The following is a 72,089-nucleotide window of genomic DNA, read 5'->3' on the forward strand; positions in this document are numbered from 1 at the left end:
GATACTCACCTAAAGTTAAGCAGATAGTAACTGATCAAATTTGTATTTAATCCAATCTAAAGTCACTGCCTGAAAATCCAGAGGAAATTTTCAAGGGAAAATTTAACTTTCAATTTAATGATCCAATGAATAGATCATTTCAGGGTTTCCTTTATTATTTTCATCCTGGAGATGGATAATTAGTCAGGAAAGAAAATGAAAATTTTCCCCTTAAATATTTTTCCCTGAGCCTCAAGAATGTGATCCCCTCATTTGCCATATATATATAGTTGGCAGTGTATGATTAGCAAAAAAGAAGGACCAAGGGTTTATTTGTGTCTGTGTATCTCCATTTTGTTTCAATTTTATGAGTAGTATTATTTCAAAATTAAAATTCTAGCTTTCTGTTTGAACTATCCTTTATGAGAGGTTTACTTTTTAACTTCATACGAATAGAGTGTAGGCAATAAGAACCCATTGTAACTGTCCTTCGGTAGGTCTCGGAAAATTATCTATTTTAATACATTTGACAATAATTTACTTTAATACCAAATGCCTGCTATGTGGTAGACACTGAACGAAGCTTACAGATCATTTGCTCTCAGTCCTAGCTTTGCTTTGGAACAACCTAGAGTGATTTTAAAAATGCATGGGTAAGTCCCTATGGATTCAGGCTGCTCTGGAGATACAGGCTAAGCCTTTGAAAGTTCAAAAGGTCCTCTTCTGATTTTCATGTGCAGCCAAGATTGAGACCCATTGAAAATAGAGAAATAATATTACTAAACAGAGAGAATCTTGGTTTGTCAGTGACTCAACAGACTTCTCTCCTAATCTGACTTCTCTTTCACCCTACATACTTTAAGCTCCATTAAGTCAGGGATTTGGTCTATTTTGTCATAGTCTCTGAGAGCTCAGTATAGTGTCTGGCTGAGTAATTGCTTAACCAATATTTGTGGATGAATGCAAATGGTTTTTGAAAGATAATGTAATTTAATCTCCTATCTTTAACATTTATATGTGGATAGCTTTTAAATCTGTATCTCTCATCATATCCTTCTATAAGTAACTGGGCCTTTAAAATATTCACAGTGGTTTCGTCTTTTCTTCATAAATGCAATGTAGGACTATTGAGATTTATAATAGCAGCAGCACTCTATTTCAATTCACAGATACTTAAACTGAGGTTTGGAGGTCATATATTTAATAAATAGCGGAGACCAAACCAGATCCAAATATTTTTGGTCCCTGAGTCTATCACAGCTGTACCATATTAGTAATAGTTTAATATTCTCTGTAGGAACAAATGATGTTGTCATAACTTGATGTATTGGTGAAATACACCTGGTTTCACAATTCATCAATTTTGAGTCCTGGCTCTAGAGTAACTCAGGATCCACCAATCAGAGGCCTTGACTGAATTCTGTTCTAATTTTCCAAAGTCTTGTGACCAATTAGGGTTGTGTGGACTCTTCTTCAGTATGTTAACATCCAGCCTTGAAGGGGTTAAATGTGTCAAAGCATGACAGTCCACTCTCTTTCCACAGGATTGTGAGGTTTAAACAGTAAATACCTCAATATTAGAGGACACTGATGCCTTCAAATAATCTTTTGAGTTTCCCTTGCACGTCATATCTCAACTGCCAAAAATGAGACAGCATGAAGAACAGAAACCAGTGCCACGAGCTGCCCTGGATGTATCCTGTGATGGCTTGTCTGCAAGCAGAAAGATGAAAGTTACTCTCCTGAGCCCTGCAAGTACAAGGCTGGCCCAAATCCTTCCTGATAAGCATCAAACTGAGACAACTAGCTACAAGAAATTCCTCCAGCAACAGAATAAATATTGGCATGCCAAGAAATAATCTACTGATGGGAATAGAGGCACTGAAAATCATCCAGTGACTAGTCAATCCCAAATTCATCGGCAAATCCTCATCCTGACACAATCAGGAAAACGTCAAAGTATATTCTCAGTCAATATAAAAACAATTATTCCTGGGTTTTTCCTCCTGTTGGCAGTTCTATGCTTTCCCACTTATTGCTCCAGAGTTGTTCTTGCTACACATTTACTCTGGTACTAGAGTTGATTTAACCAAGGGAGTCACTGGGTACTTGCTGATTGGCCAGTGGCACAGTTTGCATAATCCCACCCTGAGATTGACTGGAAGAACTGTTTTGCAGGGGCCATGGTCCCCTACCTGGTAGCAATACATGACTTTCTCTATGGAACGAAGCATTGCAGTGCAGCAAAGAGACAGAACAGAAGTACATAAACCCCAGTCCTAATTCCAGCATTTTCACTGTGTTGTGTAGGAACTAATTTTGCTTTGCAAAACTCACATATTGTTACATGGATAGAGTATGGTATCTCCGGTGGGACTGCTTTCAAGATTATAAATTTATATGGAAAGGGGTTCTGTTATTAATATATATGCTTTATGAAAGCTGTTTTTATGAGATTTTTGCTGTCATTTCTCTTTGAAATAGACCAGTATCACTTAAATTACTTTGCATTCAGGAAGACAGATGGGTAAAGAGCATGGTAGCCCTCTCACAATAGTTCCATGGATACTTATCATTATTAAGTACTGTAACATTTTAGCCATTTCCCCTTGCTTTGTAGGCCTCTCCATGTTTTTGGACAGATTTTATTTTTGTAGTCAATACAATTAAAAAACTTATACCACAGAACTAGCTTATCTTTTTGCCCCAGAAAAACAATGAAACATGAACAACTCTGATCTTTTTGTTGAAATCATAATTATTGTTCAGGTAAATAAAATAGCTTAATGTCTTGGCCAAAACAAAAGTGACATTTGTGCTTTCCTATCTTATACTAAATCCAACTGATTTATGATAAGCATTTAAATATCATCTTTTAAATATTATTTTATTGGCTGTGAATAAATACTCCTCTTATTTCCATGCCCCATGAACCTCGTGTCATTTAATATCCATAATTCGTAGTCTACACTAAAATGAACACTACGATTAGTACCACTCAGCAAGTAAGAGATGATAGAGCTGGGATAGATACCTAGACCCAGAATTTTCAATATATTATCTGCCCCTGATAAAAATGCTTTTTAGAATCATACTAATGCCAAACTCTGGTGGTAGTAATAGGCCCTAAAAAACAAGTCTTTTTCTTCTCACATGTCATTCTGAATCATATTCCATTGTACAGTAAACCTGGTCATGTACAATGATGGAGTGGCTTAATTTATTTAATTTCTGCTCAGAATGTTATTTCATCACTAACCAGCTAGTAACAAAATAGGGTTCCACATTTTCTGTAAGTTATATGTAGACAGTCTAAATAGAAACCCATGTCAGCAGTAGATTAAGATTCAGAAACAGCTGTTCTCTAATCTGAGGCATCCATGAGGACCCATAGGATGCCTTTTAAAAAGTAATTTGCCAGAAATAAGCTATTAAGAGTAGAAAGCTGACTGAGATTACTCAAGGTTTAGTATGGAGTAGTACATGAATAATCATACTGTAAAGATCATTGACCACACAAAACAAAATCTTCCAACAAAAATTTAAAAATTTTCAGTTTTAAACTAACCAACTTTCAGTTCACTATGAATCTTGAAAATTTCACTCATGTTTTAAGTACTTTGCCCTCCTTGCAGTTTTTGAAGCATAACCTTCTCTCTCTCTCTCTCTCTCTTCCAGTTTCTATCAAAGTCAGAGATATCAATGGATCCAAGGAACATTTTTTACCTTTACTCATTTTTAATATCAGTGGGTATATCTCAAATAAGAACTCAGCTTCCTGGAATATCCAAGTAGTTTTATTAGCAGAAATATGTTTTGCTCATGAAATTTTTTTATTAACTATGCATACCTAGCTGCTGTGGATCAGCAGATTCACTGATAATAAACGTTGTCACTAGTTCAAATTTTGTTACATCAAAAATAGGGAAATCAGGTAAGCATTTGTGATATTCAAGGGGTAAATCTACTTTTCCACTTGGCGACTTATGCTGGAATCATCTATCCTTCGTGAATTATCCATATGGAGAGTCACACTGGCTTTGCCTATATTATTTGGAAACTGTCAGTTTATCTGTGATCTACTCTTTCTTTAATTTTCTTTGCTTTGCTGTGGATATTCACTCCTACAGCTCAGTACTCCGAGTCAAATCCTTTGTTCCCATAAGACATACATAAATCTAGGCTTGCGTTTACTATGGCCTCAATCATATTAAACACCATTACCAACCAAAAGAGAAGAAAGTAGAGAAAGTCAACATTTAATATTAACTGAACATTTTAGGATGTTGACCTAAATAACCAGTAGAGGTCTCTGCTGCTCTATGTAAATGTCCCTTAAGGAAAAAGCAAAATGCCTTTAAAAAAAAAAAAAAGCCTTTAAAAAAGTGCATGGGCCAAATTGTGGTGTGGTCACCTGGAGTGTATTAGAAGAGGAAAATATTCTTTTAATGGTGGGAAGAGAAGAATAAAAGTGAAGGGAGAGCTGGTGCCAAATATTCGGGGTCTGGCAGAGTCTGATGAAGGAAGTGCCCATAAGGCGAGGTGGGAACGTGAAGCAAATTGCATGGGAGGATTTAAGTTAGCCTCCAAGTAAGGAATATCGTTAACTCCAGGAAGTCCAGTTGGGATTGCATCAGGGTAATGGGTACTCAGAGTTGGAGATACACAGTATCAAATTCGCCAGAGAATTATGTAGATCTCCAGCTACCATGTGGTTCAGCTACAGTAATTCTGTCCCAAGCAATAGCAACATGCAACTTGCGGCTCAACAATTCTGAAGGAACTGGGTATCAAAATGCATCAAGGCAGGGATTAGTCACACAGAAGCAAATCAGGGACTTAAATATTGGCCTTGTTCTAGAAGGTTAGAATATTGTTACAGAAGGAGAAGCTAACGTCACTTGTTAGAATTGGGTGTAAAGATCAGCGCCGTACAAGTTAAGTAGTAAGATTGACCAGAAGCTGAATCACTTGAATGATACATATCTGTAAACTCCCTCTGCATGGGAATCAGACTGAATTCAGATCCTGTGGGTCATCTAAACCTGCAGAGCGGAGTGCAATTCCTCCAGGTGTACAGGATTAGGTCCCTAAGCAGCCCAGTACAGGCCAGACTTAAACCTGGTTGTAATGGTTCCTCTGTGTTTTTTCTTTAATCTTAACTGTGGATTGAAATAATCCACAAAATATTGGGATTGTCACCCATGAAAGGGAGACGAGGAAGCAGGATTGGGCAAAGGGAGAAGTAGAACTAAGATGTAGATGCAATGAAGTCTTGGCTAATGCAGTGGAGAGCTCCAGAAAGAGTAGCACCCATCAGAGCTGTCACACAACAGGCTGGGCTTTGTCCCTCTCCCTCCCTCCTGCCATTCCATCACCGTCACCATCACCATCACCGTATGCAGGTTGCCCAACGGGCACAACCCTAGGGGATCTTTCAGATAGAAAACTAGAAGCCAAGCCGTTCTTTAAAGGCCACTGTTACTTTAAGAAGACAGAGTACAAGACTGCAAAGGGATTCAACCACTGAATTTGACAAGTAAGAGAACATTGAGAATCTTGGTGAAATTAATTGTTCTAGACTGATGAAGCCCAAGTCAGGATAAAACAGGTTGTACAAATACTATTTGGGAAAGAAGAGATCTGTTAACATGAGGATACAATCTTTTTGACATCCAAGGACTTGTTAGAACGTGTGGGTATTTTCTGATTCTCAGTGAGCCAGCAAAGAAAATCCGTCATCTGTTTATAACATTTCCAAGTGTCCTCGTGGAGCAATCAATAATCAGTGAATCAGTTCCTTTAGAATTTTGGTTTTCTTAGTGGGATAGCGAGTGGGTGTTATTGGAGAACTAATGGACTGACGGCAAAAGTAATCTGTGGTTTCTAATTAGATGAAGCCTCAGTTAACAGTCTCCTCACTAAAAATTCATGAATCTTCAGTCTTCCTTTTAATTTCCTCCAATCTCCACTCTCCACCTTTTGGGGGGTCACCACCAATGAGTAAGAATTGGAAGTTTTTATCAGCTTAGTTAATTACAGAATACTTCAGGAGGTACTATCCAACAGGCAGTAGGATGTGACCAACAGAATCTGAGGTATTAATTCTAGCCTTAAATGATCATTACCGCAGCCCCGACTGTTGTGAAGTTACTTTATCTCTTGGGGCCTCAGTTTCCTCATCTGTAACGTGATTGGTTTGGAATAGTTATGTCAAGCGCCATTCAGCTCTAAGGCTCTATAATTAAGGTTTTTGAAAGTAAAACATATTTCATAATCACTTTGCAAGTTCAAATTTTGTGAGCTTGCTTTGGAACTTAACCTCCACATACAACATTATTTCTATGCACACAAAATATTCCCAATCCCAAATTAAAAATAAACAGTGTAGGGGCTTCCCTGGTGGCGCAGTGGTTGAGAGTCCGCCTGCCGATGCAGGGGACATGGGTTCGTGCCCTGGTCCGGGAAAATCCCACATGCCGCGGAGCATCTGGGCCCGTGAGCCGTGGCCGCTGAGCCTGCGCTTCCGGAGCCTGTGCTCCGCAACGGGAGAGGCCACAATAGTGAGAGGCCCGCATACCGCAAAAAAATAAATAAATAAAATAAATAAATAAAATAAACAGTGTTAACCTAATACATTTATCATGTAAACTTTGCTTGTACTATAAACATTTTTAAGAAAACCTTATTAAATTTGTGATCATTTTATCCACAAGATGTCACTGTCTGCCACAATTTGTTTTATAATCAGCCTGCTTACTTACTTTCCCCATGGGGCTTTATGATAGCATGCCCCATGTTAGAGTCACACACATTGAGAACTAAAGCTTTTGTTATAATTTCAGTGTTCAGTGAGCTCCTATGTATAAGTAGCATATTTCAAAGGTAAATATACATATCTCACAATAATATGTTCTGAAAAAAAATCCTTTTAACCTTATCTACTGATTTTTAATAAAAAATGTTTTTGATATATAATTTTATTAAAGAGTCATAGGAAAAGAATCATAAAACACAGAAGAATATTTAAGAGGCTGAAAATAATTCTTATAGCAAAACACAGTATCTTCTAAGAAAATTAGAAGGGGTGTTTGCTACGTCTTGCGATTGGTCTAAAATGACAAGGAAAAAGTTTTGGCTAAATGCAGAGTGTACTTTGCAGTAGAGTTTGATATCACCTGGGCGTATAGAAGGCACCTGGCATTTCTATCTATTTATATAAGACTGACAGTGCTGTAGACTTGGCTTTTCCCTGGGCCTTTATGCAATGCCTGTGCCTTTGTTTACAAGGCTTTTCTCATCATCTGTGCCTCATTAGCAATACCAGAACTCAATTGCATCACCCCTTCTGGTTGAGGAACCTGAATGACAGTGTTGAAACCTCATTAGAATCATTCATGTCACCTTGCACCCCAGAGTGGAACGTGTGAACATCGAGTTTAGTAGCTGATATAAAAAAGTATTTCACTGTGTAACAGTTGAACCTGTAAAGCCTTCCCTTGGCATAGACTTTGAGGATATTGGTAAAATGACCTTACTTTTAATTGCCTAAACTCAGATCACAATTATCAATATAATCTGACTCCTAGAATAAAGATTCAACGTGTTAATCCTTACGGTTGCTAACAACTGTAATCAGATTCTTCAAAATGTTTCCTAATCATATGTGGAGAATTGGCAGCTCAAGCATAACAATCAAATTAAAAATCTCTGTTTTCAAATAAACATGTAGTATTTAGGGAGGCCACAGGATGTCAGGCTTCACTCCCAAACCGTTAAATGTGTTTGAAGCCATGCTCATTTACCTCACATATCCCTGGATTTGAAGTTATAAAAGGTAGTTTTTATATTCTAATCTTTTGGAGGGCTATTGATTTCATCTGAATCTAATTATATTTTTCAATGGATGTATAGATAATTTTTTTTAAAACATAGATTTTGTTTTCTTGTTTGATAAGCCCATAAACTTACTGGTTTTAGATGACTTTTCTATTAATGTTAATATTTCTACATTAAAGAGAATGAGTGAAATAAACAAAAAGCCCCTTCCTCCCTCTTCTCATGTGAAGTTTGTTATTTGGCATATTGCTTGTCTCAACGACAGCATCACCATAAAGAGAACTGAATTTCTCTACTATTCTCAAGTTCTTTCTGTGGTTTGCATTCTGTCAGCCTTGCTAATTCTATGTCCAGTAATTCATCTTGGCTGAATACTAGGAAATTTGACAGAAGCAGTAACAGTGGGATATACTGGAAACAACAGGGACCAGGCATAAGAGACCTGGGTTCAAATCCTTGTTCTGCCGCTTTCTAGCTGAGTGACTTTAAGAAAAGTTGTGCATTCCCTCTTGGCTTCAAATCTAAACTTTACAAAATTAACATGTTGACTGCTTTCACAGAAGTTTGTCGAAGGCAGTAGTGTCTTATTTTATTATTGCCAGTTGATAGCCAGCATCTCAGAGTTGTGTTAAAACCTTAGGAGCAGCAGTTTCATTTTTCCATCAGCTATATTCCCAAATTCAGCCCAGAGCAGCTTTATCCACTGACCGTAGCCTTTACCAACAGGATGTTTTTGCTGCTTGATGAGGGACAGAGATGAAACTGCATGAAAAGCTGGAAGTAATCCATTTGCTAGGCCCAGCTCACTCAACCAGATAGAAAGCTGGGCATTAGCACAGTACCCTAGAGCATGAATCTGGCATGCAGCTTGTTGCCTCCTTGGCCCTGAGTCATCTTTCAACCTGCTTTGGCACGTACTGGCTTTGTTTCATTCTTCTTCCCCATGGGCAATCAGAACGTCTTTGGTTAATGTGCTGCCAGGCTAACAGAAGGCACAGCTGTCCTGTCCCTGGCTACTACTGGTGTCCATCTTTGGTGCCATGTAGGATTTGCACTGAGGCAACTGGTTATGTACCCGTGGTCATCTTGGTCCTTAGCATCAGTCTGTAAACAGGTAGCATCTGTGGGAAATAGAAATATCCCTGGTTCATGTATCCTTAAAGAACTTAGACACCAACAGACAACAACTTCTGCATTTCTTTAAGTTTCCCAGAAATCTTAGGACATAGTCTTAACATTGACTTTGAGCTCTCATCTCTTCTCATTATCTAATCTCACTTCAGAAATTAAATCAAAGTGAATCTTGCTATACTGCATTTGTGAGGCAGACAGATTTAACTTGAAAGTACTTATCAGCTAACCAAATCTTACCAATTGATTGTGGAGAAAAAAGAGGAATGTAGTGACCTTTTCTTCATGGCCAAACTCTCTTGGCTTGGAGCAGTCAAGGCCTCTGTACGTGGTAAACCTAACTTCCCTTTAAGTACAATGGTTTCTCTGGACATTCTGATCTTTCCTCACCTAAAAGATCCCATTCACCTCTGCATCCCTGTCAACCTGGGTGTGTCCAGCAATGAAGAAACTGAGACTGCTGATGGATTTGCAGAGTCTATAGAGTTTTTTGGATGGCCAAAAATGTGGCTGTAATTCAAGTTATTGTGAAAAGAGATGAAGAGGTGTGTTGTAAACATTGCTGTCCATCATTAACAGAGATACTCATCTTTACTGAGAGATGGAGATGTGTGTTGTAAAGATTGCTGTCCATCATCCAGAAAATATACCATAAAAGATTATTTAAGACAGCATGAACAGGCATGTTACTTTAATTTTTTTACTGAACAGTAATTAACCCTGTGTAGAATATAAATATAACTTTGCAACATGACAGTAGTATAACTTCTTCAATATATTTCAGCCGAACGTTTGATTGGACAGAGATATATTTTAATTGTTAAAGATTGCTGGCAGGAAAAATATTTTTCTCCTACTTGTACCCCATTATGTTAACATGTGCTTTATGGCTTGACTGGGATTAATATATTGATTTGGGGTCACAATACCAGTTTTAATTCATTACACTTTACGTCTTCATTTGTTGAGCTAATAATCCGCAAACTCTAGAGAAATTAAAAGAAAAACTCTGTGAGGCTGCAGTACCAAGTATCAAAGAAAGGATCTTCCTCCCCATTATAATTGTTCAGGGCAATGTTTATTCATCTGCTCAGGGGAGCCCATCATTTTGTACCTCCCTATGCCTGTTCACCAGTGGCAGATTCCACCTATGGTATTTTTATTTGTCTGATGAGCTAAAGCAAATCGTGGGATTAATTTACTTGGATAAAGGAACACAGTGATGAAATACGCAAATGTTTCATGTTACTCAGAACTCAAACGAAAACATTTACTTTCAGAAATACTCAATTCATTATGAAAAAAAAAAAGAATAACTTTTTACATCTGAAATTTTCATTAAAAATATATTCAGACAGTGTATAATTCTCTGGCAAATGTCTGGTATGTATCATCATTTAAATACAAATCAAGCTTCCTTTAAAATTACAGCCTCACACCTTGGGTTTGTGAGCAGTTGACATCAACCTCCTAGTTTACCTCTTGTCATCAACCCAGGGTAGTTTTTATCATGTTAAAAGATCATAAGCCAACTTTTGCATGTAAATTTCTATCTTTTTCTTTCTTTTTCTTTTTTTTGGTTGAGGGGTATATAAGGATTGCAGGAATTAGCCTTTTGACAGTTAGAGATGAAATGGGAATAAACTTTGGCCAATAAACAGTGAACGGTGACTTAAGGCATCAAGTTAGGATTAAATTCATGGTACTGTAAAATAGTAACCTCATTGAGGATCAAAGTCATGCTTTTTTATCCAGCGCTTCTTTGTGACAAACACATTATGTCAGCTCCACTAGCTCATTTGTCTGCCGCAGTTCCACTTTATCAGGCTGGAGTAAAAAGAATTGATGTGTCTGGATAGATAAAGTAAATGGAAACTCAGGACTCATTCCAATATGCTGTACTTTGATATATTTTGCAAACCTGAGAGCAGCTGGTGTAACACTAGTTACTGTTTGTATTTAAATATTGTACATTAGAAGACCTTTGAAAAGGTGTTTTATAATGTTCTTTTTTTCCCCCTTTTTAGCACCTATTGGCTTTCAGATTATTCTTTTTTCTTGCAATTCCTTATTGTGTTCACAAATATTTTCAGAGCTTGCTCTTTCAGAAACTTTTGTCTCATTACCAAGTCAAGTAGAACAAGATTCTTTACAAAGTGCTAATGGAAATATAATTTTAAATTGTAATAGTCACTTGCCTTTACCATATATCCTCATTCTTTACTGTATTAGATCGGGGCTTTCTTGAATTAGTAAGGTTTATTTTCCAAAATATTCTGTTTTCAAATCTCAGTCCTTCTGATTGAATTCCAAAGTGCTACCAAATTTAGCCTAACAAATGTATCTTCTTTAACTTTAGATCAATAATTGATAATAAATACAATAAATTTATTTTCATATAAAATTACATTTTGACATAAAATAAAATATTTCTTCAAAATAAAAATATTTAATATGTTTTAACAAAACCAAAGGAGCTACCAAAAATTACAAATACTAGAACCATAATGTTTCTCAAATTATTAGACTCAAACAAGTATTGAAATGTGGATATTGACACTAAAATTGCTGGTCTTTTATAGGTTTGGATGGCAGACATGTTTAAGATTATAATAAGGTACAATGGGGAAAAATAATAAATTTTAATAATGAATAAATTCCTGAAAATTATTTCTGTACTTTGTCATTTCTTTCCTTTAAAACTTTTTTATACCATCAAATTAAAATGAATTATTGGCAATATCACTTAGATAATTGAAACCCAAACGTTCCTGTTTCATTATTTGTATGCTTTAAGTTGTGTGGGGTTTTTGGGGGGGTTGTTTTGATTTATCTTAATAAATACTCTGCTTTTTCATTCTGGACTCTGTTACACATGGTTAAAATCTTTATTTAGAATTAGAGGGCGGGAGTATAATTATGAAACCTCTGAATGAAGTTGAACTGGTGCCAGATATTATGCATACTAAGTACATTAATAGAAAGAGATAGGGGAGGCTGTTGAGACAGGGAGGTATCAGGAATGAGTGGCTAAAGTGACACACAGATCTTTCTTTTACCAATACATTTAGGAGGAGCTAAATCAGCTACTGATAACTCTGCTGATTATGGGCTTTCTCAAGCTGCCTTTAGGAAGAACAGGGAGACACGATGGGCAGCTCTTATCCCTGAAGAGGAACTTGATCCTGATGGAAACATTCTAATGGAAAATGTGGTGTTGGGATGAGAGTCTGTGCTGGAGTGGCAGCTTGGCCCCAAAGTCACTTACTGTCATCTGTGTGCCTCCTAACTTGAAATCTTCAGACAGATTTTTACACGTAGGAAAAAATGCAGTGATATAAAATGGCCAACATAGGGTCTACATTTCTCTTGATTCCTCACTCACATGTCAATTAACATTTCTCTTTAGAATACAATAGACTTTTTGAAAACATAAGTGAGAAAACAAAGGTATCTTCATTGCTCTCCTTAAAAATATGCTGTATGTTTGATTTTTATTGCAGATATTGCCAGAATATTTTAATCCAAAGGAAAAAAAAACAGTGTGAAAGAAGGCAGAAAAAGCAAACTAGTATGTAAAATATATCCATGTAAAAATAAATGTATTTAAAAAGTATATTTTAACATCAGCCTTTCAAACATGGATGCTGAATTTTATGAGTTTAATTAAATCAAGTTTTTTCAATAATGTACAGACTCAAAATTTTTTTAAATTATACTTTGAAAAACTCTTATTCACAGAGATGGCCCTTGGCATGTGTGGGATACATAATCAGGATTTAGAATACACTGACAAGGACAAAAATGTCATATGTGACAAATACATACATATCTATATACTTTTACACTGAAACAAAATGATAAAGATTCTAATCCTAGCAACCAAGAAGGTCTTTCTTTGTTGGAAGATTATTTGAAGAGCATCTTGATTCCTATATGTCTGTTATTATGAAAAGTAACAAAAAAGAGAAGCAAGATAAAAAGAAAGTATTCAGATGCTCTAAAGAGTATGAGGATTTCATGTTAACCAAGCTCTAGTCAAATTGAGCTGATGAAGGGGCAAAATATAGAATCAGGTCTGTAGTAGAAGTAAGGATGATTGAGAGCAGATAGGAGAGGGATGGGCAGAACAAGAGAGGGGTGTTATTTAGGATGTGTGTAGTGTAGACACCGTGTGGCTTGCTCTCAGCAACTCAAAATGTCATGGCATTGTTCAGTGTGTTCAAAATGCCATATATGCCGCATGGTTTGTGCAGTGACATTTTCTATCAGCAGGGGAGAACAGTGTGTAGAGTGTCATGGGCCCTCCTATGGAATGCAAGTGCACGCATTCGGTGATGTCACTGAAACCAAGCAATAGATGTCAGCCAGCCTGTCTTCTAAATGCCGCACCTGATATGGTAGGGGTGCAATGGCAACCCTCCCCATTTACTGTACTTCCTTCTCTGCAATTGGCCAGAGCCAATTCCTTTGCAATGCAAGTGTGTTAAATAACTCTGCATTTGCCAACTCTGACGTATGTAACCAGGTGACTCAAAGACTGCAGAATCTGCTCAGTGTGACAACCTCTGAGGTGGAGTGACTGCATGTTACAGTATGAAAATTCTGGAGTGAAAGTCCTGAGCGTGGAGTCCTGGTCTGACCCTTCCCTGAGTTACTCAGTGACTTTGGGGCACGCATTTAATCTCTAAGAGTCTCAGTTTCTTTACCTGTAAAGTGAGAATGATGGGCTGATCTTGACAGCTGGGGCTTTAGTTCTAAAGTTCTATGAGACGTGAGGAAGAGGAGTCAGTTTCTCTATCATGGAACCTGATTTCTAGCAAAAGAACAGTTGGGAATTCCAAAATCTGCTCCTGTTGATGAGAAGTAATAAGGCTGATTTATCTGCCATTTGGGATATAAAGATTTCAGGTAGTCCTTTTAAATGGAAATCCTCAGAGAGAGCTTGAAATAGCTAGCTTTTGTTTTTTGTTTTTTGGTTTTTTAGTATCACTAGTTCTCTGAGCAGCAATTTTGCATACTTTGTCATATTTAAGTTTTGTAAGAGTCCCATAAGGTGACAAAAGTTGGTCCCATTTTATAAACGAGAGATCTGAACCTCAGAGAATTGCATAGCTAATTGGTGCCAGAACTTGCACAGTCTTCTGGATCCTAGCTCATGTGATTTCCACTTCATTACAGCTGCTGGGAAGGGAAGAAAAGCATGCATGTCTTATGTGTCTACAGTATGTCAGGTACTATGTTACATCATTATTTAATCCTTATTCCGAATGAAAGGCAAATTATTCTCATCAGTATTTAAGGTGTTAAAAACCCAGCTCACTGCCGGCTTTTGAAAATAAAGTTTTATTAGAACATCACCATACCTGTTCCATTTACATATAGTCCCTGACTCCTTTCAAGCTACATCAGTTGAGTTGAGTAATTATGACAGTCAGGATGGTCCACAAAACCTAGAGTATTTATTATCTGGACTTGTACAGAAAAAAACTTATTTGATCATTGAGTTAAATAAATTCTTTGGGAAAAAAGGAGATCACTGATCATGAGAGAAAAGACGTTTGGTTGGTAGCCTTAACGCAAACATAGAAACCTTCAAAAGAGGTAAACCAACTCTTTTGAGTTTTTTGATGAACAAAAAATGCAATGAAATAATAAAGTATCTATTAAATTAATATGACTAATTTCTTCTTGTAGCTTAAAACTGACTCAGCAATTTGAGAAAAAAAGTTTTTAAAATATTTTGAGCAATGGCAGCATTATTGGAATAACTGTATAAGTTATTCATTACATTTTAATATTTATTATAAGTTTATAAAAAGCTTTCATTTGGTTATTATAATTGAATTATAATTTTTTGGAAAAAAAACATGCATTTATTTGTGCAATTTCTGGTGGGTTATTTTTTTAAGTGTATATCATTTTCAGCCTTTTTTTTAATCAGAATTATTCCTGGTAGGACAGGGTAATCTAAAATGTGACACAAGAGGATAAATATACATGTAAGGTGTTGAAATTCTTTTACTCTCTAAAAACTTTCTCATTATGTCCTGATGCATTTCCATTGCATAGAAGAAAGCAGGAACTAGAATGTGAGCCAACTCTAAACTAAATTAAGTGGATACCTTCTGTCAATCCTCTCTGGTTGCCATTGTGCTCCAAATCAACTTTCTCTTTTCTGAATTATTTTCTTGTTGCTTTCAGGAACCCAGAGCTCCCCATTATAAAACTGTACCCAGATCTGCTTCTCATGCCTTAGATATAACTTGCTCCATCAAAATGTATGAGGATTGTTTCCTTTTCACAGGGGACTATGGATCTCCAGCAGTTGTAAGGTCTTCTATATGATTTCTACCTTTTCATCTTCCAAAGCGTACTCAGTAACAGCCAGCAGATTTGTTGTGCTTACTGTGTGCTAGGCACTGCTCTAAGTGCCTCACACATATGAACTTATGAATCCCTCACAATCACCTATGCATAGTTAGTTACTATTATTAGTTCTATTTTACTGATGAGGTAGCTGAGCACAGAGAGTTTGCCCAGTCATCATTCAGTGCCTTGGTGGAATGGGAACCCAGGCATTCTTGCTCCAGGGCCTGTGCTCTTTGTCACCGCACGATACTGCTTCTCTTCCAACACCTGTCCTAACTTATTTGATCTGTACAACTGCCCCATGAGGAAGGTAGATGGGACAAGCAGGTTTATTATCCCCTGACCTACAGAGGGGTGAGGTAACTTCACCTGTGCTATAGCTAGAATGTGGCAGATCTAGAATGAGAGCCAAAACCTTCTTTTTCTAAAAACATGTTCTTTTCCACAAAACCATTCCTTCTGGGAAGTAATGGAACAAACACATTCTTCTTGAGATGATAAGGCTTTATAAATTGTTTAAAATTTTTGGAATAATTATGTTCTATTAGGTGATAACTGGAAAAAAATGGCCAGCTCATAGGAGTAAATCTCTAATAGAGTCATATTGAAAATCATGGTAGATTGGTGGGGAAACAGATTCTTGCAGAAGGGGTTGGGATCTCTCAAAACAAGGTAGAAGGTATGTGACTACCTGGACTTCCTCGTGAAAGTTAGAAAATAGCTACAGATAATTCTACTAACCTCACATCAGCCACCTTCAGAATTCGTGGAATCATCTATTTAGCATCCTGAAAAGGTACTGACATCCATCAGCTCAACTCAATCCCCAGACTGTACGGGCAGTAATTAACTGAAAGAGCACACAAAGTTACTGAAGAACTGAATTGCTTGAAAGATACCAGCAGTGAACACAAGCTGACAGCTACAAAAGCTGTCTGTGAGTAATCAAAAGACTTTATCAGTGGTTTGCTATCACGATTTAGTAACATGGGCATTGTATTGAGACCTAAATGATGTAATAATTATGTCTAGCAATGAAATATAGGGACAACTGGTGAGATTGAGAAAAAGAGGAAGAAATATCATTTCTTTTGTGTCTCGAACTAATTTTTTTAATAGACATGATTCATGTCAAGCCCCAGATGGATTCAGAACAAATGAAAATATGGTTTAAAAAAACTTTCCTTTTCAGTCAAAACCAACTAAAAAGAGAAAGAATAGATTATGGATGGGAGAATCTGTTTGGCTGTGTATAGATTTTTGACTGTGATGTTGGAAACAGGTGGTTAACCCAGAATTTGGCAAATTCCAGCAAAAGTGCGAAACCCTAAATAATCAGTTGTTGATGCTGATAAAGGTGACAAAGATAAAAGGCTAGAAGGGCAAATAATGTAGCTGGTACCATAAAGCCTTTCAAGACAACAGATGCGACAAAACATACTGTATTGTAATACCAATACAGTTTGGCCTCTTTTCCCTTGAGGAAAGAAAAGCCAAATTTATGCCTAGTTTCAAGCAAGAAATATATTTCTGGTTTTGGAAAGATAGTGGCAGACTCTGTCATGTATGAAAAATGTCAGTGGAGAAATCACCTGCAGGAGCCGTTTCAAAGAATATCAATTACTTTGTGGTTTCCATTATCATGGCAGACCCAGGAAGAGATCTTTACCAAGTGATTGACCTCCATGGCCCATAGCACTAGTATCCTAACTATTTAGAAGAAAAATAATTCTTCTCTCCAATCATTTTCAATTATCAATGCCTAAATGAAGCATTTTCCCCAGCTATTCTGTTTCCCAAAATAAGAATTTATATCTTGACTCAACATACATAGCCAGATTTTTAAATGTTTCATAAAACAAAGCTTATGCTTTCTCTGAGCAATGTAGTTGATATTTTTCACCTCTATTCTATTTTATTCTAATATGTTGTCTTTCATTTGAAAAATAAACTAGTTTTCACCTACAAAATTGATTTAACCACTCAATAATGATTCTCAATCACAGTGTGAAAAATTAAGGCATACCTTCTTAAGTCTGTGAATACATTTTCAGGTATACAAATTGGGTGATACAAATACCAATGTAAAAAACCAAGTTTTTTTTTTTAATAATCAAGTTTGGTTGAGATATCTTGGAGTACCAAATTCCATTTTCATCAAGTCCATTTGAAGAGATATCTTAAGCAAGCTGATATTTTTATGACAAATAAGTTATTAGTTATATAAAGAAATAAAATATTGATCTAGAAAGTATTAGATCATTAAAGCATCATGAATATTTAAGAAACTTCCTGTATGTTTAGGTTGTGAGAAACCGTTTTTCAAAAATATCAGTCAGTCTTGTCATAAGGGAAATATTGGATTCAAAGCAATCAGAAAAACAGAAAGAAAGGGAAGGAAGACCAGTTGCCAGCATTTGCTTTTAATGTGCCAAAGATATTTTTTTCCAAATTCTTCAAAATCTGCCTCTTTTAAGAGCTCTGATATGAAAGAAATGTAACAAATTTTTATAGAGCTTGCTATTAATTTCAAATTTTTTGGATCATATAGATCTTTCTAGACTGAAAGCTCTCCATGCACTATGATTTGTACATGATTAGCTCAGTAAGAGATTCTTACTAATGGAGTTGGAAGACTGCCCTACATAGATGATGACTTCTCAGGGTCAGGGACTATATTTTATTTATCTTTGTATCATCATCACTTAGCACTGGGCCTCTCACACCATAGCTGCTCAACAGGAGTCTGTTAAGGGAATAAATCTGTTCCATTTATCATCTTACCACCACCTATATCCTAAAAAACAATTGGGCAACAAACTCATGAGTTGGTACTCAAGAGGATGGTAAACCATAGCCATCCGAACACAACCAATTCAGTTATTTGGTTGAGTTAGTTACTAAATTTAAAAAAGCAAAAAACAAAAAAATGAGCATCTTGTTTTCTGAGCTCAAGCTCAGCCATATCTATAGGACATCTCTGGAAAACTCTTTGAAAGTATCATTTTTTATAAAATCACTTAACTGAGAAAGATGCGAAATTACAGAGTTCCATCACCCCCATACCATTATCATCAGAAAGGATTTCAAAGACAAAAATTCTCTTGTAGATTCAGTGGTCCCTCACCTGTGGTCATCCACATAATGGAACCCCATAAGTAGTGATCACAGATGATATAGATACATCCAGTGTAGCTGCTTTGGGAACAGTTAACACTTTTCAAGACTACTTTCTATTCTTTGAATGTACTGTCCTTGTGTTTCCATTTCAGCATCTTTGAATATGCTGTCTTGTTTATCATTCATAAACTTCTTGTTAACTCCTGAACTTGACTTGTTGGCATTCAATCTGTTCTGCAATGTCTGGCTCACTTGTTACATCTTCAGAGAAGACTGTTGTGATTTTCTCACATGGATGGCATCTCCTTCTCTTTCTTGTACTGAAGGCATTTATAATTCTCTTATATATTATTGTGTACAATATTTATTTTCTGTTTTAGAGTCTAAGGCTTTATGACTTAAGAGACCTTATATAATACCCTCAAGGTTGTACCCTGATAGGATCCAGCAGTGTTTTGAATACAGTTGATTTTCAACTCTTAAGCATTTGTTCATTCATTCAACAAAGTTTTACTGAATGTTTAACCCTGCTGACAATGTTTAAAGCACTGAGAATATCATTTTAAACAAGATAGATAGGGTCTCTGCTCCCTAAACACTTAAATTTACACATGAATATCTAAATTAAAAAATGAATGAATGAATGAATGGATGGATGAATGAATGAATTGAGCTCTTATTTAGAACATTTTTTGGTTTTGGATTTGGACTACCTTAGATTCAAATCTTGGACCTACCATCTATAAGCTGGGTGAAGCTGGAAGTGTTATTAATATATACAGAAACTTTAACAATAATGCTTATCTTACAATATTACTTGGAAAATTAACAAGCATATAAATTCTTGGTACACATTTGTCACTCATTAAGTGTGAATTTCCTTCCAATTACAAGAGGGTAAGAAATCCTTTCTTAGTTGCTCTTTGGAATACATCAACAAAATAAAACAGATGAAGGTCCTTTCCTTTGTGTAGCTTTTATTTCAGTGTGGAGATACAGTAAACAGGCAGGATAGTAAATTAATAAGTTACAAAGTATGATATAAAAAGAAAAGATGCCATGGGAAGAAATAAAAGTAAAGCAGGGTAAGGAGATAGGGCGTGCTAGTGGGGTCAGGTAGCTTTATAGGGCCATCTCTGCAAAATCCTCTCAAACCAGTCATGACAGATACAAATATTAACTGATGCATACTGGCTGAAAATCAGTCCTACTTGTAGGCCGTATTAAACATTTTTTGTATTTAGACATAACAGGCAGTGGCTATTTGGGAGGATGAATTGACTGTGGTCATAGACCTCTACCTAGTGTATGCTTCTCTTAGGTCAAATAATTATTTTTGACAGCCAAAAATACATAAACAAATAAACAGGCACTTATTTTGTATAAAGTTTCCCTTTATTGCAATTATATAAACATTCGTGGGAATGGTTCTTTGGGGTACTGTTTGTAAGATATCACCTCTTGAAAGGTGATGAATATTTTGCTATTCACTGCCAAAATATTTATGGACAAGGTAAGTCATTCTCTAGAAGATGTAATTCCATCTCTGCTCTGATAGTTGCTATGTAGCCAACTATCTTAGGATAAAGCTAACCTGCGGCTATCAAAGACACCTACAGATATAGTGGTTAAATAATAGAAATGTTTATTTTTCATACATATAACAGTTATGAGGTAATAAGTCCAGGCCAGTCGGGATTCTTGGCTACAAGCCATCATTTAGGGACCCAGATTTTGTCCTGTACTCCATATTTATATATGTAACTACTGCTACACTGATTTTTTTTGGGGGTGGGGGGTTAAGATTAGAGTTCAAGGTAGAGAGTCTTTCCTGTATGATTGGTGCCTATGTTTTAGTGATCGTTATCTATTTTGAATATTATCCCTAATTCTAAATCTCTGTACAGTATGACCACGTCTATCTTTCCAGCTTGATTTTGTGTCACCACCCCTCTTTACAAGCACCTTGCCGCCTCCTTCTCCTATATCTCTGTCCTTAGTCACACCTGCTTATTTTTGGCTTAGAAACTCACCGTGCTCTTTCTGGCTTATGCCTTTCTCTGTCTAGAATTACATCCTTGTGACCCCGCCCTTTGCATATCTAACTCCTACTCTTTCTGTGGACCTCACCTGAAAGGCCAGCTCCTTAGGGAAATCCTCTATGGCTCCATAGAACCTCCATGCTAACCAGGTTGAATTTCTTTTTATGTATAGATATGGTTCCCTGAATTTCTCTTTTGTAATATTCATGATCATTAGCTTGATATCAGTGTTTTCTGAGAGACTGTAAGCTTCCTGAGAGCAGGAGCTGTTTCTGTCTTGTTCACTGTTTCACTGTTTTATCCTTAACATGTTGACTTGAGCAAGTCATACAGGAGATGCTCAGCAGGTATTTGTTGAATGAATGAAGGAGCGACCATGTCCTGTTGTCAGAGGAGAAGTATTCTCATAATATTTACACCTAATTTCTGAGCTAGTTGAGTTTATTTTGGCTTCTTCATAACCAAAGAAAAAAAAAGTGCATCAGTTGAATCAGCATTTAATGAATACCTACCATTTACCAGGCATTGTGCGATATGTTGAGAAAGATACAATGATGAATAAGGTAGGATTCATTCCTTACAGAAACAACAATGCATTTTGGCGCTTGGACTTGACTTAATCATGAATGAATACATACTAGAAAATGTGATACAAAATTTGTACCAGTACATACTTAGTAAAATGTAAAATAAAAATATCTGAATGGATATTTGGGGTTTGTTATCCTTATTTTTAAGAACCAGTATATCACAGTCAAAGCTAAGTAATTTGGATTTAATTTACCACTTTTATTTGGTCTTCAGGTAGCCTTCTTGTTAACAGAAACTGAAAATGGCTTACTTTGGATTCCACCATAGGGCTATTGGTAACAGAGAAAGACACAGCTTAACATGATAGAGTAAACACAGAGCCCAAAGTAAATGGCCTGCGAGGAAAATCTTTGCCTCTTCGACTGTACGTTTCACACTGGCACAATTATTAGATGAGACTAAATGAGCTTTGAGGTCTCATGAACACATTCTTAGTGCCCAATGCACAGAGAACTTGAATTTATAGTAAGTCTTGCATTGGATTCCAGATTGTTTACCCAAAAGGTAGGTTATATATTTGAGAATGTGTTGTATAATATTTGAACTGGAAGTCATATGCAGGCTGTAAAATTTCCAGTTAGAATCAGAACATGTCCATATCCACCAGGAGGCTTATCTGGATGAAGTCAAGCTACCACTTGTAATTGAATTCCATAGTTTCTTTAGATATAGATTTATGTAAATAATAAATTATTGAATTAATACTTTTCTTAATTTTTATAGAACCTTTACTTGTGGTTAAAACTTAGGCCCATCATTTTTAATAATTGTTCCTGTAATGCTGATCACAAACCTCAGCAGAAGCATGAATTAATTAAAATTAGCTGCACTAACAGTGTTTTTCATACCTTTCACTTAAAAATACACATGAATCCCTAAAACGATAAAGCTTTAAAAAATTGTTATTAATTCCTAGTTTGTTTTTTAACAAACTAGAAGAAAAGAAAATTGTTATTAATTCCTAGTAGTGTTTTGTATGTTTGTTTGTTTATTTATTTATTTATTTTTGCTTCTCCTCTTCCCTCCCTTTCGCTCTACGTGTTTTGTCTTGTTTTGTTTCTCCTTGCATCTGTTTTTCAGTTTATTGCTCTGGTGATGAATTTTAATTCATATTTATTTTTTATTTCTAGAGTATTTATTCTGTTTGTACCCACTGACTCACAGGCCAGGATGGTGACTGTTGTACAGTAGTTTACGTTTAAAAGAAATAGGACTGCTCAAGCAGCTAATACGGGAAGATGTATCACCAGCCTGAATAATTGTGACAACCATAGACCGTATCAGTGTCTGTTTGTTTGCACAATACCCTCCTGCATTAAGAAAGCCATCCCAGCTGTCTTGGGCTCTGGAGTCGCCCATTTCATCACTTGACACTGCGGCAGATGTTATGGATTGATAACAGACTTCACTTCATTCACTCCACATCTAAGATTACCTCTGGAAAAAAAATCTAATACATTATAACCCTCCCAGCCATTTGTTAAAAAAAAAAAAATCAGCAATTTATTCCCCTTTTAGCTTTAAGTTGTGTTTTCCTCCCCTCTTTGAATGCACATACTATTTTAAAATGGCCATTTAACACATTCATTGCATGGTTTTCTGTAGGCAAGAAAATCAGTGCAAGACAAGAATATAATGATTTAATTGAATTAGGACCAGATGAGATTTAGGGTTGATGACTCATATTCCTATTATATAAGAAAGATGCTGCTTGCCTTTAATGATAGAGATATGTGCTGCATTCATAGTTTCATTAGAAATAAGTGCTTCTAGGTTTAAAACTGAAAAGAAGAGCTCAGTCTGGGATTTGAAAGGAGGTATAAAATCTGTATTAAGTTGAACAGATTTCTTAGCTGAACAGCAGATTCTCCTCTTTAGTTTAGGAAATTCAAGGATTCCTGTAAGTGTAACACAAATAGGATTGACCATTGCTTAAAGATTGTTCAGTGAAACAGTCTGAAGAGTGGGCATTTCCTACATACAAATAGATTTTATAGAAAAATGTGGATAAAATGAATAAAAATGTACAATGGGCCTGTGCACGAACAGTGTGATTTTATTGTTCAGGCTGTAGAATAGCATGCAATTGAAGTGCATTTCAAAATTAAGTGTGACGGGAGGAAGTGTGTGGACCAAAGACACCATTTTTATTTATTTTTTTATTTTTTTAATTTTTTTAATTTTATTATTATTATTTTTTTTTTTGCTGTACGCGGGCCTCTCACTGCTGTGGCCTCTCCCCTTGCGGAGCACAGGCTCCGGACGCACAGGCTCAGCGGCCATGGCTCACGGGCCCAGCCGCTCCGCGGCATATGGGATCCTCCCAGACCGGGGCACGAACCCGTATCCCCTGCATCGGCAGGCGGACTCTCAACCACTGCGCCACCAGGGAGGCCCCAAAGACACCATTTTTAATCTCAGTCTTGAACTGGCACACAGAAGCTTCATGTTCGCCTTCTCCATTCAGGCATTCTCACCTTTTTTCCCCCTCTATTCCTAACTTAAAATTAGCTCCTTGGGGCGACTGTCGGTCTGTGAATCTGGCATAAATCCAAGCGCCACCACCCATAGGCAAGGTCTTCAAATCCCAAGGTGGCCAGAGGTACTCAGAGTATTAGGGCCAGGAGAGAAAAGAAAAGGGCTAGAAAATGGGCATCATGAGACAAGACAGTTTCCATTAGAATTATTATTCCTTTTCCCTTTCAGGTGCACAGCATTTTAAAGTTCACAGATTCTTTCACATTTTATTATGTCATTTTGTTTTGATCCTCTATTGCATTAGAATGATGCACACAGGGCAGGTATCAGCCCTTGGTTTACAAGGGGAAACTGAGTCTCAGAGAAAGGAGAAGACTTCTGTGAAGTCTCATAGCTGGTTGGCGGCAATTACCAGTTTCAACCCAGGTCTTCCAGTGCGAAAATCATGTGTTCCTTCTACTACATTTTATGAACTCTTAAGAGAGTGACAAACATCTTTTAAACAAAGGAATTGCTCTGGTAGCTCTTTTTTTTTTTTTCCTGTTCCCCCCTTCTCTCACAGAGACCCAGTGAAGTATTGGCCAGGGCAGCAGATAGGGGTAAGGGACCACCATGAGCCCAGGTCAATTACAACAATGCAGTTCACACACCACATCAGTCTAAACCAATGCAAGGGAATTCCATAGTGGCAGCTGAGTTTTGAATCCACACCAAACATAAAACAATACACCGTTAATTAGAGGAGACTTGACCTGGGAGTCTGAAAGTGCAGGAGAGATGAGCTTTCTATTTTTCTTATTAACGTTGGGTTTTGGTCTTTAGTTTGGAATCTCATGTTGATGGGGGTGGAAGAGGCATTATTCTGGTTATGCTGACCATCAGGCTCCGGCTCCCCCCAAAATGCAGGTTATTTGAAATCTAGAAATACATGGTCTAGTACTACTGGGAGGGTTGAAGGTTTCGAGCACTGCTCTGGAGAAAAGTTGCTCCATGGTGTGGGAATCCAGCAGAACAAGGTGGGAGCTGTGGAGACAGAATGACCACATCGATCTCAGAGGAGGTCAGTGAGTGAAATGACGGGAATAGAGGCACCAGGCAACAAGCTCTTAGGCACAGCCTCCGTAAATTACAGGATTCTCCCTAACTGCCATGCTGAAGAAACTACAAAGAGCCACACAGAATTCTAGGTTCCCAATCAAGCCAGTAGTTATGGACTGAATATGTGATGCTCCCCCACCCCCCAAAATGCATATGTTGAAACCCTATCCCTCAGTGCGATAGTATTAGGAGGTGAGGCCTTTGGGAGGTAATTAGGATGAGATGAGGTCATGAGGGTGGGGCCACCTTAAATGGGATTAGTGCTCTTATAGAGTCAGGAGAGAGCAGGCTTCCCCTCTCTGCTTTCTCCCATGTAAGATAGAAAAATTCAGCAGTCTCCAACCCAGAGAGGGCTCTCAGTAGAACCCCACAATGCTGGTGCCCCGATCTAAGACTTCCAGGCTCCAGAGCAGAATAAGTTTCTGTTGTTTATAAGCCATCCAGTCTAAGGTATTTCTGTTAGAGCAGCTCCAACAAACTAAGACGCAGTCTGGGCTTTGTACAATCTCAAGGTCCAGGAAAAGGCTGGCATGTCAAGTGGGAAAACAGAGGTAAAGTTGTTAAAAGCAAACAAACAAACTAGCACTGTGACCAGAAAGGGAAAATGGTGACTTCTAAGGACACAGATTCCCAGGATTAGCCCTGTTTAAGGATATCAGATTTACTAGGACCCCACAACTGGTAGGACAGTAATCATTATGTATTCCCAGTTATGGTAAAGTTGATTCCAAAATTAGGAAGGGTTGTTTATGTAAGTGGCAGGCATAAAGCTGATCTAAGAGTTGGTACTAGTAAAAACTAGTCCTAAAGTTTCTGCACTGCAAGCTGGAAAATACCCGCTTCTATATTTCATCACTTGTATATCACCTGTGCTTTCATATTTGAACATTGAAATGAGAGTTCATCTCAGAATCAGTGGTATCTCATTTTTATAATTAATGGTGTTTTTTCTTTCTTAGTAATGCAATATAACTGTCCTTGTTGCAATATCAGTTGTCTAAAATTTAATCAAATGATTGCCAGGTACCTGCTATGAAGTGAATAACCAAAATAAACCCCACAAAAAACAAAAGCAAAAAACTCTGTTGAAATATCTAGATCCAGGCAAAAATAATCCAGAATTTCCTAGAAAAGTGGGTCTAAACGTGGAGACTCCAGCAAACCTCTAGGTGAAGATCAAATAAAAAGAAAAAAAGGATATTGCTGAAAGAATAATACATCATTTGAGTAAGATGACTTTTTATAAATTGTCTCTCAGTCTATAATTTGTAGCTGTAAGATGATTATTAGCATTGTAGGGCATATTTTATTTTTATTTCAATTATATACAGCAGAGAAAGGATATAAATTAGAGCGTGAGAACAAACCTTAGATAGACTGGGAGTGTCGATGTTGATGGGAGAATTTTCTCAATCTGTTCATGTATGAGGGTGGGAGAATGCTCTAGAGGCAGCAGGAGACACATCCTGTTTGATTATATCCTTAAAGGGGAAACACAGAAGGGAAACTTGCATTTATTTTTTATCTGGTTTAGATTGCATTTTCTACTTTATAAAATTATGTGTTCCTGAAATGTCCTATGCTACTTTGATAGAACTTTAAAGAATGAGAGATATAGTAAGCCCTAGGCAGACCTCTTTTGTAAAGTAAGTAAATGTTCTCCGTTTATCTATCCTATAAATTTGAATTGTCAGGGTGATATACGTACCTACACTTAAAATGGTAATGATGATAATGATGATGTTATAAAACCATTAATTAGGTCCAGCTCTGTGATCAGTCTTGTATATACATGCTCAAATATAAAACTCATGGCCTTAAGAAGTTTGCATTATAAGACAGAGATAAAAATGTAAGGAGGGTTTGCATTCTTACAAGACCAGATATGGAATGTCTTGGAGGTGAAAGTTAAAATGTTCTTTGAGTTGGCATGAGAGGGAGGCAATCACATGTTCCTTTTGTATCAGGAAAATATAGCGTCCTTTAACTGGCCCAACTAAGCTCTGAGGTTTTCCATGCTCTTCTTAGAACACTGTGGTCTTTTTTCCTGATCCCTTGCCAGCAAGTAATCAGTGGCAGCAAAGAGGGCTTCCCTCTCTGGGCTTTAATGGCCACCTACAAAGTCTCTGGTGCCCTTAGGGAGATGCTTCATCTTCCCAACACATTAGTTGTATCTTGTGCTGGTTGTGACTCTGTGATCTACCTGACTGCAGTAGAAATACAGGAGAATTACACTGGTGATCTTAATTGCCCTTTTTTTTTTTAATTTTGGAGAAGGCACTGCTCGAGGACAAACAGGGAGCTAAGGATTCTCATTTCCACATTATTTCACAGAGGAAGGATTTTTCCAGTTAGTTCCTCATCAGTCTACAGAGATCAAAACTGTTTTGCTTTTTACCACTTGATGTCATTCCACTGCTTGAGAAATGCAAATGACCTGACCTATATGGATGATGAGGGAATTGAAAACATTGATTAGGCAAAGGAAAACTGCCATCTAGTTAAGGGTCTCAGTGACCTAAGACATCTGTTAGCTCCAACCAAAGTAGAATTAATTGGAGAGTCAGATGATAACGTTGACAAAAAAGAAAAAGTAATGAATCTGATCAAGGAGATACATTTAGATCACACACACACATACACATGCATGCACACAAATGCTTCTTGGAAAAGTAAAGAGAAGTTTTCACATTTAAAAAGTCAATAGAGGAACTGAAAAAAAGATTGTCAAATTACAAGATAAAGTAAAATAAATCTTCACAACACAAAGAAAATACCCAAAGAGATAAAAGAGATGGACAACAGAGAGGAAAAGATAATAAGCAACTTGGAGAAGAAACCCAGAATTATAGCAGAAGAGTGAGAGGTCTGTGGGATAAAACAGATGAGATAGATGGGCTAAACATAATTATAATATGGAGTGAGCAAAAAAATTTTTTGTACTAAAAATATGGAAACAACACAAGTACTGGTTATAAGAGAGTAGTGAACAAACTGTAGGATGCTTACTAAATGAAATATTATACAACAGTCAAAATAAATGAACTAGAGAAACACAAAAAATTGGGTAAATTTCAGCAATATTAGTCACAGATTTCTAAATACAGTATGACATCCAATTTATAAATGTAGAAACACAAAATTTTTAAATTATATATTTCAAGTAATGTATACTGATGCAATAAAAGTCTGTAAAAAAGAAAGCAAGGAAATGTGAACACAGATTTTAGGATTATGCTGCCTAATGTAGGGAGAAGTTGGGAGATGGGTTGATAGGAGGACAATATGGTTAAATGCACATTATTGCCAAGATCTTAACTTTTATTTTGCCTGGTAGCTTTGTAAGTTCTTGTTGCTTTATTAATTTTTTAACTAGATAATGTTAGTGTGCCCTGATTGAAGGATAATAATTAAGTCAGTTTTCTGCAGCTGAAGTCCCATCACCCTCCAATTTTTAAGTATTGGAATAGATTATATTAGCAAATGAAAATGAAAAAAGACATAGGGAGTGGCAGTGTGAAAAGTTAGCAAATAGAATTCATGCCAAATGCATTAAACAGGATCAAGAAGACAATCACATATGATAGTCACCACCACTCAGCATTACAATGGAATCATAAACTTTTGTGCACCAAACATAAAGCAAAATACATTTGGAAAGTTATCCTAGAAGGTGATGGAGAATGTAACTACAATATTATAGAGAATAATGCAATGTTTTTTCTTTGTGAATGAACAGATTTTTAAAAAGTAAAGACTCAAGATGTAAATAATATAACTAACAAGCTCAACATAATAAATATTTGCATATATAACATTGTACCAAGCAAAGAAAGAATATAAATTCTTTTCTTAGAGCCATGGAAGATTTGCAAGAATTGCTCAAGTACTTAATCTCAAAGAAAATTTAAATAAATTCCACAAAGTAGAGAGTTAAAGATCCACATGGTATGAATGTGATCCCAGATATCAGAAATAAATAACAAAAATAACTGAAAACTTCTTAGCTGCTTGGATTTGAAACACATCTCCCAAAGAATCCCTGGACCAAGAGGAAATCACAAAATATTTCTCAGGAAAAAGTAATGGGAAGAAGAACACTTCATACCAATGTTGGCAACAAACAAAAGCATTCATAAAACCAAAATCTGGGCTTCCCTGGTGGCGCAGTGGTTGAGAGTCCGCCTGCCGATGCAGGGGACACGGGTTCGTGCCCCGGTCCAGGAGGATCCCATATGCCGCGGAGAGGCTGGGCCCATGAGCCATGGCCGCTGGGCCTGCGCGTCCGGAGCCTGTGCTCCGCGACGGGAGAGGCCACAACAGTGGGAGGCCCGCATACCGCAAAAAAAACCCCAAAAACAAAAAAAAACACCAAAATCTATCGTATGTCAGTGTCGCTAAAGAGCAATCAGTGTGAACTAAAATTGAATTATCAGTGGAAGGGGTGGTTTTAGTAGAAATGCTATCACTTGGTATTGCTTGAGCAGGAGCTGCAGGGGAAACGTCAAGACAGATTTTACGAAAAAAAAAAAAAGCTCTTAAAAGCCATGCTTAGAAGAGTTTGGAACAGCTGAAAAGAAACACGAGAACTGTTTGAGAAGGAGTACCTAGAAGACATGGGGGCCACCTTGAAAATGTGGGTAAGATGACAGGTTGCAATAAAACATGAGATGCCAGGATTCTTGGTAAGACAGAAAAATAGTTAATGTGCAGCGTTTGTCCTATCTTTATGCATCTGCTGACTGCTATTTTTTCAAAACCTCCAGATCATGACCACTACATAGCAGAATGTACACAATCTTTTTCTCTCTCCTTTTCCTTCTCTTTAATGAACAGTTTGGGGGGTGGGGAACAACGACAACAAACACACACAGGTTCACACACAAACAAGAGAAGCTGCACCGTGGTAGGTGGTAGAAAAAGGAGATGCTTCGATTTTCCCCCGAAAGATGCCTTTGCTTCATTTGCCAAAACTGCAGTGAGGGCCACTTGGAAAAGAAACCACTTTGACTCTTTCAATCTGCAGCAGTTTCTTTTTGATACAACTGCTCTGGAGGTGTATTGTTGTGTCTGATAAAAGGTTGTTATTGGAACAAAAAAAAAGTATTTTTTCCTTCCCATGTAATATGTAATAAAACTACTCTATGAAGTCTCAATGAACTCTCTCAATTGAGAAAAATACAGACAATTTTCATTATAAGTGAATGTCTCCAATTCATTCCTTTTCTATGGAAGGAAGACATGCAACAGTAACTTACTGTGGGCCACATTTCATAAGATATAATCTATTCCATTATTCTTGTGTATGTTTCATATGAAAAATGTTATGAAGTTTTTTCCCCTCACAAAAATACATATTCCCTTATCTCATTAAGTCCCTATCTCACACAACACCCATTCCCCTGCTGCCGCCCAGCCCCCCTGCTTCCTCACCAGGGTCTCCCCAGATTGCATTGCTATTTAAAAAGTATAAAAGAAATGCATAGACTTTGTTCACACACAGTCAGTCCATTACTCAATTTAAAATCTCAAGCACATGTAGATGAAATCCTGAGAATGAAATGAACCTGGGTTTGGTTGACTGTGCCTGGTGAGATTTTGGCATTATCTCCCAAATGCTATGACTTACATTTTTTTGTTGTCTGTAGAATGTGATATTTGTGTCCATCAGTTGTAGTATTTAGGCTTAGAAATGACCTTATACTGGTCAGAGCTGCCCATTTTTTGTTCTCATTTATGTGGTGCTTGGGTACTCATGTGAGAAAAGTCTGGGAGATGTTACAACCTGGAAAATTGCATTTTATCTAATACATTTAACATTTTTGTGTGCTTGGATTTTTATTTATGTTCAATTATAACATTAATACATGCATATTTGTGAAAATCCAAACACTGTAAAGTATGTAAACCAAACATTGAAGGTTTCCTACTTCCCCGTCTCCTACCAATTCACAGTTTACTCCTAGATATCCACTGTTAAAGGTCTGGGATGTATCTTTCACATACACACACACACACACACACACACACACTCTCACATATTCACATATAAATATCCATTCTTCTTTTTAAAATTTTAAAATATTTTACATGCTGTTCTGCAAAGATAGTTTTTGCTTAGAATATTATAAATTTCCATGACACTACCTGTAGATCTATTTCATTCTTTTGAATAGTTCTATAATAATATTTTGCTCTTAAAATCAAAGCTGCAGTGAGCATCATTTTACCTAAATATTTGATTGTTGGACCAACAAATATATACTCTTACATTTTAATAAAGTAATCATTTTGAAATTTTAATATGATAAAAATTTTGCTTTAAAAATGTTTAAATGCCCTATAAAAATTATACCAATTTACATTCTCTGTTATCTACTCTAATAGTATTAATTCAATGAATAAAAAAAATTCTCTTCTTTTTCACTCACTTAATATAGATATCTTAGTGTCAGGCAAAAGATGTTGAGTGGCTCTTTTTATTAAATAAGACTTGAAGCCCTGTAGAAGTGGATTTTAGTCATAGCTCTGCCCATCACATATGTGTATAAGTGGTCACAGACACATTATTTAACCTCAACATCCATATTGTCATAGTGAAGGTGGGGACATATGTACTAAGTGCTTACAGAATTTCAATAAATAAAAAGACAAACATGCAGGAAAGATATATTCAATTAAAAGCACAAGAGAAAAAAATACATTTAGCTATTCATAATCTACACATCAACACACACATATATATGAGATAATACATTACAAATAAGATGAAATGAGACCAAATCTCATTAGTGTCAGTTCATATATATTAATGGTGGGCCAAAGAAACTAAAATGTGTTTCCTCATCATTTATGATACTTAAAAGATCTCAAAGCTTATCTCACATATGTAGGCCATTGAGACACGAAGGATCAAGTGATAAAGTTCAGTGCAATTTATAGACATTAGTAAAATAAAAAGTTTACAACTGTGCTCTTAAGAGGTCAGGGTCATTTTTGTGTGCAGAGGGCCGCCATTACTGATTTATATGAAAACCCATTATGTCTTTTCTTTTTCTTTTTTTTTTTTTAACATCTTTATAGGAGTATAATTGCTTTACAATGGTGTGTTAGTTTTTGCTTTATAACAAAGTGAATCAGCTTAATGCCTAGGTTTACCTAGGGAACTTTGGCTGAGGAAATAAGATTTAAGAAAATGACATATTTGCTCTAGATGTAATATTAATTAACATAGTGCCAGCAATATTGCATTTTGTAGAAGAAAATGTAAAATGTTAAAATTGAAGCTATGTTACAGTTCAAGAAAATTTTTATTTAACTCTTACCTATCTGGTTTAACCTATAGAGACATAGTGGCCTTATTTAACTACATTTATTCTTTCATGCTTGTATCAAAATAGGTTCTATTGATGTCAATCAACTAATACCATTCATGCATTCTTATATATCTTGAAAACGTGTGCAAAAGCAAAACAAAATGCTTTCTTTGAGGAATCAAAAACCTCATCAATTTATCTCTGTCATGTATAATAGAAAAGAAAATCAGCAAGCTTGGGAGGCCATATAGAAATCGTATAAACCTAGTAACTGACTAACTGACAAATATTTCTCAGCCTCATCACTAAAAATCAAGACATATTGTAAGCCAGTATGTGATAGTCAGCCAGTCAACAAGTATGTTTTGAATTTCTTCATTTGAGGTCAAGACAAATCTATTTTCTTAGCAACTTCCTTGAAAATCTTTGTTATTAACCTGTAGAGGGAAAACACTTTCATAAGTCTGTTTGGGGACTTCCCTGGCTGTCCAATGGTTAAGACTCCATGACTTCACTGCAGGGGCCACGGATTCAATCCCTGGTCTGGGAACTAAGATCCCACATGCTGCTTGGAGCAGCCAAAAAAAAAAAGTCTGTTTGTGTTAATGATAATAATAATAGTAAACCCTTTTGTAGCACTTCTTGTGAGCCAAGCACAGCTGTAAGTATCGTATGCACATTAATTAATTTAATATTCCTGAAGTTTCTTTATAGCTGAGGAAAATGAGACACAGAGGTTAAGCAATCCACACAGCAAGTAAGTGACAGTCTGGATTTAAACTCAGACTATCTGGCTACGAATCCTTGCTGTTATCCAGATCACTATATAATCTTTCTTTTATGCCATGACAGATAGGTTGATCCCTTTAATGTGTAGGTATTATCTAGACCAATTTTTCAGAGAAGCAGATACACAGTTGTTGGATAGAAACACAAATTAATTGCTTTCCAAGAAAACAGTTCCAGCTAACATTGAATGTTTTTTTTTCTTTTCATCTCCCAACTCATTAATTGACTAATTAGGATAATCTTCAATATAATGATGGAGTTGATAATTTGGTTAACTTAAAGATTAATAATTTTATTTCTGATGAATGTATACATGATATACAAATCTATATGCATCTAGAAATATGAAATAGAAACTTGAAAATCCCATAGTTTAATTTACGCAGAAAATACTGTTATAAAGAGGAAAATGATCCATACAAAATATAAAGGCAATTACTCATATGCTCAGAAGTCAGGTACTCTTAGCTGGTACAGACATAAATCTGTAAGGCTTATCTATGTTAATTTCCTAAAGTACCCTGCAGATACTCCTATTAGCTTCAAGACAAGAATATCTTGAGAGTTAAGGTCACTCATATCATTATCACTTATCTGGGAAGCTTCTTTAGAGTGCATTGTATTATGATCCATCGAAGATTGATTATTGAACCATCAGATAGATGCTCTACCAATTAGCCAAATATTTCTCTCTAATCCATTTGCAAAATAACAAACAATAGAGAATCGATATGGGTAGACATTATGGGAAATACAGCCCTGTCTTGTTATCTGTGTAGTCTTAGCTGTAACACCAACTATAAGACTGAGAAGGCATGGTTGTTCAGGAATCAGTTGTGAAACTGAATTGTAAAAAATGGAGTTTAAGATATGATTCTGAGCTCCAAAGTGCTTACAATTTGTTTGAAGAGACAATGTATCAGAAACAATAGAGAGAAGAATGAAGCATCAAACTATTTGTCATAAAATCTAAGAGTAAGTATGAGTCCATAGTATGGGAAGATGAACCTGAACCAGAAAAAATAAAACTGAGAAAGCTAAATTTTAAAAAAATGTTGGCTGTGTATTTAAGGTTATTGTAAAGTCTTGGGTAGCACTCCAATGGGAAAGAAAGTGAAGCTGAGGGAGGCATTTGGACATGAGGTCCATTAAACCACACCAAGTCACATCCAAATTAATAGCAAATCTCTGTAAGAATCCAGAAGGCCAATGTTTAAGGATTTTGTTTCCCCAAACTACTTGTTTGAGAGTAAATGAAACGGTGATACAATGTGTAAATGTGAGTTCTTGCATCTTCTTCCTCTTGGAAATTAGGAGAAAACAGCGAATCTGTAGTGACTGTGTCCTTGATTAGTGGCTCAGATTCCATGACATGTTTTCCCCTAACGAATCCCCATCAACCTAGGCATTTTCCTTGTCAATTGATGTCCTCATATTTCCCCAACTCCATCTATACACCATATATTTCTTCAGGTTAGTCCATAACTCTTCTTTTCTCCTCTCGCTCCATCTAGAAAATAAATTTCAATTACATGTTCACATATCCTAGGAAACAATTGCATTCAAGGTCAAGATCAAGTGAAATCACTTAGATTTCTCTCCCTCTCTATCTCCCTCTTCCTTTCTCTCCTAGGCTTTATAACTGAACACCGTGGACTTTCCTTTGGAGACTTTGCAGGAATCATTTTTCCAGTTCCTGGTCTCATATATATAACAATTCACAAGCACATGTATGTGTATGCATACATGTATATATATGAAAGGAGAGACAGTTCACTTGTTGATAAGTGTATGTGTAATATATAATTTTGTAAGGACACAATAAAGCCATCGCCACCTTTATCTGTGAAGAATTTGTGTTCTAAAATAAGTGAGGACTTTTAGAAAGGAGAGCATATTGCTTATAGATTTTGTTAAAACTTGGTGTTTCAGTTAACAGCAACCTAGAGATACCGATTTCACCTGTGTGCACAAATGTAATACTGTGCTCCAGAGCTTGTCTCCCCACCTGCCTTCCCTCTCTGCTCTCCCCTCATGCCAGCATCACCCCAGCCTACACATCTATAGAATGCACTTGGAGCCTGTCATTTGGGGAAGGCAGAAAAAGTGTGTCATTCATCCATCTCTGAGTTCCTATGGCTTGAAATGCAGTAGATATGTCATCAATATTTATTGAATCTTAGTAGCTAAATGAAAACTTAGATAATCATATATAGCAATAGATTTTATGCAGAAATGCATTGTGAAGAGCTTAAGAGTAAATACAGGGTTCCAGAGGCCAAAGAACCAGGGAATCACAGGATAACGTAGCCCACTGTGGACCTCTGTCCAGTCTAGTCTGACTCTCCACTTCCCCCTCTGGCCTTGTGTTTTCTGAACTCATATATTCTACACACACCATCTCTTATGCTAACAACTGTATTGCAGCTAGGAATTACTATTCATGTTTAACTACCAACAAAGTGCCCAGTGGATGAATTGCACTCAATAAAAAGCATCCCCCTTGTTCAGCCATTAAACAGTTTCCTATTTAATCCCAACTCAGAGTGATTTCTCTGCCCACACAGAACATATCTCAGAAGTTGTTGGTATTTTTTGCATTTTCCCATCTAGTGCTGAAACTATCTTTTCTCACAGGTCTCACATGTTCCCCCACAAATAGGGAAGTTGTCCTGATAGTCCAGAGTTTTGTAGGCTTGTTTTCCCATGACCCTTGATTGTAGCAGAGATACTTATTGGCTACATGTACAATATGGAAAGATGGGAAAAGATGGACAATGATTTCTATACATCTCTTACCCCCAGGTTTCAATATGATTGTGGCTCAGAGTTTGATGTGTGTTTGTGTTGCCTCAACACCTCATACATTCTTACGTGGGTGGATAAATTAATATTCTCATGGTTTCCATGAGTCAGAGAAGTAAAAGCTAAGTCAGTGAGTGACCCTATGTTTCAATCTGCTCCATGACTCTTCTTGTATGATTTAATGCAGTTATTAGTCCATATCATAGTTAAACTTTACAGACACTCTCAATTCACCCTGGAAACACCAGAGTCTAGTTTTCCATTTGAAACATAAATCAAATCCAGCAAATTCAGGGACAAACAATGTCCCTTGGCGCTCTTGTTTCATTCTATTAAATTTAATTGAGGGAAATATTTTTTATATCTCTTTATGGTCTGAGAGTTGTACCTCTTCTTTGTTTCACTTTGTCAAAATGAATCTGGCTTTTCAATACTTCAGATGCGGACTTCAGGAAAAATATTCATTACCTATAGGTAATATAGAAGATTTAGAAAATTAACTCAATAGATTTTAATCTGGGTGAATATCTTATAATTCTGTATAGGGTGAGTTAATGTATATGCTATTCAAATTCATACAGTTCTGTTAGGGTCTCTCGACAGAATTAAACACCACATATCACATTTTAGGCTCTTTATCCCACTTTCTCTCTTCTTTGGTGTGAGTAGAATTCTATTTTCCTTTTTTTAAATAATTCAAGGAAACTGCCATCTTTAATCAGAGAATACAGATTTACTAGACCAAAGGCATGAGGAAAAATATTTCCACTGCAATTAGAAAGTTTTAAAGTTTTATGGTGGTTCAGTCTGTAAGAACATACTAATGGTCTATGATAAATTCTATTATTAACTTTCTAACTTTTAGCTTTCTTAAATAATAAATGTTTATTTACAAAGGATTCTGCTGTGGCAGGAATGAACAAAGAAGTAAGTCAATTCAATTCTTATACTTTCATGTATATCTGATCTCAAACTCCACCAAGACCATTATTTAAAAACATTAAACAAAATGAATTGTTTAAAGTATTTGACTAGTGTGAGAAAAACATCCAATAATTTAAGTGATGTACATTTTCATGGACTTTTACATAGGAAGTATCCTATCTGTCTCTCTATTTATCTAGTCTGTTTCCCACATAATGATCACTTTCAATTATATAAATATTTTATCATTTTATGAAAAAATGAGAATTAAATTATTAGAGTAAATTATCAGCCTTCATCTTTTTAGTAGACCAGTCTTAAGGCTTCATTTATTTTATTTTTTTAAAATTGTGATCAAGTTGAGCATTGTGAAAGTAGCATAAAATTTTAGGAATGTTTAAAATGGTTTCTATGATAAGACATTTATTTTCTTTCTGATGGTACAAGATAAAGTACACTTATTAATAGCATTCATCTTTACTTCTACATTTGAAAATATATAAACCTTAAGACATAACTGGAATTTCTTCTATAACCCCCATGTTGTTGGTTAAAGAAACTTTGTGTTTTCTATCACTGGAAAATCATTTTTAAGTTATTGACTTTGCTTGTTCACTATCTTATAATCTCACCTCCCTTCAAAAAATTTAGTATATCTTAGTGATTTGGCACAAAGCATAGCTATAAAAATACTATACAACTATTTTACTTTGATTTTTTTCTTTCTAAAAATATTGGGTTAATATTAAATCCATGAATATTGTGCATATTACAGTAAAAAAGTTAGGTACCACAAAACTACATAAACAAATGATCAATACTTTACAGAACTATATGTAATGAGAAGGTTGTAATTCTCAGAAGGAGTCAGGTACCAAATGCAGTAATAGCAGAAACAAGGAAGAAATTCTTTGGAAAAATTAATTATTCTAAAAATTTTAATCTGCCAATCAAGTTAGTTCTTTGTGTGGTAAAAATGTCAGTAATCTAACATCTGCTTAATCAAATTTTGCTAGAAGTTTGTATAAACTCTAATGGTGGTGAGTACTGTATGTACTAGAAATAATGCCTGTCTGCTTTAAAAGTCACTGAAGATTTGTTTCTTCCATAAAGCTTTCCTGGACATCCCTACTCATTCCCAGGTGTATGGTGAACAATCCTCTCCTGATCTTTATTTATTGTCATCCTAATTACATAATTTCAATATATTTCTGTTATTGAGATGTAGCAATAATCATATATTTGTATTTGGGCTTCTAATTTTTGTGTCAGAGCCTTAAATCCTATATTTTTTCATTCTACATGGGTTTTTAAATGTGTACTCGTTCATTTATTCCATAAATTTTTTTTTGATGTGGACCATTTTTAAAGTCTTTATTGAATTTGTTACAATATTGCTTCTGTTTTATGTTGTGTTTTTTCAATCGTGAGGCATGTGGGATCTTAGCTCCCCGACCAGGGATCAAACCTGCACCCCCTGCATTGGAAGGCAAATTCTTAACCACTGGACCACCAGGAAAGTCCCTATTCCATAAATATTTCTAACATGTCTATAATATATGTATGTATATATACATGTATATATAATATTTCCATACATCAACCACATAGATAAAGCACCCCGCTTTGAGAGGCAATGGGATGATTTAGAAATAGCTACTACCAGCCTCAAAGAGTCACTGTCTGGCTAGGAAGATGCATTTTGGATTAGGAAGGGAACAGTGCAATGTAGACCATGTTCATGCTGATAGAGAGGGACATATGAACTATTTTGTATATTCAAAGGGAACAAGATTCCTTATATTGAGGTAAGCAAGAAAGAAGTGGCTTCTGGTTTACATTTTAAAAGATAATAAGAAGAATGTGGCCATTCAGAAATATTAAAGAATTAGGTACCAAAGAGATAAAACAGAAAATACCCTATGCTTGGAAATTTAGGTACAGGAACAGCAAATAATTTGATTTGAGGATTAGGTCTTAGTAAAGAGAGGAGTCATGGGTGAATAGCATGTAGAAAGTTAGAATGGAGTGAAACTTGAAAGCATCTTGAATACAAAGATTAAAAAATGTGGACTTTGAAGGTCAGCAGAATAGTCAAGCATTAGCTCTTTGTGCCTCTACTGACTCTTAGAAGCTACCTGCTTTTTGAGGGTAAAGCTACAACTTTATAAATACTTTCCATATTATTTTGCACACAGCACTATTCATATCACTTGGGATCCAATAGCTCTGACCTTCCTCCAGTGATATAGCTAAAATAGTGGGGGTTCTTAAGGATACCAAGCCCAAGGCTGGCACATCATATTAAACGGTAATTGTCAGGTCAGACCTCCAGTGTTTGGTATGCCTGCCAAAGACTTATCTAAATATATCCAACCACTTTGCCCTACAAGTTAGCTTAGAAATCTTGATAAAGCAGGCTCTCTGGACAATTGTTATTTCCCTTCTGACATGCACAAAGCAGAATTTACTCTGAGAATGGCCTTTTCCCTGGTATTTTGATATATCTACTTCTGAAACTAGGAAGTTAATGACATGTGAATTTTTTTTCCTTAAATGTCACTATGGCATTATTTAAAAATCAGAACAAAACAATTAAGTAGCCTTGCTCTTTTTTTTTCTTATTTCATCTCCCTAGCCATTCAATGTTAATTGAGCACCTACTATATACTAGGTACTTTACAGGATGACAGGAATACCAAAAAGAATATGTTTCTGTCCTGCAGGAGCTCTGGTCTGTTGGAGAGTACACACAATGAAACAGTTATATTAAATTGTAAGAAGTGCTACAACGGAGATATGAAATACTTCCTTAAAGCCCCAAAGAAGTAGTTCCTGTCTCTCACTGCCTAAGTTTGGAATTGTTACTAAAAGTTCATCTAATACCTTTTTAAATAATAATATTAATCAGGATAAATTCATTCATTCATATAAACTCCCCTATATCTCTGTGTTCATATGGCAGTGGCAATATGCTTTATAACTATGCTGGTTCAGAGCCCTTTCTGTTGAATTATAAGGTCAAGTATAGATTCCAAAGGAAAGCCTATGTTTTCCATGCCCAGCCCCCAACGCTTCTTTTCTGTCAATGAGATTTCACACACTGTGTGGTCTATTGCGTTGGAGAACTAAACTGTGATGGATGGATGAATCAGACAAGAAAAGTTCTGGTTTATTAGCAGCCTACATTATGAATTCTGACTGCCAGTCTCTATGCTGTTGGACACAGTGGTTTATGAAACTGTTTCTATGCATTTGCTGCAAATTTAACATAGTTCGTTATTTTACTATGGGTTCTTATAAAGCCTGATTTAGAAATAAAAGTCCCAAAACAATGAGAATTTTAGTCGTTTGCCTTAGGTCAGAAGGTGATCTTTATGAACGTTGAATTCAAAATCTTAATTCTTCTATTAGAAAATTAAATGAAACTGAAAATTTTTAATACCTTTCCCCCAATATATCTCCCTACATACAGGTTATTTTGTTAAAAAAATATTAAACTGCAGGGAAAATTTTAATTAAGGCTGTGATCTTCTGCTTATTCCACTTGAGCGATCCTTAGAGTTGGCAAATTCCTAACATTATGATTTTTTTTCTCATCAACTCTATTCGTGTGGGTCTAACAAACCTTTCCACAGTTAAAAAGATAACAGAACTATAGAAGCTGACACGCAGACTTGGAATGATCCTTATCTCTCTTGTGGTAATATGATTCTGCTGTGTGACCAAGACTCCAGGAACCTTACCTCAAACCCACATATCAACAAGATACTGGATCTTGAATAACAAATTAGTGAAAAGCAGAGAAAACATTCTCTTCAATAATAGAAAATTACTCCTACACAGAGGCTTGTCCTCTGTGAGCACAGTGGTCCCCTACAGGCAGTCATTTTTTAATTCAAAGAAAGTTTTAGTTAACTTCTTCTTCCTGAAGTCGAGGTCACTTCAGGGAGAGAGTTTATGATCTTCTCATGTTCTTCCGGCTACCTCTTCTGCCTTGTCATCCTAGCCAAGTCATGGGGGCAAATGCTGTTTAGAAATGGATGTGCTGACGTCCATGGCACCTCCAAACCTTCCGCTGTGTTCCTCTCAGTTCAGGGAGTCCATGTTCTCTCCTTTCTACTCTTCTGTCTCTTCTCTAACACTATTCCTTTTAACTCCCTTTTCTTTCCTATTCTGAAGAGTTATGGTTTACGAGTGTAAAAATACAGAAAAAAATACCTTTTATATGCAGAATTTTATAATGTTTTATTGAGTTTTCCAGGCTGACCAATTCAAAAGACCCAGGAATTCATGTGTGGAATGTGTGTCCAAGACAAAACAATCCTAAACCCAAGTAGTGGGGTAAAAAATAGTCCTCTACAGATCCTACCTTAATAAGATACAACTAATGTGGTTACATTTCTATATGAACAGCTTCGTTCCTCAATTAAATAATGAAATGAAGAAGCTTTTTGAAGGAAAATAAACTATGGTACAGACCAAAGCATTAAGACTTCTTGAATTTTTCCAGTTGATTGCTTTCTAATTTTCTAAGCACATGCCATGTTTTCTATGCCAATCTAGCAATTTATTACCAAATAGTGTTCATACACATATGTCCTGATCCATAATCATTTTAATTAACACATCAGGTTCCTGGGCATAATACCATTAATCTAATTAAAACAAAGCTAGATTTAGACGTGAACTTATAAAAACCAAGACTTGGGTATGGGGGATATGTTTTGTTTATGGATCACATATCTGTTTGTGGTGTTACATGGACTGAAGTTCTAATGAGACGTAATTTTTCCTACATTATGTTGTGTGTTGCCTGAATTGCTGAATTGCTGAAATAATTCACAGTATAGTATAAAAGACAGCCACACGAAATAATATTTTTTGATACAGGATGCTAGGAAAGCACCTAATATGCAATGTCAAGGCAGCTAAAATATCCGAAAAATTTATTTGTAGTCACATAGTTAGCCTTTGATATATGATATCTGGAACTATTTCCAAGTGTTTGTTGCTTTTTATTCATTCAGATGCAGAGAGCCTTACTACTAGTCCTAACAGTAGGACCAGTTCTAGTCCTAACAGTGGATAGAATTTGTCCCCTTAAGATACGTGGTAATTTTTAAACCTAAAGGATCTGCTGGAAAAGTATCATTCTATCAGGAATAGTTAGGGAGGGTTGGAAAAAGTATGCCTGAAAAAACCAAATCCATATCCTTGAGCCCTTATTTTTGCGTCCTCTCCCTTTCTCTAATGATGTGAATGTTACACCACATCTGTTACTTTTCACTGGGAATGTGAAGGTGGAAGATATGATTTCAAAAAATACTATTCCCAAAGGAAATACTGAAAAGCAAAAGCAACATAAACCCAGTCAAGGCAGGAATCATTAAGTGAATCCCCTACTTTACATATATAAGATATTGCAAGTAGAGAGTATGTATGAGCACGAAGGGGAAGGTTGTCTATAATGTCTGGTACATTTGCAAAATATATCTTTGGTGCTAAAGGGAGATTTAACGGACATTCAAACTTTTCTAGTGGAAGTAAGTAAAAGTTCAATTTTTTATATTTTATTTTTGATGGAGCGGGGAGAGGAGATTAAAAACGATGCAAAATTGGAAAAATGAAGTGATCATTTAAGAAGCTTTATCTTACTTCAGGCTTGTCATTTCCATTGATGTGAAAATAAACGTGAAACATATGGCTTGGGTTAATAGGTCACAGAACAACAAGTTTAAAGTCTTAAGGCCAAAGTATTCATGGCAAATGCTTGTTGATTTCCATAAGAATTCAAATTCTATTAAAAGTCTTGAAAACCCCAAGGAGACCTGGAGGCAGATCGCTCAGGAAACAGAACTCAGAAGAGTATGCACTGACTGAGGCATTCTCAAGGATGTTCCAGATCCCAGGCCACCGCCTTAATGTACGTAGGAAAAAGTGTTTCCGGACCATTGGAATCTTTGGTCTGCCAGTGCTGGTGGGACCTTCCTGGGAGTCAACTGGCTACAGCAAAATAAAGGGGAGCAAAAGTAGCTTGGGAGAGTAGATGCTAGAGGCCAGCTTATACCTGACTTTACAGACTGTGGCTAAGGGTTTTAATTTTGTTCTAATGGGAATTCACTCTAGGTTTTGAGCTGGGATGGGTGTGTGGGGAGCAACATGGTCCAGTTCACATTTTAAGAAAATTACTCTGGTGCAGTGGGGAGAAGTAATTGGAATAGGGCAGGTATGGAAGCTGAATAACCAGTTAGGAATCTGTTTTAGTAGACCAAACCACAGATGCTGGTCCTTGGACAAGGTGATAGGAAGAAGTAGAGAAATAAAACTGAAAACACAGCCTTGGATTGGATATAGTGGAAGAGGGGACTAGAGGATACAAAAACAAATTCTAGATTCTGGCTTGAGTTCCTGTATGGGACGCACTAATTGGAAATGCTTATGGATATCAAAAGAAGAATTGCTAATATTTATCATGTGCTTCACGATGTACCAGTCAGAGTTTTAATCAGTTTTAATAAACACATCAATACAATACTTTCGATAACTTTGCTTCTGTTACTACCCCTATTTTACAAATGAGAACACTGAGTAATGTTAAATAAAGCACTCTAATGCCACATGCTAAAGAAGTAGTGAAGGTGGAATTCAAGCCTGTGTAGTCTGATTCCAAAATCCTTGTTTTCAAAAATTTCATTTATCTAACCTGACCATTATTATTATACTACATTACTTAGATAAGTAAGCAATTACACATATGAGTTTGAAATTCAGAAGAGAAGTTTGTACTACAGATATAAATTTAGGAGTCACAATTATGAGAACAGTTTCAGTGGGGCAAAGGCAGCAGTAATGCATCTGAGAGTGTGAAAGTATGACGGCATAACAAATGAAAGACAATAGCATACACTGATGATTCAACAAGTTTGTCCCTGGAGGGCAAAGGTATAGCAGTGACACAAACGGATTTGGCACAAGAAACACACATAGAGCACAGGCACACACATGCACACACATGCACACACACAGTATTACAGAATCTAAGGAAAGTGAGAATCATGCTGTTGTCAGCTGCATAAAGTACACCAGAAAAGTCCAGAAAAGAATTTTTTCTAAGACTATCACATTGTACTTAAAAACAAAAACAAAAACAAAACATTGTTAATACCCTTTTAAACAATGCAACCCTGGAAAATCAGGTTTTTCCTGGAGTTCTGAGTACAGCATCTCTGGTTAAAAATTGAAAAGAACTCTTGATCACCACACAGTCCTTTCTTTTACCTTTTGCTAAATATTTGTTTCCAGTGGAATTAGGATCCAGCAGAATGGGTCCATTAACTCCCCAAGGTTTCCTGGAGAAGCCTCGCCTCAACTCACCAATATCTTTCAAAAATAATTGTGTCCTCATATTAATCAAACAATCAAAAATAAAATACAGAGAAAAAATATTAAAAGCAGTAAGGGAAAAACACAAATAACATACAAGGGAATCCCCATAAGGATAACAGCTGATCTTTCAGCAAAAACTCCGCAAGCCAGAAGGGAGTGACAGGACATATTTAAAGTGATGAAAGGGAAAAACCTATAACCAAGATGACTCTATCCAGCAAGGATCTCATGCAGATTCAATGGAGAAATTAAAACCTTTACAGGCAAGCAAAACCAAAGAAAATTCAGTACCACCAAGCCAGCATTACAACAAATGCTAAAGGAACTTCTCTAGGCAGGAAACACAAGAGAAGGAAAAGACCTACAATAACAAACCCAAAACAATTAAGAAAATGGTAATAGGAACATACATATCAATAACTACCTTAAAAATAAATGTATTAAATGCTCTAACCAAAAGACATAAACTGATGGCTGAATGGATACAAAAATAGCTGCATGGATACAAAAACAAGACCCCTATATATGTGGTCCACAACAGACCCAGTTCAGACCTAGGGACCCATACAGACTGAAAGTGAGGGGATGGAAAAAGATATTCCATGCAAATGGAAATCAAAAGAAAGCTGGAGTAGCAATTCTTATATCAGACAAAATAGACTTTAAAGTAAAGACTATTACAAGAGACAAAGAAGGACACTACATAATGATCAAGGGGTCAATCCAATAAGAAGATATAACAATTGTAAATATTTATGCACCCAACATAGGAGCACCTCAATACATAAGGCAAACACTAACAGCCATGAAAGGGGAAATCAAAAGTAACACAATCATAGTTGGGGACTTTAACACCCCACTTTCACCAATGGACAGATCATCCAAAATGAAAATAAATAAGGAAACACAAGCTTTAAATGATACATTAAACAACATGGACTTAATTGATATTTATAGGACATTCCATCCAAAAACAACAGAATACACTTGCTTCTCAAGTGCTCATGGAACACTTATCTTGGTTCACAAATCAAGCCTTGGTAAATTTAAGAAAATTGAAATCGTATCAAGTATCTTTTCTGACCACAATGCTATGAGACTAGAAATCAATCACAGGAAAAAAATCTGTAAAAAATACACATGGAGGCTAAACAATACACTACTTAATAACCAGGAGATCAAAGAGGAAATCAAAAAATACTTAGAAACAAATGACAATGAAAACACGACGACCCAAAACCTCTGGGATGCAGCAAAAGCAGTTCTAAGAGGGACGTTTATAGCAATACACTCCTACCTCAAGAAGCAAATAAACAACCTAACATAACCCCTAAAGCAATTAGAGAACAAAGAACAAAAAAACACCAAAGTTAGCAGAAGGAAAGAAATCATAAAGATCAGATCACAAATATATGAAAAAGAGGGACTTCCCTGGTGGGGCAGTGGTTAAGAATCCACCTGCCCATGCACGGGACATGGGTTTGAGCTCTGGTCCGGGAAGATCCCACATGCTGCAGAGCAACTAAGCCCGTGCGCCACAACTACTGAGCCTGTGCTCTAGAGCCCATGAGCCACAACTACTGAAGCCCATGTGCCTAGAGCCTGTGCTCCGCAACAAGAGAAGCCACCACAATGAGAAGCTCCCCCTCGCTGCAACTAGAGACAGCCTGCACGCAACCACACAGACCCAACGCAGCCAGATATTAATTAATTAATTAATTAAAAAAAGAAATGAAACAATAGCAAAGATCAATAAAAATAAAAGCTGGTTCCTTGAGAAGATAAACAAAATGCATAAACCATTAGCCAGACTCATCAAGAAAAAAAGGGAGAGGACTCAAATCAAGAGAATTAGAAATGAAAAAGGAGAAGTAAAAACTGACATGGCAGAAATACAAAGGATCATGAGAGATACTACAAGCAACTATATGCCAATAAAATGGACAACCTGGAAGAAATGGACAAATTCTTAGAAAAGCAAAACCTGCTGAGACTGAACCAGGAAGAAATAGAAAATATAAACAGACCAATCACAAGCACTGAAATTGAGACTGTGATTTAAAATCTTCCAACAAACAAAAGCCCAGGACCAGATGGCTTCACAGGCAAATTCTATCAAACAGTTAGAGAAGAGCTAACACCTATCCTTCTCAAACTCTTCCAAAATACAGCAGAGGGAGGAACACTCCCAAACTCATTCTATGAAACCACCATCTCCCTGATACCAAAACCAGACAAAGATGTCACAAAGAAAGAAAACTACAGGCCAATATCTGATGAACAGAGATGCAAATATCCTCAACAAAATACTAGCAAACAGAATCCAAGAGCACATTAAAAGGATCATACACCATGATGAAGTGGGGTTTATCCCAGGAATGCAAGGATTCTTCACGATATGCAAATCAATGTGACACACCACATTAACTAATTGAAGGATAAAAACCATATGATCATCTCAATAGATGCAGAAAAAACTTTGGACAAAATTCAAGAACTATTTATGATAAAAACCCTCCAGAAATTAGGTATAGAGGGAACTTACTTCAACATAATAAAGGTCATATATGACAAACCCACAGCCAGCATCATTCTCAATGGTGAAAAACTGAAATCATTTCCATTAAGATCAGGAACAAGACAAGGATGCCCACTCTCACCACTATTATTCAACATAGTTTTGGAAGTTTTAGCCACAGCAATCAGCGAAGAAAAAGAAATAAAAGGAATCCAAATCAGAAATGAAGTAAAGCTGTCACTGTTTGCAGATGACATGATACTATACATAGAGATTCCTAAAGACTCTACCAGAAAACTACTAGAACTAATCAATAAATTTGGTAAAGTAGCAGGATACAAAATTAATGCTCAAAAATGTCTCACATTCCTATACACTAATGATGAAAAATCTGAAAGAGAAATTAAGGCAACACTCCCATTTACCACTGCAACAAAAAGAATAAAATACCTAGGAATAAACCTACCTAAGGAGACAGAAGACCTATATGCAGAAAACTATAAGACACTGATGAAAGAAATTAAAGATGATACAAACAGATGGAGAGATATACCATGTTTTTGGATTGGAAGTATCAACATTTTGAAAATGACTATACTACCCAAAGCAATCTACAGATTCGGTGCAATCCCTATCAACTACCAATGGCATTTTTTTTTTACAACTTTATTGGAGTATAATTGCTTTACAATGGTGTGTTAGTTTCTGCTTTATAACAAAGTGAATCAGTTATACATATATATATGTTCCCATATCTCTTCCCTCTTGCGTCTCCCTCCCTCCCACCCTCCCTATCCCACTCCTCTAGGTGGTCACAAAGCACGGAGCTGATCTCCCTGTGCTATGCAGCTGCTTCCCACTAGCTATCTACCTTACATTTGGTAGTGTATATATGTCCATGCCTCTATCTCGCTTTGTCACAGCTTACCATTCCCCCTCCCCATATCCTCAAGTCCATTCTTTAGTAGGTCTGTGTCTTTATTCCTGTCTTACCCCTAGGTTCTTCATGACTTTTTTTTTTCTTAAATTCCATATATATGTGTTAGCATATGGTATTTGTCTTTCTCTTTCTAACTTACTTCACTCTGTATGAGAGACTCCTGGTCTATCCACCTCATAACAAATAGCTCAATTTCGTTTCTTTTTATGGCTGAGTAATGTTCCATTGTATATATGTGCCACATCTTGTTTATCCATTCATTCGATGATGGACACTTAGGTTGTTTCCATCTCCAAGCTATTGTAAATAGAGCTGCAATGAACATTTTGGTACATGACTCTTTTTGAATTATGGTTTTCTCAGGGTATATGCCCAGTATTGGGATTGCTGGGTCATATGGTAGTTCTATTTTTAGTTTTTTAAGGAACCTCCATACTGTTCTCCATAGTGGCTGTACCAATTCACATTCCCACCAGCAGTGCAAGAGGGCTCCCTTTTCTCCACACCCTCTCCAGCATTTATTGTTTCTAGAGTTTTTGATCATGGCCATTCTGACTGGTGTGAGATGATATCTCATTGTAGTTTTGATTTGCATTTCTCTAATGATTAATCATGTTGAGCATTCTTTCATGTGTTTGTTAGCAGTCTGTATATCTTCTTTGGAAAAATGTCTAGGTCTTCTGCCCATTTTTGGATTGGGTTGTTTGTTTTTTTGTTATTGAGCTGCATGAGTTGCTTGTAAATTTTGGAGATTAATCCTTTGTCAGTTGCTTCATTTGCAAATATTTTCTCCCATTCTGAGGGTTGTCTTTTGGTCTTGTTTATGGTCCAATGGCATTTTTCACAGAGCTAGAACAAAAAATTTCACAATTTGTATGGGAACACAAAAGACCCTGAAGAGCCAAAGCAATCTTGAGAAAGAAAAATGGAGCTGGAGGAATCAGGCTCCCATACTTCAGACTGTACTACAGTGCTACAGTAATCAAGACAGTATGGTACTGGCACAAAACAGAAATATAGATCAATGGAACAGGATAGAAAGGCCAGAGATAAACCCACACACATATGGTCACCTTATTTTTGATAAAGGAGGCAAGAATATACAATGGAGAGAAGACAGCCTCTTCAATAAGTGTTCTTGGGAAAACTGGACAGCTACATGTAAAAGAATGAAATTAGAACACTCCCTAACACCATACACAAAAATAAACTCAAAATGGATTAAAAACCTAAACGTAAGGCCAGACACTATAAAACTCTTAGAGGAAAACATAGGCAGAAAACTCTATGACATAAATCACAGCAAGATCGTTTTTGACCCACCTCCTAGAGAAATGGAAATAAAAGGAAAAATAAACAAATGGGACCTAATGAAACTTAAAGGAAACCATAAACAAGTGAGAGAGTGGTATGGACATATATACACTACCAAATGTAAAATAGATAGCTAGTGGGAAGCAGCTGCATAGCACAGGGAGATCAGCTCGGTGCTTTGTGACCACCTAGAAGAGTGGGATAGGGAGGGTGCAAGGGAGACACAAGAGGGAGGAGATATGGGGATATATGTATATGTATAGCTGATTCACTTTGTTATAAAGCAGAAACTAACACACCATTGTAAAGCAATTATACTCCAGTAAAGATGTTAAATAAATGTATTAAAGGAAAATTGATTTTGTATTTCTTACTTATTTACATATCTAATTTCATTATGATTTAATTAATAATGAAGAGTATTAATAAGGCTTATCATGTTTGATCTGTCTTAACATAGGTCTAATGAATGTGTGGAAATAGAGAGTTCAAAACAAAAATAAGTAAACATAATAAAATCCCACTGTAATTCTAGGTTTTAAAATATGTCGTGAAATATAGTTTAAGGAGATAAAGCATGGGAGCAAAGATTCCCAGACCCTCCTAAAAAGTAATCCTCATTTAAAATTTGTCATTGGAACACTTACACAGAATAAAAGAAGAAGTTTGTCCTTTTCATCCACAAAGTCAATTCCATGCTTTCTTGCTTCTTTCTCTCCAATGACAAAAGTCTTTGTGTACCTACCACAATAGTCCCCTTTGGCAAACGAACATTTTTATTGTAGTAACATTTGGAACTTTAACAAAGAAAGATGGATAGAGATATCCACCCACAATATCAAAGTTTTGTTTTTCTTACTTATTGACATCAAAAACAATTTTATGCAATGTTTAAACAAAATTAATGCTTGGGAAGACTTAGATTTGACACTACTGTCCATATTTTTTTTAATATATTAAATCAAACTTTACTTTTCCTTAACATATGTGTCGTGTTGGACGTTTGTCAAACAGGATCATTTCAAAATTTTATGATCTTTACCTAAGGTTCTCATTGGAGCTACATGAAACAAATAGTCCCCCCTCAACACATGCACAGACTTCCTTCTCTGTATTAATATGGAAGCAGATACTGGATGTTTGCCAAAAAAGCTTATGAAAGAGACAAACATTTACCTTGAGTCACAACACCTAACAATATCTGTGGTAGAAATCCAGAACAGAGGTCAGACTCAGAAAAAGACATTAATTTATAATCCAGGATTTTTTTTTCTAATTTGAAAACTTACTTTTCAATGCTTCATTCTTTTTCACATTGTGGTCTTTTAAAGGGGATCTCAGAAATTCACTATGCCACAACACACACAAGCACTTTGAGAAAACACAAAATACTTTCAAATCAGGCTTTTTGGATAGAAAGTTAACAATAATCTGCTTATATAAGTTTTTAAAGAAAATATTAGGATACAAATTTTCATTTTGTTTCTCGACATTTGTAAAAATGAACAGGTATCCTAAATAAGGTTACCAAAATACAGTGCTAATTTAGTGGTTGATCTTTCAGGGAAAAAGATCTATATGAACCTAGTTGTTGAAATATCCTATTTTCTACAGATGGGATGAGTTCATGTCATGAATGAGTAGATAAAACAGTCAAACTAAGTCTAAGTTTTAACAGAATTAAACAGAGTGATGCCAGAATTTAGCAGGGTAATGGCAGCAGATACAGAAAAAATAATGCATTTCCTATAAAGACCACTCTTCAGAATTATTTTTCAGTTACTCCTACCATGGGATAAAATTTATTTCCACACAAAGAAAAGTGTTGGAATTAGGTTGTCTTGGGGGAAATCCCTACTGAAGATATAAGACACACAAGACTCATCAGGAACTGCATTACATGAAAGTTCATGGAGAGAGAGAGAGAGAGAGAGAGAGGAGAGAGAGAGAGAGAGAGAGAGAGAGAGAGAGAGAGAGAGAGAGGGAGGGAGAAAGAGAAAGGAAGGGAAGGAAGGAAGGGAGGGAGGGAGGGAGGGAGGGAGGAAAAGAAAATTAAAAAGGAAGTCTTTACTCATTACCAAATCAAATACCAGGCATGGGAATAATGTTGGAATATTTTTATATTTAAAAATTATCTATATCTGTTTGTACATATCTATATATCTATGTGTGTGTATATATATATATATATATATTATATTATATATATAAAGTTAGCTGAAATTTGGCATTCCCAGAATATTTCTTTAAATTATTCTTTTAATAAATACTGAATCCACACAGGCATAACAAATCCCTTCAGCTTCTGTTACCATCAGAAATAAGGACAAGAGATTTTGTTTCATTTGAGTGGATCTCATGTCATGTGTTAATGCTTCCAATAGTCGGCCACATATGATATCTGTAGTCATTAATTAAGCAGTCAAAGCAGCCTGTTTTGTGTGTCAGATTTTTAATCCTGATTATTTAGCATTTACTAATCCACATGTTCTCTATTACATTGCAACTATGACGTACTTTTTCTTAACTTCCTAAACGGTGTTAAAGGAGACTCATCTAAGAAACATCTTACTCTCTCTTTATGATTATTCTCCTCTTAGTCATAATAATTCAAATGATTAATTCCACGTGTTGCTTTTAGGAGCAAAAATAATAATATGAATATATATTTAAAAGTTCTATTCCTTAATATATCTTTGACTTTTGTTCCAGTTTGTTTATCTACCCTCATACCCAGTTACCATCACTGTACAGCACTGATACTATTGCCTAGATAGCACAGCACTATATTATTATATTATTTATTATTATATATTAGATAGCACAGCACTATATTATTAGCACCAGGGAAGCCCATGAATGACTTTTAAAAGTGTTACACTATTCTAGAAAGAGTGACTTATTAAACATGTCTTATCCATTCAATAAAATAGTAAAAGTTATTCCACAAACTATGAATGTTGTTGAGTATCCAAAAGATACTCTTGAACAAATAAAGGATACATTAATGAGGAGATATTTGAACATGCATCATTCTAAACTGTTGATTTTTCTAGTGTTAGAATTGATGTGCCATTTGTTTGCTTTCTTCTAAAACCACATAATAAACTATGTATATTTTTCGAGCTTGATTATCATGACATTGTTGTTTGAAGTATCAATTAGAATAACACTATCTTTTACTGTGAAACACATACACACTCACACCAAGCAATCACTAAATTGGACATTACCAATTCCCGAAGAAGCAACAGAGCTGTGCTTCTCTGCACACAGGTGTGCTTGTATAAAAGGACAAGAGGCCCTAGTGACCTATAAAGGACAATTAAATTTGACACACAGGAGGTGGGAAGATCATAAGCCTGATATCGACCTTGTATAATTTTGAATGTATTGATGGACGATAGATGGTGTCAGTAGAACTTGGCAAAATAATAGGTCAGGATAGCTAAATACAAGTATTTAGAGAATAAGTTTCCAGGATAGCTAAATCAGTTTTTTAAAGAATAAAAGCATGTAGAGAAAAATGATCATGTGGGACACAATTTTTTTAACATCTTTATTGGAGTATAATTGCTTTACAGTGGTGTGTTAGTTTCTGCTTTATAACAAAGTGAATCAGCTATACATATACATATATCCCCATATCTCCTCCCTCTTGCATCTCCTTTCCACCCTGCCTATCCCACCCTCTAGGAGGTCACAAAGCACCGAGCTGATCTCCCTAAGCTATGCAGCTGCTTCCCAATAGCTATCTGTTTTACATTTGATAGTATATATAGTATATATAAGTCCATGCCACTCTCTCACTTCGTCCCAGCTTAACGTTCTCCCTCCCGTGTCCTCAAGTCCGTTCTCTACATCTGTGTCTTTATTCCTGTCCTGCCCCTAGGTTCTTCAGAAACATTTTTTTCTCTTTTTTAGATTCCATATATATGTATTAGCATATGGTATTTGTCTTTCTCTTTCTGACTTACTTCGCTCTGTATGACAGACTCTAGGTCCATCCACCTCACTTAAAGTAACTCAATTTCTTTACTTTTTATGGCTGAGTAATATTCCATTGTATGTATGTGCCACATCTTCTTTATGCATTCATCTGGTGGTGGACACTTAGGTTGCTTCCATGCCCTGGCTATTGTAAATAGAAATGCAGTGAACATTGTGGTACATGACTCTTTGTGAATTAATGGTTTTCTCAAGGTATATGCCCAGTAGTGGGATTGCTGGGTCCTATGGTAGTTCTATTTTTAGTTTTTTAAGGAACCTCCATACTGTTCTCCATAGTGGCTATATCAATTTACATTCCCACCAACAGTGCAAGAGTGTTCCCTTTTCTCCACACCCTCTCCAGTATTTATTGTTTTCAGATTTTTTGATCATGGCCATTCTGACTGGTGTGAGGTGATACCTCATTGTAGTTTTGATTTACATTTCTCTAATGATTAGTGATGTTGAGCATTCTTTCATGTGTTTGTTGGCTATCTGTATATCTTTTTCAGAAAAATGTCTATTTAAGTCTTCTGCCCATTTTTGGATTGGGTTGTTTGTTTTTTTGATATTGAGCTGCATGAGCTGCTTGTAAATATTGGAGATTAATCCTTTGTCAGTTGCTTCATTTGTGAATATTTTCTCCCATTCTGAGGGTTGGCTTTTCATTTTGCTTCTTTTTTTTTTTTTTTGCTGTGCAAAATCTTTTAAGTTTCATTGGGACCCATTTGTTTTTTAGTTTGTTTGTTTTTATTTCCATTTCTCTAGGAGGTGAATCGAAAAGAATCTTTCTGTGATTTATGTCATGGAGTGTTCTTCCTATGTTTTCCTCTAACAGTTTTATAGTGTCTGGCCTTACATTTAGGTCTTTAATCTATTTGGAGTTTATTTTTGTGTATGGTGTTAGGGAGTGTTCTAATTTCATTCTTTTACATGTAGCTGTCCAGTTTTCTCAGGACCACTTATTGAAGAGGCTGTCTTTTCTCCATTGTATATTCTTGCCTCCTTTATCAAAAGTAAGGTGACCATATGTGTGTGGGTTTAACTCTGGGCTTTCCATCCTGCTTCATGGATCTATATGTCTGTTTTTGTGCCAGTATCATACTGTATTGATTACTGTAGCTTTGTAGTATAGTCTGAAGTCTGGGAGCTTGATTCCGACAGCTCCATTTTCCTTTCTCAAGATTGTTTTGGCGATTCAGGGTCTTTTGTGTTTCCATACAAATTGTGAAATTTTTTGTTGTATTTCTGTCAAAATTGCCATTGGTACTTTGATAGGGATTGCACTGAATCTGTAGCTTGCTTTGGGTAGGATAGTCATTTTCACAGTGTTGATACTTCCAATCCAAAAACATGGTATATCTCTCCATCTGTTTGTATCATCTTTAATTTCTTTCATCAGTGTCTTATAGTTTTCTGCATCTAGGTCTTTTGTCTCCTTAGGTAGGTTTATTCCTAGGTATTTTATTCTTTTTGTTGCAGTGGTAAATGGGAGTGTTGCCTTAATTTCTCTTTCAGATTTTTCATCATTAGTGTATAGGAATGTGAGAGATTTCTGAGCATTAATTTTGTATCCTGCTACTTTACCAAATTCATTGATTAGTCTAATAGTTTTCTGGTAGAGTCTTTAGGAATCTCTATGTATAGTATCATGTCATCTGCAAACAGTGACGGCTTTACTTCTTCTTTCTGATTTGGACTCCTTTATTTCTTTTTCTTCTCTGCTTGCTGTGGCTAAATCTTCCAAAACTATGTTGAATAATAGTGGTGAGAGTGGGCATCCTTGTCTTGTTCCTGATCTTAATGGAAATGGTTTCAGCTTTTCACCATTGAGAATGATGCTGGCTGTGGGTTTGTCATATATCGACTTTATTATGTTGAAGTAAGTTCCCTCTATACCTAATTTCTGGAGGGTTTTTATCATAAATGGGTGTTGAATTTTGTCCGAAGTTTTCTCTGCATCTATTGAGATGATCATATGGTTTTTATCCTTCAGTTAGTTAATGTGGTGTGTCACATTGATTGATTTGCATATCATGAAGAATCCTTGCATTCCTGGGATAAACCCCACTTCATCATGGTGTATGATCCTTTTAATGTGCTCTTGGATTCTGTTTGCTAGTATTTTGTTGAGGATATTTGCATCTCTGTTCATCAGATATTGGCCTGTAGTTTTCTTTCTTTGTGACATCTTTGTCTGGTTTTGGTATCAGGGAGATGGTGGTTTCATAGAATGAGTTTGGGAGTGTTCCTCCCTCTGCTATATTTTGGAAGAGTTTGAGAAGGATAGGTGTTAGCTCTTCTCTAACTGTTTGATAGAATTTGCCTGTGAAGCCATCTGGTCCTGGGCTTTTGTTTGTTGGAAGATTTTAAATCACAGTCTCAATTTCAGTGCTTGTGATTGGTCTGTTTATATTTTCTATTTCTTCCTGGTTCAGTCTCAGCAGGTTTTGCTTTTCTAAGAATTTGTCCATTTCTTCCAGGTTGTCCATTTTATTGGCATATAGTTGCTTGTAGTAATTTTTCTTGATCCTTTTTATTTCTGCAGTGTCAGTTATTACGTCTCCTTTTTCATATCTAATTCTATTGATTTGAGTCTTCTCCCTTTTTTTTCTTGATGAGTCTGGCTAATGGTTTATCAATTTTGTTTATCTTCTCAAAGGACTAGCATTTATTTTTATTGATCTTTGCTATTGTTTCCTTCATTTCTTTTTCATTTATTTCTGATCTGTTTTAATGATTTCTTTCCTTCTGCTAACTTTCAGGTTTTTTTTTTCTTTGTTCTCTAATTACTTTAAGTATAAGGTTAGGTTGTTTTTCTGAGATATTTCTTATTTCTTGAGCTAGGATTGTATTGCTATAAACTTACCTTTTAGAACTGCTTTTGCTGCATCACATAGGTTTTGTTGCATTGTGTTTTCATTGTCATTTGTTTCTAGTTATCTTTTGATTTCCTCTTTGATTTCTTCAGTGATCTCTTGGTTATTAAGTAGTGTATTTTTTAGCTTCCATGTGTCTGTATTTTTTTACTTACCAAAAAATTTTTTCCTGTGATTGATTTCTAGTCTCATAGCATTGTGGTCAGAAAAGATACTTGATACGATTTCAATTTTCTTAAATTTACCAAGGCTTGATTTGTGACCCAAGATATGATCTGTCCTGGAGAATGTTCCATGAGCACTTGAGAAGGAAGTGTATTCTGTTGTTTTTGGATGGAATGTCCTTTAAATATCAATTAAGTCCATCTTGTTTAATGTATCATTTAAAGCTTGTGTTTCCTTATTTATTTTCATTTTGGATCATTTGTCCATTGGTAAAAGTGGGGTGTTAAAGTCCCCTACTATGATTGTGTTACTGTTGGTTTCCCTTTTTATGGCTGTTAGCATTTGCCTTATGTATTGAGGTGCTCCTATGTTGGGTGCATAAATATTTACAATTGTTATATCTTCCTATTGGATTGATCCTTTAATCATTATGCAGTGTCCTTCTTTGTCTCTTGTAATAGTCTTCCTTTTAAAGTTCTTTTTTCTGATATGAGAATTGCTGCTCCAGCTTTCTTTTGATTTCCATTTGCATGGAATATCTTTTTCCATCCCCTCACTTTCAGTCTGTATGGGTCCCTAGGTCTGAACTGGGTCTGTTGTGGACCACATATATAAGGGTCTTGTTTTTGTGTCCATTCAGCCAGTCTGTGTCTTTTGGTTGGAGTATTTAATACATTTACATTTAAGGAAATTATCCATATGTTTGTTCCTATTATCATTTTCTTAATTGTTTTGGGTTTGTTATTGTAGGTCTTTTCCTTCTCTTGTGTTTCCTGCCTAGAGAAGTTCCTTTAGCATTTCTTGTATTGCTGGTTTGGTGGTGCTGAATTCTCTTAGCTTTTGCTTGTCTGTAAAGATGTTAATGTCTCCATCGAATCTGAATGAGTCCTTGCTGGGGAGAGTCATCTTGGTTGTAGGTTTTTCCCTTTCATCAGTTTAAATAGGTCTTGCCAATCCCTTCTGGCTTGCAGAGTTTCCGCTGAAAGATCAGCTGTTAGTCTTATGGGGATTCCCTTGTATGTTATTTTTTGTTTTTCCCTGTTGATTTTAATATTTTTTCTTTCTATTTAATTTTTGATTGTTTGATTAATAGGTGACTTGGCGTGTTTCTCATTGGATGTATCCTGTATGGGACTCTCTGCACTCCTGGTCTTGGTTATTTCCTTTCCCATGTTAGGGAAGTTTTCAACTATAATCTCTTCAAGTATTTTCTCAGTTCCTTTCTTTTTCTCTTCTTCTTCTGGGACCCCTATAATTCAAATGTTGGTGCGTTTAATATTGTCCCAGAGGTCTCTAAGACTGTTCTCAATTCTTCTCATTCTTTTTTGTTTATTGTGCTCTGCAGTAGTTGTTTCCACTATTTTATCTTCCAGGTAACTTTTCCGTTCTTCTGCCTCCATTATTCTGCTATTGATTCCTTCTATAGAATTTTCAATTTCATTTATTGTGTTATTCATCACTGTTTGCTCTTTCATTCTTCTAGGTCCTTGTTAAACATTTCTTGTATTTTCTCCATTCTATTTATAAGATTTTGGATCATCTTTACTATCATTATTCTGAATTATTTTTCAGGTAGACTGCCTATTTCCTCTTCATTCGTGTGGTCTGGTGGGTTTTTAACTTGGTCCTTCATCTGCGTGTGTTTCTCTGTCTTCTCATTTTGCTTAACTTACTGTGTTTGGGGTCTCCTTTTCACAGGGTGCAGGTTCGTAATTCCTGTTGTTTTTGGTGTCTGCCCACAGTGGCTAAGGCTAGTTCAGTGAGTTGTGTAGGCTTCCTGGTTGAGGAGACTAGTGCCTGTGTTCTGGTGGATGAGCCTGGATATTGTCTTTCTGGTGGGCAGGACTGCATCCAGTGGTGTGTTTTGGAGTTTCTGTGGCCTGATTATGATTTTATGCAGCCTCTCTGCTAATGGGTGGGGTTGTGTTCCTGTCTTGCTAGTTGTTTGGCATGGGGTGTCCAGGACTGTAGCTTTCTGGTCATTGAGTGGAGCTGGGTCTTAGTGTTCAGATGGAGATCTCTGGGAGAGCTTTTGCCATTTGATATTACATGTAGCCGGGAGGTCTCTGGTGGGCCAATGTCCTGAACTTGGCTCTCCTACCTCAGAGGCACAGGATTGACACCTGGCCAGAGCACCAAGACCCTTACAGCCACACGGCTCAGAAGAAAAGGGAGAGAAAAAGAAAGACAGAAAGAAAGAAAAAAATAAATTTATTAAAATAAAAAATAATTATTAAAAATGAAAAAAGTAAAAAGTAATTTAAAAATTTAAAAAGGAAAGATAGAAAGAAGAGAGCAACCAAACCAAAAAACAAATCCACCAATGATAACAAGTGCTAAAAACTATACTAAAAAAAAAAAAAAAAATGAAATGGACAGACAGAGCCCTAGGACAAATGGTAAAAGCAACGCTATACCCACAAAATCACAAAAAGAAGCACACACATACACGCTTATAAAAAGAGAGGAAAAAAAAAGAACTATATCTATATATTAAAAAAATGGAAGAGAGCAACTAAATCAATAAACAAATCTACCAATGAGAATAAACTCTAAATGCTAAACTAAGATAAACATAAAAGCAGAAACCAGTCAGTCACATACAGCAAACCCCAAGTCTACAGTTGCTCCCAAAGTCCACTGCCTCAATTTTGGGATGATTTGGTGTCTACTTTAGGTATTCCACAGATGCAGGGTATATCAAGTTGATTTTGGAGATTTAATCCGCTGCTCCTGAGGCCGCTGGGAGAGATTTCCCTTTCTCTTCTTTGTTCGCACAACTCCCGGGCTTCAGCTTTGGTTTGGTGCCGCCTCTGCGTGTAGGTCTCCTGAGGGCGTCTGTTCTTCGCTCAGACAGGATGGGGTTGAAGGAGCAGCTGATTAGGGGGCTCTGGCTCACTAAGGCCCGGGGGAGAGTGGGGTACAAAATGTGGGGCGAGCCTGCTGTGGCAGAGGCTGGCGTGAGATTGAACCAGCCTGAGGCGTGCCATGTGTTCTCCCAGGGAAGTTGTCCCTGGATCACGGGACCCTGGCAGTGGCGGGCTGCACAGGCTCTTGGGAGGGGAGATGTGGATAGTGACCTGTGCTTGCACACAGGCTTCTTGGTGGCGGCAGCAGCAGCCTTAGCATTTCATCCCTGTCTCAGGGGTCCCCGCTGATAGCTGTGGCTCGCGCCCGTCTCAGGAGCTCATGTAGGCAGTGCTCTGAATCCCCTCTTCTCGCACATCCCAAAACAATGGTCTCTTGCCTCTTAGGCAGGTCCAGACTTTTTCCCAGACTCCCTCCTGGCTAGCCATGGCGGACTAGCCCCCTTCAGGCTGTGTTCATGCAGCCAACCGCAGTCCTCTGCCTGGGATCCGACCTCCAAAGCCTGAGCCTCATCTCCCAGCCCCCACCCGCCCCAGTGGGTGAGCAGATAAGCCTCTCGGGCTGGTGAGTGCTGGTTGGCACTGATCCTCTGTGTGGGAATCTCTCTGCTTTCCCCTCTGCACCCCTGTTGCTGCACTCTCCTCTGTGGCTCTGAAGCTTCCCCTCTGCCACCCCCCCATCTCCACCAGTGAAGGGGCTTCCTAGTGTGTGGAAACTTTTCCTCCTTTACAGCTCCCTCCCTGACGTGCAGGTCCCGTCCCTATTCTTTTGTCTCTGTTTTTTCTTTTTTCTTTTGCCCTACCCAGGTACGTGAGGAGTCTCTTGCCTTTTGGGAGGTCTGAGGTCTTCTGCCAGCGTTCAGTAGGTGTTCTGTAGGAGTTGTTCCCCATGTAGTTGTTTTCTGATGTATTTGTGTGGAGGGAGGTGATCTCCATGTCTTACTCCTCTGCCATCTTGAAGGTCTCCCTGCCTTTAATATTTAAAAACTGACTAGGAGTTGGAAAACTTAGTATATAGCAGATTCCTTAATTTAGGCAATGTATTCTCATTTGAAATATGCTGTAGGATTCACCTTCTGATATGATCCAATGATTGACATTGGTGATGAATATAAGCAGCTATGAGTTGTGCAGTCATTTTGTGCGTGTGTGTGTGTGTGTGTGTGTGTTGAGGGGGGTGGTTGCAAACTGGAGCTGAGTCCTAAATAAATAATGAATGATTTATGTAATGCAACCTACTGAAACTAAGTGGTATTTTTGGTTCGTATACTCAAACGATGATGCTTTGGTAACTTTGATTTACCATAATTTTAATAAAATCATAAACAAGGAAGTATTATACTAAGTTATTTTACATCCCTGTTCAATGAACAATTTGATCCAATTATTCTGTTATTTTCAAAAGATGCTTAATTGACTTCCTGGCTAATAACTGGTGATGCTTTTGCAGACACAAAATGTTTTAAGGCAAAAAATTAGAAAAAAATTTGAAATACAGAGAAAAGCCAACAAAGAGAATAAAAATGTGTTTACAAACTGTAAACTCAAATTTAGAGATACAGTTTCAGACAACTGTGGGACATACAAGTAAAGATATCAGGACAAGTAGTTGGCTGTTTGGGTGTGAGGCTCTGGGGAGTGATGGGCTGTGGTCAGGATGCAGGCCTGGGGAAATGCATAAGATTAGCCATGGAGAGTGTAGATTGAGAAGAGAGGTACTTCTACAACAGTGCCCTGGAAAACTCCAGTATTTTAAGAGATAGTAGGAGGATTATCTAACCAAGGAGCCAGAGAATGGTCCAAAAGGCAAGAGGAAAGCAAAAGACATGATGTCATAGAATGAGGCAAGTAAATATTTCAAGAACAAAAATGGTCAATTATATTACATGCTTTCATAACACGCTTTAGTCCAAATTCGTAGTACTTATTGGATCTGGAATTAATGTTTTTCAATATGGACTATAAGTTTTAAAGAAGTGGACTGTGTATGTTTGATCCAGGGCTTATTTTCAGAGCTATGAATCATGTGTGGCATGTATAAGAGCTTAATAAATGTTTCTGAATGAGTGAGTAAGTTAGTATATTTTTACATGAATGTATGAATGATGAATGAATGCTAAACTGGAGGATGGAGATGAAGATGGTAATGTGTCTATAGGATATGAAACATGAATTCCTAAATGAATGGGCAAGAGAAGTTTTATTGACATGTGCAGCATAAACAAATGGTCTGGGGAATCCCCTGGCGGTCCAGTGGTTAGGACCTGGTGCTTTCACTGCTAGGGCCCAGGTCAGGGAACTAAGATCCTGCAAGCTGTGCTACGCGGCCCCCAAAAGAAAGACCCACAAATGGTCGAATAGTCTGCAGAATTGCTGTATATTCTGTGTAAACAATAAATCAGTATGTTTTCATCATTAATGCATTGGAAATATTAATTTTAGAAAATTGAGAAAATTTCCCCTCATGTAATGGTTGCCAATATGGATGTTTTATAATTTGACAATATGGTTAAATTATACCTGAAATAGTGAGCACACCAAAGTTTTAGACTTAATTCTTACATGCTGTGGGGGAGCTATGCTATAAGTTAATGAGAAGAACCCAAGAAGATTTATGTAGGGTAGCCTATAAATTGTTGACATCTAGATGATGGCATTCCAACTTGCTAAGTCCTTGAGGTATTGCCAATAAATCATTTACAGATATGAAGAAAGGAGTGTATAAAATTGGATGACACTCAAAGGGCACTCAACTCTTGTAGCAGAACAGAACACTTTCCCAATTACTTCCTGCTCCCAAATCCAGTGTTTGTCCTGCCATATTATACCATCTGTTAATGGATTGAAATGAGGAAAGAATTCGTTTTTCAACATCTCTCTATGTCTATATACTAGACCAGTAATACTCAATTTAAAGTATCCCATTTTTAAAGGGAATTAAAAAAATAAGAGTTGATTAGAATAGAATGAAGAGAAACATAGATACATTTATACTTATTTGACTGTAAACGGTAGCTATTATCTACCCACAGATACACAGTAACTTGGTATTTACCCATAGGATACAGCTATATTTGATACTGCACCTATGTTATATCTTTCCTTGCCATTTCCAGCTTCTAAAGACCACATATATTCCCTGGCTTTTGGCCCCCTTCCTCCTGAAAAGCCAGCAAGACAGCAACCCTCTGACCTGCTTCCATTGTCACTCTTTTACTGTAATTTTCTTCTTCGGCCTCCTCCTTCCATTTTTAAGGACCAGTGTGATTACATTGGATCCATCTGGAAAATCCAGGATAATCTCCCCATATCAAGGCTCTTAACTTAATCACATCTACAAAATCCTTTTTGTCATGAGGTAGCATACAGGTTCTGGGGATTAGGATGTAGATATCTTTAAGGAGCTAATATTCTGCATGCCACCCCATCTGATATATTTTATTCTTATAATTTTCATCTCTAGATGATTGTTTTGGATCTTTTCAATATCTTCTGTCTCTGCTTAAACATCTTCAGTTTTTCCTCTGCTTTCTTAAGCATATGGAATATAGTTATAATAATTGTTTTAATGTCTTTGTTATTATCATCTGTGTCATTCCTAGTTGTGTTTCTATTGAAGTTTTTTTTTCTCCCCCCTTCCTCATTTGAGGCCATATTTTCCTGCTTCCTTGAATTCCTAGTAATTTTGACTAGGTGCCAGAAATTGTGAATTTTATCTCGTTCAATGCTAGGTATTTTTGTACAATTATTGAGCTTTGCTCTGGAAAACAAGTAAGTCACTTGGAAAGTTTGAACCTTTTGAGGCTTGCCTTGAGCCATTTTTATATGTGTCAGAGAAGCTTTATTCTAGAGCTGAATTTTTCTCCTCCACTGAGGCAAGACCCAACTGAGTACTCTAAGCAGCGTCCTTGGATTGCAAAGCATTTTCACTCTGGATGGTTGTAAGACAAAGATATTCATGCTTTTTGGTGTTTCTCTGCCAGCTTTGGGTAGACTCCTCCCATGCTTGCACTGACCTGTACTCAGCTGACGACTTAGGGGAGACCTGCTAGGGAATCTCTGGAGTTCTCTTGCTGTGTGATTTTCTTCCCACCACTCTTCCAGGAAGGCCTCCAGGCTCACCTGAATTCTTCCTTCCTGCACTGTGGCCTCTGGGGTAGTCTTAAGGCTCACTTTGTTTCCCCTCTCTTAGAAATTACTGCCCTGTGCTGCCTGATATCCAATATCTGAAAAACCATTTTCCATATATTTTGTCTGTTTTTTAATTTTCAGTTCTTTCAGGCTGTTGGGTAACCTAAGTCTCAGTTATTCCATCTTGGCTGGAAGTCCTTCTGTCTTTTCATTCCAAGAGAAGGGAGCTCATTTTAAAGACTTTTGATAAACCACATCTTGGGAACCCTCTGAGGAAAGGACAAGCGTGTGTGTGTGTGTGTGTATGTGTGTGTGTGTGTATATATATATATATATACACACACACACACACACACACACACTATTTAGTGTCTCAGGAGACACTACATATAAATTTAATACCTTACATAATATCAATTTAATTATTCCCATATTGGTACAGATTTTATTTTTTAAGATTATAAATTCAAACTTAAAAAGAATACCTATGAGGAAGATTATATCATGGAGAGTAATGAGTGAAACGGAAGTATTTATATTAGAAATATTGGGATACTGTTACTTTAAAGGGAAGCAGGACAGTTGACCTGGTTGGCACTGGGGACAGGAAGGAGGGGCTGCAGGGAGGCCAGTGCCAGGAAGCTGGTAGTTAGGACAGCTGCACTTTTTGTTTAAGCTGCCATGGCCTTGCCAGCTCACATGAGCCTCTCACAAATCATGCAAATTTCAGGGTTCTCATGATGCCACCTTGGATTCGTGCATGCAGTGTGAGGGAGAGAAACACTTGTGTGCACATGTGTACACACACAAACACACACACAGACACCACTGTAAGATTTGGCAAGGATTTTGTAGCTGCTAAGTCATGTGCAAAGAGAGCATGGCTGTTCTCGTACTTCTGAGACTGATGATGCAAGGAAAGTGGACAGTTTGCATTTCTCCTGCCAAAGAAAAGCAAAATCAGGGAAATGTATAAGAATGACCAGCTTCTCTGCCCCACTGGAGGATCCTGGAAGTCCTCTCCTACGGGGTCTTTCCCTGACCATGGCAACACTCATTGATTTTCCTCTTCTGAATGCCTTCAGCCCCTAGAGTCGGTCCCGCACAATTTAGGACACACACAACCCTCTTGTTTTTTGGTTTTTGTTTTTTAATCAGTGTTTCCTTTTGAGAAGTTTTTTTTTTTTTCAATCAAATTGAGTACTTCATGAGGACAGGACTTCCTATGTTACATTTATGATGCCACTGCACCCCGACCGCCACCCTGATTTTTGTGTTCCCTCCATAAAGCCAGAGTGTCGGTTGTAGTCCAACAGGCTTGCCCCCTTTTCTAGAGGTTATCTGTGTATTTGGTAGTGACTCTTGCCTGATATCCGCCTCACATCATAACAGGATGTTGGGGTCAAGGAGAAGGAAATGACAAGGAGCCACAAATAAGCAGTCTCTGACAGCCTTTCCCTGAGGCCAGGCGATGATCAGACTGCAGTGATGGGAAAATTCAGCCCAATTCTGCCCTCCCTCTCCATTTGTTTCTGCCGCATCCGCCTCAAAACAGATGAAGTGTTTTATAGCCATGGGTAGCAGAGAGTCATTGTTAGGTGAGCTTTTGGCCCACTTTCCTGTGGTGCCTGCACTTCTAACAAAAGTTCAATAGGAATCCAACTTAGAAAGGATCAGTATAAGACCATGCGATTTCATAGTTAATTCTGAACCTACATAATCAATGAATGTTGTAAACTAAATGGTCGACTTCATTTGATTGAGGACAATTCAGGTGATCCATATGAAGGGAAACATTTGGAAAGTTATCCCTGTCTCTCAAGTTTGGAAAGGGGATAAAAATTGCATAAGGCACAAAAACATAATATAAAGGAGAGTTGTTGTTCAAGGGGTATAAAGTTTCAGTTAAGCAGGATGAATAAGTTCTAGAGGTCCGTTGTACAACATAATGCCTATAGATAACAATGCTGTGCACTTAAAAATTTGTTAAGAAAGTAGATCTCTTTTTAAGTGTTCTTACCACACACACACAAACACACACGTATCACAAAGAGGCATAAGGAAACTTTTGAAGGTGATGGATATATCTATTCCCTTCATTGTGGTTATGGTTATGTATGGTTGTATACATATGTCCAAACTCCTCAAATTAGCAAATTATATACAGTAAATATATTCAGTTTTTATATATTAATTTTACCTCAATAAAGTTGTTAAATATATATATGCATAAGATTTATAACATTTGATAATTTCAGTTTCAGAGAGTATGAATGCCTTTCCAAAATATAATTACTATAGTAATAATGGAAAAAATGATCATTCTAAAGGCCATAATTCCTCTGGATTTCACAGAGTATTTCTTTCTTTCTTTTTTTTTTTTTTCTTTTCTATGTTTTCTTCTTGGATGTATAAATAAGGAGTGGTTGAGAGCAGAGGGAAATCCAAAAACACAGAAAAATAAAAGGATGATGGCACATTTTGTTGTGGTTGTTTGTTTTTGTCATTTTTAATTCCATTGTAATGACAGGGAAGGAGTTGTCCATCTGTCTGTGAGTCTATTAGAGAGACTCATGTGTGGCAGGAACCCAAGAGATTCAGTTACTTTTTAAATTAACCTCCATCCTGGTTGGAGCTGAACAGCAAGGAATCAAGGCCTGACTGCCATAGTGTAGCTGTTGAAATTCATTCTTGGTCTTACTAATTACAAATGGATTTATTAAAATATTTCATTTATTTTGAAACTAATTGTCATACAAAGGAACTGCACAATGACGACCTTTGCTCATTCTTGATCAACAATAGTAATGACCATGCAAGCATTATTGGTGTTTTTAGAAAGTAGTGCTTCCGACATGGCGCTATGTTTCAGAACATATCAAAATTGATCCTAATATTGCTCCTAATATTTGCTCATTGCCCTTACGTAATATGTAAATATGTTAACTTCTCTATAGAAAACATGCTCTTCAAAAACAAGGGAACAAATGATCATATCTAAATATATTTGTTTGTTGAATTGTTTCCAAATTCAAGGAAATTTTAATGAATATTTAGTGCTATCCATGCAGGAATAAAATATTAGATTTCGGTCATCTTAATAAATACTGATATATTTTCTTTTCCATTAAAATTTTGATATTTTAAGCTCTAGTCTGACAGCTACAGGTCAGGATAATATATATGATTGATTTGATTATTCCACTTAGAAAAGGCTGCTTGAATGTGTATTCAGGCTCAAGTTTTTATTTTACTCCTTATATGAAATCTCACGTGAATACCTTCCCACCCTCCCACCCCCCGCCCCAAATATTTCTGGTTTGGAAGTTTGGGAAAGCACATTCTATTCATGACCTATCCACAAAACAGTAACATTTATACACGTTGAAATTTGACCATACAATTTTTACTGTATCCAGTCCTGAATCATGATTAGGTAGCAAACTGTAAACTTTCAACTCTTCTCTACACTTAAAGTAGTGTCTAGAAGGGCATTCAGTTACTCCTCTTATTAGTATACTAGGAAGACTTTTCCATGATGCACAGATTGTTGAGGCTTTATCAGCGCTAACTTCAAAGCTCTTTTTCTAGAATATATTTGAGCAACCACAGTATTGGTGACTAGATTTCTTCTCCTGAAACATAGGTGTTCAATAATCAATCAAACAAAAAGTTATCCAACATTTTCCCCACATATGCAACATACATACGCTGAGATCACTTTTACTCAGCCCATTAGTAATTCCATACAATTACAATGTAAAATACCTGCTCACATGAACCCATCAGAGTGACAGCATCTCATCCTGAAGGCAAAAAGTCCTCATTGTCATTTCATAAAATCATTTACCCAGTAGTTCATTTTGCTCTCTGGAAAAAAAGCACAAAGAAGTCATTAATTTATAAGTAGCTTTTTCAAGTTTCTTGGAAGTGATCCATGCCACTTTTGGTTTTAAAATGTAACTATGAACAGTTCTTTGTAACTTTGATCTCTGCTTTGAATTTTACAACAAAAGGAAGCAGTCTTTTGGGTTAATTTTTTTTTAATTGTGACAAGAACACCTGATATGAGTTAACTATAGACACAGTGTTGTACAGTAGATCTCTAGAAGTTGTAACAGAATCTTCATACCCAGTGAACAGCACCTCCCCATTTCTTCCAACCATCAGCCCCTGGGAAGCACCATTCTACTCTCTGTTTCTATGAGTTTGACTATTTTAGATTCCTCATGTAAGTGGAATCATACAGGAATTGTCCTTCTGTGGCTTATTTCACTTGGCATAATGTCCTCCTGGTTAATTCATGTTGTTGCATTTGACAGGATTTCCTTCTTCTTTTGGCTAAATAGTATTCTATTGTATATATGTGCCACATTTTCTTTATCCATTCCTCCACTGATGGACATGTATGTAGTTTCCATATTATGGCTACCGTGAATAATGCTGCAATGAACATGGAGTGCAGATATCTCTTTGAAATTCTGATTTCAATTCTTTGGATATATATCCAGAAGTGGATTGCTAGATGTAGGCAACAGTTTGTTTTCAAAATAATTCCCTGTGCTTTTTTTGAGAAACCTCAGTTGGTTTGCTGGAGAAACCACAATTATTTGCTAAATTTATTTTAAATAAGTGGTTTTATGTAGTTATTTGGTGAAACATCAAGGAATTCAATACTGTAAGTAGGCTTAGAGGATATTGCTTTAATAATTTTTTTCATAATTCATTCCTCTCTTTCTTATTTGAACCTTCCTTTTTTGTCTTTTATATCTATTTGTACACAAGTATCATACTCACAACTTGGTTGCCCCAACATGGTAAATATTGTGTTCTACAAGGTACTTCAGTATGGTTCATTGTTTGCTTTAATGCTGTTATTACAGACAGTACCATTTATATCACCTTTTTGACCTTAAATTCTACAGTTTGAGACTTTGATCCTTTTATTTGCATCGACAATACAATACACCATAATGGTAACAAAGAAAAAATATTTAAGAAATATAAGCAATAACTCAAAAGAGACACTGAAAACATTAACTGAGGTAAACTATACATTGTTTAGAGCATGTTAGCTAGGGTTAAGTAATCAAATCGATCTTCTTAGCTTGTGAGTAACTTTTAAATATATGTTATCAAGAGTTTTTTTTTCTTCAATATGACAGATCAAGCACACTTCTGTATCTTGACTCACTCCTGAGATCCCATTATAATGATAGTAAAAGAATAAAGTAGGTGTAGAACAAAACTACAAAAAAACTTCTGTAGCATTCTCAGAGCAATATGAGAAGATATACACATGTATGCATGAATGCACACACACACAACACACAAAGTGAATGAGCAAATGAAAGAGAATGGGATGTTGTAAAAAGGAGCACATAGAAATTTAAAGTAAATTTCCAATTAAAAGCTTCAGACATAGATTTGGAAGATAAATACAAGATAAGAATATAAAGGAGAGTCTGAAAATACAAGATGAAAGGTAGAAAATATAGACGATCTATCCAGAAGACCCAACATGACACTACTAGGATTTCTAGGAAGAGAGCAGGGAAAATTGATAGGGAGAAAAATAACAATGAAATAATAAATATTACTCAGGGCAGAAAAGAAACTTGAGAATACGAATTGTAAGGACTGAACACCAAGTTGGATGAATTGAATAGAGACATATCGTGTTACTGAGAGCCAACTGGTAAACCACTGAGAAGGTCAGTGGCATGTAGTGATGCATCATAATATATTACACAGTGAGATGAGACATAATCCTGTTTAAAAAAATGTATAAATCACATATAGCATAGAAAAAACAGGTCAATTATAATATACAAGATGCCTCAAAATGCTAATTTATATGTGTCTGTTATCATTGTCCTTTCATTGAAAATATCCTCCTTTACCTAAAATAGTAATTAATAGTTTATATAAAACTTTAAATATTTAGAGATACAAGCATGACAAGTCAATTTTTCTTACAAATTCATGTATTTCATACTGAAGTTTTCAAGCACACACATTTTATTAAAAGTAGCAAAAATCTTCTTTAAATGTATATATGATATATATATTATGTAGTGTGTATACATGTGTCTGTGCATGTGTATATATATATACTTTTACAGGTGGGAAAATTGAATTTAAATCATTGTTTTCAAAGTGCATTCTGACTCAATCTCTTCCTCTGTAAAGTGGGCAGAATAATGATACCTATCTCATATGATGACTTTTAGAAATAATTACACCAGTACACACCAAGTGATTGGGACAGTGCTTGGCACAGAATAATTGCTCAGTGGGAGTTAGGTACTATTGTTAGGACATTGAAAAGTCCAATTTATCTCAGTTTTAGAGGATTTGGCAGTGGTGAAAAATAGAACGTTAAAGCATATAGACTAATAAAAATAGAATGTATGAAAACTGGTTGGTTATGAAGAACAAGACCGGGGATCATGTAGGACACAATGTTTTTGCCTTTCAATTTAAATCCTTTTGTAGTATTTAATTTTTAAACATATTCATGTATAGGAAAAATTACTTCCTTGAAAACTTGCTCCCATTGTATGTTTTTATTCTGGATCTCTTAAGCCTGTACATTATAAGCATTGAGTAAACATTTGTGGGTGAGTTGATTATGAGGGACTAATCTGTAGAATCTTAATTATCTATCTCACTCTCGCCACTGACTTTGAAAATACATTTCGACTATACTTTGAGAGCCTAGATTAGCAAACCTGACATACTACAATAACTTAATTATTTCCTTCTTTACTTCAACAATCAGAATGCTGTATGGAGATAATAAAAAATATTATCAGTTCATTTCAGCCAACATGCTGTGTTTTGTTTTGTTTCAGAATTGAAATCACCCAGCATTTTCCTATGTCTCGTAGGAATCTTTCTCAGAAAGAAGTACATTACATGACTGAAAATTTGGTCATCATCCTTGGGTTCTGCCAATTCCTGCCACTAGCTTCCTGGTTTATCATTGTGTCACTCACTAGTTTTTGCACATGATTTCGGTATAAAGGTGATGGCTCTTCTGATTACTTACTAAAGGAATATAAAGAAAATTTCCAGAGGCCTTTGAGGGGAAGGACTGAGCTGGAGTCCTGTCTTTATCATTTACTGATGAAATCCAAAACTTAGTCTCTTTCTTTTAATAAGAAGTGTGTGTAGAAAGGAGAAAAAAAATTACTCTAAAAGTTGTAATGTGCCTTAAATGAGATAAGCATGTGCAAGTGAATTAGAAACTACATCAAGTCAAGTACTACGTCAAAGGCAATATTTAGCCCAGGCATAAAAGGAGCATTGCTAATTATTATTCTGCTTAGAGAAGATATAGTAGTGAAATCTGAAAAAAATGCCATCATAATTATCATGCAATAGCAGACCCAGAGCATTCCATCTGTCATCTAATCTGTGGCAATGAATAATATAGAATATTAGTGAGACTGAAAATTTTAAAGTTTCGTAAACTTGATTTAGTAATCAATGCCATGTTTTGCCTACCCAAAATTAGTCTTTTGGAGAAAACTAGAGCTGAAATTTGATGAGTTTTAAGGAAAAAATATTAAGCATGAAATAAACGTATATTGACCTAGTGTTACTGATCCTTGCATTATAAAGAAAACTTAGAAAAACCACCTTCAGAAGAATATGGTGTTTTTAATTGTTATGATGTACATTTGTGTGTGCAGAACACTTTAATGAAATACATCTTTAAAAATAGCATTTCGGGCTACTATTTTTATAGATAAAATGAACTCAATACGGCAACATCCTTAATCAGAATATATTCTAAGGGCCTTGTCTCAAAGAATAGTTTTGAAGGATACGTTGAGGAAGAACTCATTTTTCTTGCAAAAAAAAAAAAAAAATCACGGTTTGCTACCTGTGCTTCCACCAAAAAAGGAAAATGCATGACTGTATTTAACCCATATCTTAGATTATGCTCCTGAATGATACTCTGGCTTTTGCTGCAACATCCGTCAAATCAAACTTTAACTATTTACAGTTTCTTTCCCCCTTGAAATCACAATAACAACTGTTTTCCTGGGGGTAGGAGAGAGAGGTTATGATGTAAAAGCTATCTTAAAATAAGCATTTTATTTATGCTGTTTTTATTGAACCTAGGAAGGTTGGAAGTGTTGAAAACTATTCAGGACCTTATGCCATCTGCCCTTATTTCATATGTTCCCTCATATGAGTTGGAACAAAGGAGTGGGCTGGATGGAATTAAAGAATGTATATAAAAAAAAAAAAAGGAAAGTAGTGATCAAACACTACTGATAAGGGAAGCCAGTGTGCTGCTGGGTGATGTGTGTATTCAACTCCAGGCTGACTCCTCTTATGCTAATACAGCCAATTTCCTCTTTTATTTCATTTCTGGAGCCTGAATCTGCGATCTCTGATAAGGTTCCCAAGGATACCGCCTTCACTCACAAACGAGGAGGGGGAAGGGGGAGTGGGTGATGGAGATGTGTAACTCGGAGAAAGCACTAGTGGATGAATAATTTAAAGCTCCGCCCGGAGATTTGAGGCAAAATGCAGAGATAAGACACACCACAGGGTCTTCTCTGTTTATTCAGAGCTTCATCTTCCAATGACAGCTGACCTCCAAGGTCAAGAGTATGATGGGAAATGGAACCAACAGTGGGAAAAGGTACTGCACATCCCAGAAGAAAGTAATGATTTACTTTGTGTCAAATGAAAAATTGATCTTTTTATTTAACTACTTTTTTGTTGTTGTTCATCAATGGAAACCTGTGATTGAAGAAACTTTGCATAAACCACAATATATTCCCATGATATCAAGACCCTCCCACAAGCTCTTTCTCAGTAACTTCAGCTTGACATGTTTTAATACTCTGTTTCACAAAGAAATTTTTAAGGTCAGAATTAACTTTGAGCACGGAAAGTGTATGTGACTCAAGACCTCAACTGACAAACACAGTATCTGGATTCAAAGGTAGTTTGATCTTTAGTCTCTCTTAAGCAAATGATATGTTTCCTTAGCTCCCTACATTTTTAAATTCGTACAATAAAAGGCTCCGCTTTTCCCCCTCATTACATTTTTCTGGAGCCTTACATAATCCCTTTTGTGGCATAACACAACATTACATACATTGAGTCTAATCAAATCTTTGTGTTTTTACTAGTTTGCTGCCTAAATCCCTGAATCTAATAATTCTTTGCAGTTCAGAAAATTTGAAGCCATTTGTCCTGCCTGGGACCGTGTTGTTAGTTTTAGGATCTTACAAATTCTGACAGTAAGACACGAACCTAGGAAAACTCTGCGCCCCATTATCAAAACCGTCTGCCCAGTCGCTCCCATTTGTTTCAATAGAATATAACCATGACCTCTGCGGAGGGAGAGGCAATGTCAAATGTTTCTCAGGGCTGGTTTACA

This window comes from Mesoplodon mirus (assembly GCF_964341445.2).
Source record: "Mesoplodon mirus genome assembly, chromosome: 4".
NCBI classification, from domain to species: Eukaryota; Metazoa; Chordata; class Mammalia; order Artiodactyla; family Ziphiidae; genus Mesoplodon; species Mesoplodon mirus.